This window comes from Zychaea mexicana (genome assembly GCF_025766255.1).
Source record: "Zychaea mexicana strain RSA 1403 chromosome Unknown BDB00scaffold_97, whole genome shotgun sequence".
Classification (NCBI taxonomy): Eukaryota; Fungi; Mucoromycota; class Mucoromycetes; order Mucorales; family Lichtheimiaceae; genus Zychaea; species Zychaea mexicana.
The window spans coordinates 1-72,089 of record NW_026516760.1 but is presented as its reverse complement, the minus strand read 5'-3'; the positions used below and the strand labels follow the sequence as shown (position 1 = coordinate 72,089).

General features: G+C 37.2%; 6 protein-coding genes across 6 annotated transcripts in view; 3 read left to right on the top strand and 3 right to left on the bottom strand.

Moving 5' to 3' along the window:
* BDB00DRAFT_641917 (dihydrofolate reductase-like domain-containing protein) overlaps positions 1-38 on the top strand; it is an 864-nt gene extending 826 nt beyond the window's left edge. Inside the window, exon 2 of the mRNA XM_053118136.1 lies at positions 1-38. This exon is cut by the window's left edge and continues 348 nt beyond it. The gene's annotated coding sequence lies outside the window, so the exon portion shown is untranslated.
* Positions 39-44,537: 44,499 nt separating this feature from the next.
* On the top strand, positions 44,538-45,041 carry BDB00DRAFT_771479 (uncharacterized protein; the record flags this gene model as incomplete). The annotated part of the gene is made up of 2 exons (XM_053119966.1): positions 44,538-44,811; positions 44,887-45,041. The coding sequence occupies 2 exons, from the start codon at positions 44,538-44,540 to the stop codon at positions 45,039-45,041; spliced, it is 429 nt and encodes a 142-aa protein (XP_052975245.1).
* A 423-nt stretch (positions 45,042-45,464) lies between these two features.
* Positions 45,465-46,393, bottom strand: BDB00DRAFT_845576 (uncharacterized protein). The gene is made up of 4 exons (XM_053125093.1): positions 46,344-46,393; positions 46,129-46,262; positions 45,718-46,053; positions 45,465-45,666 (listed from the first exon to the last, which is right to left on the bottom strand). The coding sequence occupies exons 2-3, from the start codon at positions 46,174-46,176 to the stop codon at positions 45,841-45,843; spliced, it is 261 nt and encodes an 86-aa protein (XP_052975244.1). The 5' UTR covers positions 46,177-46,262; positions 46,344-46,393; the 3' UTR covers positions 45,465-45,666; positions 45,718-45,840.
* Positions 46,394-47,312: 919 nt separating this feature from the next.
* BDB00DRAFT_791415 (uncharacterized protein) lies at positions 47,313-48,014 on the bottom strand (the record flags this gene model as incomplete). Its single annotated transcript, XM_053121037.1, has 2 exons — positions 47,313-47,625; positions 47,854-48,014. 2 exons carry the CDS (start codon positions 48,012-48,014, stop codon positions 47,313-47,315), a joined length of 474 nt encoding a protein of 157 aa, XP_052975243.1.
* An 11,767-nt stretch (positions 48,015-59,781) lies between these two features.
* Positions 59,782-61,652, bottom strand: BDB00DRAFT_791413 (uncharacterized protein; the record flags this gene model as incomplete). The annotated part of the gene is made up of 3 exons (XM_053121036.1): positions 59,782-60,662; positions 60,786-61,028; positions 61,646-61,652. The coding sequence occupies 3 exons, from the start codon at positions 61,650-61,652 to the stop codon at positions 59,782-59,784; spliced, it is 1,131 nt and encodes a 376-aa protein (XP_052975242.1).
* Positions 61,653-71,342: 9,690 nt separating this feature from the next.
* BDB00DRAFT_845547 (uncharacterized protein) lies at positions 71,343-71,616 on the top strand (the record flags this gene model as incomplete). The annotated part of the gene is made up of 1 exon (XM_053125092.1): positions 71,343-71,616. A coding segment is annotated over exon 1 (176 nt), but the record flags the coding sequence as incomplete, so codon positions are not given.
* Positions 71,617-72,089: the final 473 nt, after the last annotated feature.

Below are 72,089 nucleotides of genomic sequence, written 5' to 3'. Positions count from 1 at the left end.
AATCAAATAATAAAGAAAGTGTAGTACTTATATCAGGAGCTGCTATGATCGATACCTTACTGTTTATGCCATCGCTCTTGGATAGCACAGACAGTTTCTTTTGACAAAAGGGGCGTTGTCAATACGTGCGACTCTGCAGCTCCGTATCCCGTCGGCAAAGTTTTGAGATCTGGGGGATTTGATGATCTTTGATGTTCCTGAGCTTGCAAGCGAAGACCGGCCGATAAACCACTGGTTTTAGACTGCTCTCTATTAACAATGATGACGCACAGCTTCAACTTGGTATACAGGGATCAGACCCCTTTTTGAGTTCGTGTGCTTGAGTGTACTCAAAAGCTTACAAAACCACTGACACAAGGTCTCCACGTTCCCGCATGGTAAGTCATTCTGAGTGCAGACTCGATGGGTGGATCAATTTGCCTAGACATCATGTTGCGTGCCTACTGTCCTGATAGTGTCGACGATCTGGACGCGCTGCACAGCAACGACGACATTGGCTCACATGCGGGTATGCTGATGGTATTGCCCTTAAATACGCCCGAGACGGCATCATTGTCTTTAAAATATGACTTGTTTGGCCAACAGCGCGCAAAGCTTATGTCAAATATTGGGTTATTCCAATGTAATCTGGAGACCCTGCCCATCTTGCGTCTGTGAAAGCTGACACCGACGTTGATCGATTATCTTTGGTGACAAGGAAATCATGCGCGACGAAATCCTCAGTTCTTTAGAGTATGATTGAAAAGGACGATACGATGAAGATTCACATGTGTTAGGAAGCATGATGTGCCCATGATTGGCACCTAAAAGTCAAGAATATGTTTGAGCAATACGTTTTAGTATTTTTGGACTTTGCTACTTACGCTGTGCCCGAAGCTGCCGAGCAATTTTCCACAGGACGAGGACAAGGACAACAAGGGCGCATGTTTAAAACGCCCATTTCTTTTACTGCCACCAATGGTTCTACGACGGCAGAGCCTGTAGAAATAGTAGATGGACCACACCAAAATAAAAAGTAGAAGCCACTGACTGTGGAGCCAGAGAAGCAAAGAGTGAAATTTTCTTTTATAAAACATTTCTCCTTCTAACCATTGATTTTTTGCTTATACATTATTTATTATTCATGCTACTGGTATTACGTAAAGGAAATGCTGAATTACCTTTTAATATTTTTGTCAAGACGACTTGCTGCCAAGCAAAGCTTAGCTTATGTATTCTTATCAAGTGAGAACGTTGTCGAATGCGTTTTGATATCCATAAAAAAGGGAACTTGACTCATTTAGAAGCTTAGGTCTGTTAGCTTAACGATCGATTATACATGCTTTGCTTGCTTCCAAATCGACAAAGCCGAATCCAGGAAAAATTCCTGGCAATACTTTTTGTTCCTTAAACACCAACAGGCAAAAGAAGCATCTTCTCATGGGGGTTTTTTTTATTAAGTCTATACAGTATTCGAGAAGATAGAGCACCAAAAATGTTTCAAGTGTACCCTAAGAAAATATTAAGCTATTAATATGTAAGATAATGCCTTTAATAGCATTTCGTGGCGATGTATGCTTGTTCTATTTTGTACACTACTAAGTCGTTGTTTGTTTTTGGAAGTGTACAATTCAAAGCAAATGCATCAAAGCACAGATCCAAGGCTGGGTTCTGCCATTCAAATAAAGATATGTTTCCAATAATGACTGTCGCAAGAACATTTCTGTTTTGATATAGATTGGACCAAATGGCAAGCATGCAGGTTCTGGTGCATCACTCTTTAAATCCGGGACTTACGGTTCTCTTTTGAAGGAATAGCATACCTCTTCACCTCAAAGAAACGGAATTGTTAATTACATCCTAGAAGCTCCATATGCGACGAACGGTGAAATCTTACAGCGAGTAAGCGAACCAGTTTGATGGTCTTCAGCTCATCAGATGGGAAACTGTTGGCATGGTTGTAGCGAGACCTTGTGCTTATGGATATAAATTTAACCCTTGATATGGCTGACCACATTGTGTACTATGTCCTACAGCTCCAAGCAAGAATATTTTTCTTTGCTTTGCTAATCTCGCATTGTAACAAGGGTTAAAGCGATGTGGCAAAAAGCGCGATTATACACTTACTTTTCTTGTGGATGCCTATGCGCGTGTCACAATCGAGCAAAAGAGACGCAATATCAAGTTCACAGCAAGCATGCCAGAGGTCTAAAAATCAAGTTGTTGCAAGGTGATTCGTTTATTTTGTGTTGGATTATGTAAATAATACGTAGCAACATAGTCAACTAGCATACCATTATGGCTGATCGAAAGTTAATGCAGTGTAATAAAATTATGATGCAGCATGTAACTAGGCTTCTCTTATCAGATACACATAACACAGAGACGCAAGCTGTGCTGCATACCGAGCATTGTCATGACGACTGGATCGAGGTTTTGGCATTAAATGGCACAGACAGGAAAGAGATGATGGCTCTGAAAAACAATAGCCACCTTTAGCGTCGTGCAGCCATCAACATTCTTATAGCAAGCAATGATCGTTATTCAGGCCTAAAGCACAAACAAGTGGGTGTGTTTATCAAAGCTATTAATTCCGCACGCACTCATGTATGGTAAATAGTGCGAACGGGTCTCCAGCAAAAGGATTTTTGTAGTAAAAGTAGCAGGGCACGTCAAAAGGCTAATGTAACAGACCCACAGCCTAACGCAAAGATAATGAACGCCTTGTTACTTCCTCGGTGGGATGTGTGGGTGATGTATAATACATGTGAAGAACAAGTATGGTTGGCTAGTTTTTTGTTCGTGAGAAAAGAAGATCTTTGAACTTGTCGTGCGCGTGAGCAAATAAGATTTGTTTATTTTGTTTATCATTTTCTTATTTGTGCTTAATACTGTAAATAATAATCTGTTCGTTTAAAACCCACCACATACCGTTGGCATCACATGCACCCGAAGGTGCACGATCACTTGCCCGAGTACATGTCCACATTCCCACTGGTACATTGCAAGAGTCTCCTCAGGGCAGACCACTGAATCTAGCGAATCATTGAAGAGTCTTAACAATCGCCAGCACAGTCATTTGGACTGGTCATTGCACAGAGCGGTGAATCTGCACTATAGCCAAAGCCGTACCAAAACGAACTAAAGTTAAGAAGAAGAAAAAGAAAGCGAAACTGCTCGCTTTATATAGACATTTCTTCTCGCTTGTTCAACTTGTGGGTTGCCTACTATGATATAACAAAAGATTCAGCACCAAAAAAGGAAAGGAAAGGAAAGGAAAGGGGGTGTGCTTGGTGGTCAAGTAAACAAATGTGCTGCGGCGGTAGTGGTAAGTGTCTCTCACCATGCGGAGCTGTACCCTCCGATGCTGTCGCCGCTTGTTTGTGAGTGGGCCGTGCACGGCACCGTGTCAAGCAAATACAAAGACACGAATGCGAAGGAGCGTGTAGAAGCGCATTTCTGCGAGCATTAAGATGACGGAAATAGACGTGACTGACAAGGTAGACAATTCACCATCAGTGAACATTTAAAACACCATCCACCCAGCAGCCAGTTTACAGTCCTTCAGCCAACAAGGCAAACAGCGTGTGTATATAGCGTACTTCACAGACAAATCCACAGTACTTTAATAATTTCTTTTGACTGTGTGTGTGGTACGTAATGTTGTGTGTGTGCGGAAAAAGATGCCCCCATCGCTGCAGTATATAATAAAGGCCCGTATCTTCTATGCTTAACCGTGCTCGTCAACTGTTGCTTTACCAGCTTCGCTATCCGCCAACAGTTCTCTGAACCACGCCGTGTAACCTCCTCCCTCCATCCTCCATCCCAAGTATGTGCTGCTAAATTTCCATCCTCCATCCCGTTGATGCTACTACTAAAGTTCTATCCTCCATCCCAAGTATATGCTGCTGCAGATAAGTTGGCCCGCTCATAGATAAGTATCCGCTGCCGCTAGTGAATTCGACTCATCCTTCATTGTTTTCCATTGCTGCCGATAAAGTAAATCGGTTCGTTTGTTTTTGTGCGGCTCTACGTTCTTTTAAAGCAGCGTTTAAGTTCCTTTGGGACGATCAGAAGAATAACACTACAAACGATGACTTCCTCCAACGTTTGACACTTTTGCGCATATTGTTGCTCCATTGATCACCTTGTTCACTCGCCATCCCTTTGTGCATTTCGAGTGCGAAGTCAATGGCCAAATCGCTGCGTCACAATGCGCATAGTTTTCGTTTCAGGGGAAAGCTGTTGGAACGTTCAAGGTTTGGCACACGCGTAACTTTGTCACTATCCAAAAAAGAAAGATCTGTGTTGCGCTCTTCCTGAATTCCTCATTCCTAGACTACCTTTGCTTCCTTGATTATTTGCGTACGTGATCGGAGCCTTCGTTATGTGATAATAAAAAAGAAAAGAGAGACGCAGCGAGTTTACCCCTACTGTTGCCTGTTTTCACAGCAAAATTCACATCATGTGGGCTTGTGTCTCTGACCGGCTCTTTGCACACTTCTTGCCGTTGCCGAATCAATGATGTCATAATAAACCCCGAGAGAAAAGTCCTGCTCTTTTGCGGTTGCTTTTTCTGCACGTTAAGAGCACCGTTTACTGTGCATTACGTCCCATTTAGCTTAATATATAGTCCCTTTTGGTATAAATTACGATCCGCTTATTTTTACTATGCCTTGTCTTTAGATGCCACAGAAAAGTGTGTTGGGGACGAGTAGCTTCTTCACTACAAGACTTCTTACAGCAGTAATCCTATTCACGACTGGTGCATTGATTGGTGGCAAGATGGCATATCAATTAAAGTTGGTAAGGATAGTAATGTGTGTTTGCTCTTGGACTACATGCGTTTGCTTTAAACCATGTAGGATTTCCCGTATAATGAACGCTCTAAGGCTACGTTTTTGGTTTGAGCCACTGATCCGGTCAGTGTACGGAAATGTTCACGAAGCTCATGTCACCTTTACCAATAGGTCAAGAAGGACGTAGTCTATGGATCGCTTTCAACGGCATTGCATACCGTGGGCGACTACTGATAATGAGCGCCGAAATGACTATCTGTCCCTCCAATAGGGATCGTCGCTTAGCAGAAATAATCATAATTCCTGGATTTCAATGGAGTTTTCCCAACAGTGGATTATGATGTTGGGGAATCGTTTGGTCATATAAATGTGTGGATAGTAGCATATGATACCGTGATACCATCCGTTGCTGCTGCTGCTGCTGCTAACACTATAGACGTAGTTGTAATATTATATGTAATGTAGCAGGACGGATTGTTAGCTCTACCACAGAGTTCTCAGTAAATAAACCTAGGGCACGAAATTGGTGATAATGCACATTTTGAATCCAGGCACGTATATACCTAATTTTTCGCTGCCACACCACACGCACGCTTTTCTATGTAGCTTTTTATAGTAATAAATGCCAGCAGTTTAGTCTTTTTTCTTCTTTCGTTCCGGCGTACAACACGCACCATTACAGTGAGTTCACTAGCACCCGATCCATACGGTACTGACATTGTTGTCAAAGTTGTGCAGGCTGTTGTTTCTGTCAAACTGGACGTTAAAATGGCTAAACGACACATGTACACAATACTTTTCTTTCAACCCAACTTGTATTAAAGTTGCTGTTGTTAGATGGCGCAGAAAATGTTCGCGCGTATGAACATTTAGTAGGAGAACCTATTGGGTGCATCATTATGAAATTGCAGCAAGATAACGTTATCATTGTTCACACGCAGTCTGCATACTGTATAGCATTATGTATTACCAGTGTGGTTTCTGAATATGACGGATTTTATCCGTTTCCTTTTATCTAGTGATGACTCGTAGCACGGTACAGTAGTAGTCTCTCGCTAAAAGCACAACTCATCAACCAGCAGCAAGACATTAACTATGCATGCATACTATCGTCCGTGGAATGCCATGAAAATAGATATAGATATGCATTATAGCACTATCATGATGCAGCATGTAACAAGGTTTCTCTTAGTAGATATACATAACACAGAAACGATAGCTGTGTGTAGTAAACAACACGACTTTTTAAAATCGATACAGAAAAACTCATCCCACTTCTCACCGTCTTATTAATTATTATAATGCGATTAGAGAAAACAACGCACACTGGTGAGCTGATATAGACAATACATAATCACTACCATATCAATATCAATAATCCCTCAAACATCGATCACAATGAGAATAATCAGAACCAGCCGTTGTATTCACAATCTTCTATTCTCGTAATTAGTCGACACTTCCTTTCGATCCAAATACCTGGGTTTACCAAATTATCACCTGTCAAAAAGCATGAACAACACACGAAGGTGGCACTGCTTCAAGGAACACACTGTTTAAGGCGAAAAGAACTCCTTTCACTCGGAAGATAACATCCATCATCATGGCATCCAAACTCCACCTTTTTCATCTTCTTCATCTTGGAAATATTCAATATCGGGCGTGTCTGCGATCCGTCTATTAGTTTATCCCCACAAAAGTCTATCATAGCAGACAGAATAGACGTGTTCAGGTCAGTGAGCGTACGTGTCAATGTAAAATAGCTTACTTTTTGGATTTTGTTAATGCTACCAAGGGTGCATCAAATTGCTCTCATTAGGAGTAGTGGCTGTGTCGTTGTCGTCCAAATTATGATAGTCTATACTCTTTGGTGTTTATCGTATCGTATGTTGATTAGTAGTATCATGTATCAAATAAAAAATGCTTCTCGTTCGCTGAACTTATTTGTGCGGTGTTTTATATTGTTGTATGCCTTCTTCATATATGCGAGCGAGACTCGTAATTCTCGTTCCTAATTGCACAATAAAGACATTTGCTTCGAGCAACATGGTTGCCATTAGAGATCGTCGTCAAAGTGATATTGATTTTGTCATGAACAATGCTGTGATTCGGGAACAAAGGAGTCGATATTCAGAATGAGGCAGCCAACACTGATGCAGCTCTGTTTGTTAAAGGCTATTATCAAATAGAAGGGCTGTAAACCAGATCCTCCTTCTCCTACCGTTACCGAGCTTCACCACTTTGTCCTTGTCGTTTTTTTTCGTACACTTTGCTTTGGCATAGGTGTACTGCATGGTCATCTATTTTTACATCCTTACTTCTTGGTGAATTACCTCTCCTATGTCGCTTGTTACTCTCCGTCGCATTGCTGGCTTTCTGCACTGACTGATCGCTTTGCTCTCATCAGATCTGCACCAACGACGACGATCTCTGATACTATAGTTTATGCCATAATGCATTGTGTACAAGACCATGGTGATATACCCCTATTTATTATTTTCTCATAAATTTATTGGTAATAAAGATTTTATAGGTAGTACTGAAACTATTGGTTGTAAATATTTTTTTAAGATAGAATAATAAAATAATAAACGGGTGCATATTTATTATATTATTTGAATATTAATTAAAGTTTAATTTTTTGTATTTGGAGCAGGTGATAATTTTAAAATAAATTATTTAATATTAAGGATTATTGTTTTTACATCTATATTTTTAGAATAAAAATAAACCCTTTACTTTGTTTTTCTAAATATTTCTAATAATGGAAAATAATTAAACTGATGATAAGATATTCAAAATTTTATAGATTCACTAAATATTGATTATTTTATTAAAACAAAAAAAGTTCTATTTTCTTTAAAGATATTAGGGGTCTTCATTCACGGATTCGAAACGGGTTGCAGCGAACTCGGATCCGTTTCGTTTTTAAACGGATCGATTTTTGAAATCCGGATCTGATCCGGATTATAAAACTGCAGTTCCAATCCGTTTCGTGAGAATGCAGATTGAATCCGGATCAATTTCGAATCAGCACGTCAGCACAAGGCTTATTAAACGACGTATATATAAATGGGAAATGACGACATAAAAAAAGCACGTTTTCTTATGACCAGGATTGAGTTATCGTGAAGTTTATCGTAGTCGCTATAGAGCGTATCGTAATGGTGAGAAAGCAATAAAGACAGGCAGCAAGATTTGAAAAAGCATTTCAAAGTATAAAATGTATCTGGAAAATTATTTATTTTCTATATGTAACAACCAGAGCACCGGAACGAATAGTGTATAAGAAGTAAAAAAAAGGTGGGAAGAGGATGACGGAAAGAAGGGATGTAGGTAAAAGGGAAAAGGGGAAAAGAGAAAAAAGCAGTCTTCAGAAAACCAAAAGGGACAAATTTTGTTGCAGCCTACTCCTCACCAAAAAATCTGCTCCACGAGTCAATCAACACACTTGCCTTTAGCTTCTTCGAAGCAAGTCTGTTCCGCGAGCTAGGAAAATACTGCTTTGCACGAGAAAACGTGCGCTCTGATCCTGTCGACGAGGCTGGAATTGCTAAGTATCTTCGTGCCATTCTTTTCAACTCGGGCCAGTCGTTCATTTCCGATCGCCAATATTCCAACACTACGCCGTTGTCAGCCCCACCCTTTGGATCAGTCACTGTATCCGCCTGGATGTACTTCTCAAGCTGGTCTTTGTTGATGGTCGCCTTCTTGATCAGTGCATCGGGGTTTGTAGGAGTCATGACTTGGCTTCTGCTTGGCTTATAGGACTCCCACGCCTTTTCGACCAGCTCGATTGCGTCCGTCCGAAATAGACCCCAGTTCTCGCTTTCCCACCATTCGTACTTTAGGCGCGGGTCCATGGCCGTCGCAATAGCGTACGCATGTCCTTCTGCTTTGCAGTAATATCCTTGCAACTTATTCCACCCGCATTTTGCAGCTGCTGCAAGTTCCGGCCACGTCTACAATTGCAAAGGAAAGTTTTAGAACTTCACTGCTTCTATACGGGAGTGTTTCTACATTTATGCTGATTAAACATTTACTTACTTCTTTCCATTGTTCTTGGTAATGCTCAAGTTTGTCTAGCAATCGATTGTAGCTGAGGATTACGAGGTTCATAGTGGCATATGAGGAACCTGATAGCAACGGCGTCAACTTGGCGAATTCATGGAGCAACTCACAGATACATTCCAGGCAAACCCATTCAGTGTCTGTCAGCTGGTAGTTCTGTAGACCTGCTATATTGTGGCATGCTCGATTGTAGTTACGCTTCACTTTCAAGGCCCTTTGCAGCATGTCAAAGGTGGAGTTCCAGCAGGTACGCACGTCCAAGATCAGCTCAAGCTCCTCTGAAGACCCAGCAACATCTTCACCTCCATCTTCTCCACTGGCGCCTTGGTTTGCCTGGTGTAAGGACCTGAATGTCTCGAGATATTGATTGTTTTTTTGTGGTGTCGCGCGGATACTGACAATGCCTTTACGAAGCTTACGCAGTGTTTTGCCTAGGTAAGAGAGAAACGACGATGATAATTAACATGGTGTGTGTACTGTTAGCTTGTGCGTTTTTCGTACCTGTACTGAACACTGCTATATCGTCGCTACCAGTTAAAGCTTCTTGCTCATCATTATACGCCTCGCTATGCAACCCGTCGTGGAGAATCGCCTGCACTGCCAAATTCAAAACATGGGTTATGCAGGGTATACGGTTCTGCGTGGCGTCAAAAATATCTGCGCCGACCTAGAATTCCAAGTTTTGCGCCATTGTGTTCATATTGGAAGCATTATCTGCCGTCAAGAAGAATGGTTTTGTTGCACGGCTCCAGTCACCCAGCACCTTGAGGAATGCGTCTGCCATGTTGGCTCCTGTATGTGGACCGGTGAGAAGCTCCAGACCAAGGACGATTGATTGCTGGTTCCAATGAGAATCGTCTCTATTTCTATAAAATAAATATAAATATACAATTAAATTTAATTTAAAAAATGAAAACATAAATGAAATGTTGTTTTTTATACATAAACATGGTGTTGTCTTCTTGATAAATATTATATTATTATATTAAATTATAATAATTTTAAGATTTCTTATTTGTCTTTAATTTCTAAAATAATCATAATTTTATTATAATGTGAAGCGTGTCTCAATCATTGTCGATCCAGTGGGCCGTGATACCAAGAAAAGAAGCCCTCCACTCACTTGTCTAGGCATCGACGCTGTATGATAGGAACGGCATGTCTTTCAGTACCTCGAATATGCGAGTGCGGTAGATATGGTATGTGTCAAACAAATCGCGGTCGGCAGTGCTGTCACTTGGTAATTTGATATGCGTAGTTGTTGGTGCTGATTGTGCAAGATTCAGCAGCGACTGGAACCGCGGATTCTCGACGATCACAAATGGCAAAGCAGCAGACACGAGAAAAAGACAAAGTGCGTGACGGAATGCTTCAGAGCTGAACCTGGAAACGCTAAAACTAGGAGCAAGAAAGGCGGCGAGCGTTTGTCCCTGTGGTGGTGCATCAACGGAAGTATGAGGGATATCTAAAAATATTTTATATATAATTATTACTTTGAAGAAAACATAAATGTAATGTTGTTTTTTATCCATAAACATAGTATTGGTTACTTGTTATAAATATTATATATATTTATTTATTTTAATTTTATTTCTATATAATAAATATAATGAATCTATTTTAATTAAAAAATAAAAATATATCCAAAAGTAAAAACTATATATCCAAAATATTAGTAGTCATTAAAAGAATTATAGATATCCCTCTATTCTTGGTAATATTGTGGTTCTTGAGCAAATGGTTGGATAGACCCGTCATAGTACCTTTGGGATCTTAGTATTTTCTATTGCAGAAACCGTTGCCGACCGGAACATTGCAATAATAAAAGATGCCGCCACTCTGGCTTTCGTGGGCCTCTCTGAACCATTTGTACACCCAACTTTTGCGCGCTTTGACAGTTTTTCCCTTGGTTTGCCGCTTATTGGTACCTGAAATGACGCTTTCGATATCGCTGGTGCTCTCCATTTCAATGATGTCAGCATCGGTTGACATGGCAGACGATTGGTGGTCAACTGACATAAGGCAGTTGATTTAGATTATCTTATTTTTTTAGGATTTATTATTTGTATCTTTCAATTATATAATGTATTAATATTATTTATTAAAAAATAATCACTATGAAAATTAATGAAAATATGATCTTTATAAAAATTAAGGAAAAATAAAATCATAATACCTTAGCAATAAATTTTTTGATTTTTTCTATATAACAACAAGAAAAATTACTATATAAAGTAATAAAAATAAAGGTCCAATAAATTATATTATAGATTATCTTTATTTTAAATAAATGATGCTTTTAATAGTTTTTTAGAAATTTTTTTAAGAAACATTATTGTTAAGACGGATATCTAATAATAATATGTTTTTATATATATGTTTGTATAAAGCCTAAATATAATGCACCTTTTTTAATGATAAGGAAGTTTTTTATATATGTTAATGAACATTGATTATAATAGCGATTTTAATTTATAAAGGAGATATCATTTATATATCAGTTGAGGATATATAAGATAAATAAATATATATACAAAAAAGAAAAAAGATGTAATAGTTATAGATATCCCTCTACATGATTATCAAAATATTACAATTATTTTTTTTTCAAAAAAATTGAATTTTTCTATAATCAAAAATAACAAATTATATTATGCATTATGAGCAATAATATTAATGATAATATTATTTTAGAGTATCAATATTTAACAAATGAATATTGGAGTTTCTTAAATTATGGATGGCCAGTAATAGAAAGAAAAAAATTTCATACAAAAAAAATGATTTCTGTTAAAAAAATTAAAGAAGTAAAAAGGGTTTTATTAAAGAAATTGGGGATAATTCCTGTATACTTTTTTCTAGTAATATTATTTGGTGATCGAGATTATAGAGGACCATACAATAATGTAGAGAAAGGATTATTAATATTATATTTTATTGTAGAAAATAAATCAATAGGGAAATGGATCAATACATATCAAAAAGCACATTCCATCAAATATATAGACAATTTTATAATGCTAATAGAATTTTAAAAATAAATAAGATCTTAAATTATTCATTAAAAAATATGTTCTCCAATATAAAAGTTAGAGTTTTAAATGGAATGTTAAAAAATCCTGAACTATTTAATCAAGTAACTATACATTTAGATGGCCATGATAAAAGAGGTATGATATATGGAGCAGAGGATAAATCTATTTATTATAGTTATAAATTGAAAAAAAATGGATTTCGAACACAAGTAGCAATTGATAATAACAATATGATTATATTTATATCTGACAGTAAACATTGTGGTATAAATAATGATGGTAGTATGTTTATTAATATGAATATTGAAAACAAAATTAATACAATAGATTGTATAGCATTAGATGGTGGTTACAGTTTATATGTAGATCCTATTATTAATAATTCTGATTTAAATGATTTTAATTTCGTGTATCCTATTAGAAAAGATAAAAATATCAACTTAAATGATATGGAAATAGAATACAATAATCAATTTGGAAGTTTTAGATCAAAAATGGAGAAAACTTTTGCCGATTCAGGTTCAATTTTCCAAAAATTAAATAGGGGGTTAACCATTAGTGTTTTACTTTTAGTGAAATTATAAATATGTAAAAAATTATAAGTATTATAATTTTTAAATGTTTATAATAAGTGGTGAAATTTTAATTTTTTGAAAAAAAATAATTTCTCAAACACTATAAGTTTCTCAACCCTTAGGGTTAAACTTAACTATTATGTTTGAAACAAACAGTGTAGGTTGCGCAACGGTAGTGAGCATATCCCCCCTTCTAGGCTAGAACTTTAGTTCGACGCCCGGAGTGAATGAAATGAACGGAGCTTGACGGAATAAAGAAATATCATAATTTTGTTATTTATAACAAAAATTATAGATATTGATTATTCTTCATAATGAAAAATCATTTTTAACAACAAATAAAGATATATACAATATTCAATTAAAAATTGCTTCAGTTCTTTTGAATATAAAGAATTACACCATTATGAATGACATAAAATATTATGATTTTCATGCTTATTGGTTGAATGAGGATTTTGATTTCACATACAAACATAATATTATAGATAATGATGCAGTCAATAAAGTTCTACCAAAACTAAATGATAGAATTAATAATTTAGATAAAATGAAATTATTGCAACAATAATATTTAGGAATGCAAATATCAGATACATGTCATAAAAATGATAATGAAGTTATGGAATTAGAAGTTAATATAAATAATGAGTCAAGTTATGAAATTGAAATCATTTTAGATCATAAAGGATTGGTAGTTGAAGATAGCTATTATTTAGTTAAATGGAAAGGCTATGACAATAATGAGAATTCTTGGATACATTACAGTAAATTTAATAGTATCAAATGTATTAATTATTACTGGAGTAGCAAATAAAATTTATCCTAAAAAATATAAATAAATAAAAATTATTTTTAAATGGTTGATTTAATAAAAAATACAAAATAAAAACCTTTTAGGTTTTTTTATTTTTATGGAATAATATATAACTATATTGATTATTATACAAAAATTGAATCTAGACGGATATCTAATAATAATATGTTTTTATATATATGTTTGTATAAAGCCTAAATATAATGCAGCTTTTTTAATGATAAGGAAGTTTTTTATATATGTTAATGAACATTGATTATAATAGCGATTTTAATTTACAAAGGAGATATCATAAATATAAAAATTGAGGATATATAAGATAAGTAAATATATATACAAAAAAGAAAAAAGATGTAATAGTTATAGATATCCCTCTAAGTAACAAATATATATATATTATTATAATTCTTTTTATATATTTTTTACTATTTTATATTCATTAATTATATTTTTAGTATTAAAATTAGTTTCTTTAGCCCAAGAATTATTGCTATTATCATATCCTTTCCATTTAACATAAAATATCAATTTATTATCACTATCTATCATATAATCTAAAATCTTTTCAACTTCATATGAATTATCATTTTTATTTTCTTTTCTATAATTTCTTTTCCTTCTTTTTACTGATTCAATTACTTCATTTTCTTGAATTATTTCATTTATATCTTCTATCATTTCTATATCATTTAAGTTTAAATTTAAAAGTTGTTCTTGCATTTCTAACATTTCATTATAATCTTTATTAATAGATTGCTCATTTTTAAATATATAATTTAGTTTAGTTTCTTTAGTAGGAAATTCAAAATTATCATTATACCATAACATATGGTGAGGTTGCGTTTCTATATTATAATCTTGTACCATTTTCCATATATTTTTTATAATACAAGAAACCCTAAATTGAATATTATAATATTTAATATCAGATGTTTGAACAGCAGATCTATTGTTATTAAATCTATCAAATTTAGATGCTAAAACAGAAAAATGATTTTCAATTGATGACCTGAATGAACCAAATTTTTTATTATAATCTAATTCAGTTACTTTTCTTGAAACATTTTGTCCTTTTCTTATAGGATATACAAAATTTCGTGTATTAAATTTATTATCACTATTATATTCATCTGCATTTTTAAAAAATTTTTTTATGAATAGGTCATAACCACCATCAAAACCAATACAATCATATTCATAAATTTTATTTTTATATAGTTTCATATTAAGAAACATAGTGCCATCATTCCCAATAGCACATTTTTCACTGTCAGATACATATGTTATCATATTATTCATATCAGATATTATCTGTGTACGTATTCCTGTACCTTTTAATTTATAAGAATATAATGTATGTTTTGATTCTGTTGGATTATAATATTTGATTTTACTATCATGACCATCAAGAAATAAAGTTACATTTTTAAAACCACTAGGATTATTTTTCTTTGCAGCAAGTATCCTAATTTTAATATTTGAAAACATACTATTTAAGTCATTTTTTACAATTTTATTTAAATCAGAATAATTTGATATCCAAAATTTTTTATATAAGTAATAAAATGTTGAAGATGGTATAAATTGATGCATATCTTTACCTGTATATCCTGAAACAATATGATATAATAAAAGTAATCCTTTATCTACTTCACGATAAGGACCTGGGTACTCTTTATTTCCATATAAAATTACTAAAAAATAGAATACTGGTAAATAACCAAGTTGATTTAATAATGTATCTTTTATAAATTGAATTGTTTTTAGTATCTTTTATTTCTGTTCTATGATTATATTTGTTATATATATATGGCCATTCAGTATTAAGAAATTTCCATTTATTTTCAATTAATTTATAAACTTCTTGTTGTAGTTCATCTTCTATATTTATTGATGTGTAATTCATTTTTTTTGTTCAGTCTTTTAACTTTATAAAGCAATCAGGGAAACTTAATAACCTTAGACAAATGTCAAAAATAAAAAATATAAAATAATGTAATGTATAATTGAGGACACATATATATAAAATAAATTCAATTTTTGTTTTTTTTAAATATTAAAGTAATTGAGTTTAAATTTATTTTTCGGACAAAATAAATTAATTCGGTTGTAATGATTAATATGAAAATATAAAGATTTATAAAATAAAATAAATATAAAGACTTTCCGGTTAGCCTCGGGGTTTAATCCTTAACCTTGATTCCTTAAAAGGTTTTATTGTTTAAAGATAAATCATTGTTCAAACATGTTTAGGAAAAATAAAAAATTAGATTATAATTTTTTTATTTTTAAAAGTTTTATCTTTTTTTTAACTTTTAACTTTTTATTTAAAACTTTTTTTTTTAATCCTTTGAAAGGTTTATGTTTCGTAGAAACATGTTTAAACCTTTTAAGGAGTTATATCTTTTAAAGTTTAACTTTTAATTTGAAAAGTAGCGGACTGGTAGGGAGCATCCCCTCCTTCTAGGCTAGGAGGTACGACGACGCCCTAGTTCAGATAAATTAAAATGAAATTTTAATTTACTAGAACGCTTGACAGTATAATCCTTAACTAAAATTAAATCACTGTTTACAGTAGATTTAATTGCTATGGATTAATACTCCTCCTAAAGCTTTGGGCCCGAGCAAGAGTTGATGATTCCTAACCAACGGTAACGACTTATATTAGTACAGATGGTCAGGTACGTATTTGTGATGCATCGGGTTTATGATATAAACATACTTCGCCATGATCGGACAAGTCATCATGATTGCTGGTGGAAAGACAGCGTTTACCAAGAATTGAAAACTTGGGTTGGTTCATTATAAGTATCTACACAGGCATGGCAGTGTATTAATATATGGTAAAGAAAAGTGGTAGGATACATCACAAAATAATGCAAGTGAAAAGTGGTATAGCTTACTCGGTTATTAAAATAAAAATATGCGGATATGCCTTTGAATCGTTCTTCTCTTCTTGCTTTTATATATGTTGCTTCCTTGTTCTTTTACATCTCTTTTTGCAGCATGATAGACTTTCAAGCATGATAGATTATCAAGCATGATAGTGAAGCACTTCTACATCATGCATTAACGATCCGCTACAGCGCCGGGATGACGCTTGATAGGATAGGACGTAATTTCCTTAAACGTAATTTATTTCCGCCACAATTGGGCCCAACTCAAGAGATCTACGGTATCAGGCTATTGGTGCAAACCGGGTTTGCTTTTTTGCTAAATAAAACAGCTATCGATATTCAGTGGGTGCCTCCGTATTATAATGTCTGATAAGCTTTCTACTTTTCCACACCTGTGTATGCTTATGCCCATCACTATTGAATTACGCGATTCCGTTAACTTGATTCCGCTGATAACAAATCCCGTTGACATCGGAGCCATTTGCTTTGATATGCTCCTGATATACGAGACATACTTTGCTTGACATTGCTGATAACTGCCCGTTGAAAATCGTTGCATTTACTTTGACTTTTTTCACACTGCTATCCTACTGATAAGCAAAACATTTTTACTTGACTTTGTTGATAACTGCCTATTTGGTTCCGGGATCAATGCTTTGTTTTCCGCTACAGTGTATATGCCATTGTTAACTTTCATCTATCTTTGAGTTTATCTATTGCCGCTATCATATCATTCGTTTATTGTTTTCAGCCTTTGGTGTCTGGTTGTTAAATATAAAACTCAGTTGAATTGATAAAATTATAATAATTTTATCATCCTTAAAGAATTAAAAAAATTCTTTCTTTTTTTGTTTCCGTCTGGTCATATATATTTAGAAAAATTTTAATTTTTCAAATATATATAAATAAAAAGTAAAATATACATTTTACTATTTATTGAAGAAATGGGGTTACATTACCATTTCTTCTAGGGTCGAAGACCCGTCTGGTCATATATAATAAAAGAAATATAATTTCTTTTTTATATATTTTAATATTATAATATGATACATATATAAGAATTATAAATTCTTAATATGTATACCAGACGGGTGTATAACACCCTTATATGGCAAGGGGTAATGTAACCCCCCTTGCCTACGTAAAATGATACATTTTACTTATCTAAATATATTTCAAAATTAAAATTTTGAATATATTTCCAAACGGAAAGAAGAAAAAAGAAATGTTTTTTTAAAATATTTGTTTTTTTTAAATATTAAAATATTAAAAAGTGAAATGACAAAAATAAATTATATTTATTTTGGTATTTTACTATTAATATATTATATTAATATTTTATTAAAATTTAAATAAAAGCAGTTTCCTAAATTTATTTTTATTAATTTTTTTTTCTAAAGTTTCTTTTTTTAATTTTTTTATTTTCATTTGAAGGTTTATCATTGTATTGTTGAACCTCACAAGTTTTAAATGAATCTTTTTCAATTTCTTTTTTATATTTTGATTTATCTTTTTTCATAATTTTATTTTCAATAATTCGTTTTTTGGGAATATGTTTTTTAGAATGAATACAACATAAATAATCTGGACTCTTACCATTAAGATTTGTTTTTATTTTATTATGACACATATGTCCATTTTTCTTTCCCCTCTTATGAATATATGTACATATATTTGGTGATGTATTTATGTACCAAAAATAATCTGTTTTTGTTTCTTCTATTTTATCTTTTATAATATTATTCATAAATTTTTCTTTTTTTTCTTTTGTTTCATATAAACATTCATCTTCAAAATATTTTTCAAAAACTTGATTCATAATATTTTTAATAGAATTAGTCATAGATGATTGACATATAAGGATTTCTTTATTTAATAAGACCATATTGAAAATATTGTTAATCTATTGGAAGATTTATATTTTCTTTAAATTAAAAATTCAATTTTTATTTCATTTTTAAGTTGATATAAATTTTTTTAATTGTTACTTTTTTCATATTTTTTAACATAGCAACCAGTCTCCTTTAGGAGATGTCTATGAGGAATAAACATTAACACAATGTTAATAAATTTTCTTTAAATTTTTTCTTAACTGACAATTTTTTTTATTCTCGGAGTTTGAAATTGTGCATACTGTTAAATTTTATTTAAAAAAAAATTGAATTTTTTTTTAATATAAAAATAAATACTTCCCATATTATTTAGTATAAAAAATTCAAATGGCTATATTAAATACTGAGCTTCTTATTAATAAGAATAGTATGATTTGTTCTATTAAAGATTTAATGGAGCAAGTTATGCATAATTATTTTGAAAATGAAATGTTAGTTAATGATATTGAAAGTAAGAAGATGATTATGAATCAAAAAATAAATGAAGAAATTAATAAAGTTAAAGATAATTATTTTTGGTATGTTAATACAAGCAATAATGTGTGCACTTACATACATAAAAGAGGTAAGAAAAATGGCCATATGTGTCACAGAAAAGTTAATACGAATCTTAATGGAGATAAACCTGATTACCTTTGTACTATACATAGTAAACTTCATGTTCCAAAGAAAAAAAATAAAAAATCTACAAAAAAAATAGAAAATCCTAATTTACCATGCATAATTGTTAATGATGGTGATTTTATATATAAAACTAATAATAAAAGAATAAAAAAAAGAAAATCTAGAAAAATATATATATGCAACAGTGGAAGTTTTAATCTAGCAAATGTACTTAAAGGATTATTACAATAATAGAAACCAACATTATCTACTATATATACTCAAATAATATATCTTACATAAAATTTTATTGGGAAGGGTAGAGTATCGAGTTATCTAAGTTAATTTATTAACTTTCATATAGTTATTTAACATATTGGTTTCATTAAAATCTTTCATTGATATCCAGCTATTTTGGGATTCATTATAACCTTTCCATTTAATTAGGAATGTATAGGAATCATTTTCAAATTTATGATTTATTATGGATTCTATTTCATAAGAAATATTAGAAGTTGAATTATTTCTAATTTTATTTATATCCATTAATGTTCCTTTGCCTTTACCTTTTCTTTTTCTTTTCTTCTCATTGAATTTAGGTACATCTTCTTCACTGGAAACATCTTTATCATTATAATTTTCATCGCTGTATTCATCATCAATAATCATATCAGTATTATCTATACTTAAATTATTTAAAAACTGTTCCTGTAATTTAACCATTTCATCTAATTTATTTTTTGCCTCAGATGAATTGCTAATAACTATATCTATTAATTTAGCTTCGTGTGGAAATTCAAAATTATCTGATTCCCACAATTTATGATGTGCTTGTGTATTAATATTAAACTTTTCACTAAATATTTTTATATTTTTTAATAAACAAGCAACACGAAATTGAAGATTATAAAACTTTACGTTGTCCATCTTAACAATAGATTTATTATTATTAAATCTATAAAATTTATTACCTATTGCAGCAAATTGGTCTTCTATTTTTGAACGGAAGCTACCAAAAACATCATTATAATGCCTTTCTTCGGCTGTTAAATCTACATTCTTTTCTTTGCGTATAGGATAAACAAAATTATTTAAGGATAAATCATATCCCTTTTCCGTACCAAGTTCTATAAGCTGATTAACAAATAAAGTATAACCACCATCTGTTGCCAATACATCTTGTTTAGATATTTTTTTATATAATTTCATGTTCAAAAACATACTTCCGTCAGAACTATCAGAACAATAATCGCTTTTGGAAGCATATAAAATCATATCGTTTATATCGCTAACAATTTGTGTACGAACTCCATTTTTTTTAAATTTATATGACCATAATCTTTCATGTTTTATATCAGTATTAACATAGTTAATTCTTGAATCATGACCATCTATTATAAAAGTTATGTGTTTAAAAAGTGGTGGATTATATTTATAAGAAGATAAAATTCTTAAAGTTAAAGAAGAAAACATATTCTCCATAGAATCATTAACAATTTTATTTAACCTTTTATAGTTATCTTCATCCATCCAAAACTTTTTATAGTATTTGTAAAATGATGTTTGCGGGATAAACTTATTAATTTCAATACCAGAAACACCAGAAACTAAATGATATAATAAAAATAAACCTTTTTCAACTTCAAAATAAGGGCCAGGATATTCACAGCTAGTATATAAAACAACCAAAAAGAAAAAGACAGCTATATGACCAAGTTTATCTACTAAAATCTTTTTAATATCATCAATACCTTTAATATGTTTTAATTCTGTACGATGCTTGTAATTATAATTAACAATTGGCCAGTTATATTCCAAAAATTCCCACTTATTAACAATAATTTTGTTAACTTCATTATTAATCTTTTCATCTATTTGTTGGTTATCCATTGTAATATATTTTTATATTTAATTAAAATTCAATTTTTTTTATATTCAATTTTAAAAATATAATAATTTTGTAAACATGAGGAATTTTTGTGAACCTTAAATATTTTGTTGAGCTTAGTTTAGATGAAAAACTTCAACTAGTAAACATCCTCCTATATTCTATAATACAACTTTGGTTAATTAAGCTAACTGATGGGTATACAGTTCTCTTCTAGGCAATAAACAAGCTCAAAATCTTATGATCACATCAAATAATGGAAATGGTATTGGACAGCCATGTTTCTTTCCGTTATATAGTGTATGGCAGAAGAACAGCGAGGCCATTCTGCTTTATTTTGATACACGATAGTAGATGGATGGCTATATAACGCAAGCATACCTCAATATCATGTGTAAGTTGAAAAAATAGAGGATCTATCATCATATATTTTGGTGTTTGCAGAGTCGGTACTTTGATGCTGCAACAATATGGATACTGCTGCTACTTTTATTTCTGCACCATTTACAACTTTACTAACTTAGCGCAAATAAAAACTCGTTTTTGTTTTCTATAAATGGAGTTGTGAGTTGAGGTGCATTGTACTAGGGAGAGTATTTGGAATCTAAAAGATTCTCAAAATACTCTTAATAACAACCTACCGGTTGTTTAGGTTTGCTTCGCAAAGACCAGCTAGTGCTTCAAAAAATCAAAGATTTTTCTCGCACTACCACACCCCACATAAGGAAGGGGGCAACCGATTCGGTTGAATACAACCGAGATAATTAATATTTTAATTTCATTAAAATATTATATTATCAAACATATAAAAAACAATAATTCTTATTGATTTTTATTGTTTTCGGCAACCCCCCTAGAATTAGCATGCTGTGCATTCGACATGGGAAAACGGATCAAACAGATCAAACGGATTGCAAACTTTTGAACCGTTTTTGATCTGGATCAGCAATCTCGAATCCGAATCCGTTTCGTTCCGTAAAAAATGCAATCTTAATCCGTTTCATTTTAATTCGAAACGAAACGGATCAGCCAATCCAGATTTTCTGAGTACCCCTAAAAGATATCAAACAAGATTACATAAAGTAGGAACTTTTAAATTATTTCAGAAATGATTAAACAGTCATTTAATTATCGATGTTTGAATATATTTAATTATTATTATTGAAAGAAAATGCTCTTTTAGGTTTAAAAAAATAGATATTGAAAATATTCATTTTAATGAAAAATAATATTTATAAGAATAATATGTCAAAAATATAAATCCGGTGGATTGACATTTTTATTTATTTTTTAAATTCACTCTTTGCCAGAAGAGAAAAGGAAATAAAATAATTATTTTATTTTCACTGATTTGAACCTTAAATAAAAGTTTATAATTCAGATTTTATCTGATTATGTTCATAAACATAAATTGTTTTAAGGAAATATATATAAATATGGATAATTATTTATCCATTAGTAGATTTATATTCTTTCCATGAATCTTTTGCTATCACACAATATATCCACTTGGCCTTCATCTGGTTTGTCATCCAACTTCCATTCAAATTTAAATATTATGGTGCCCGCCACCTAGAAACGACAAGTGGATATTTCAAAATTTTTAATTTCCACCTCTATAAACTTCTATTTTTAGCTAGCGATATTTATTCTTCGTCTGTGAGATCACCAATGTCAAAAATTCGCCGGTGGGATTTATATTTCTTCACGGCTTTTTCTGCTTTTCGTCCAGTGAGTCCTTTCTCATATGTGTCAATATAACGCTATGCTTTTCGCTCAAAGCGACGTATCATAGCTAAGGGTGCTCTCAAAAAGGGCGAAGCCTGTCCAGACGGGGGTCCTAATTTAGAAGTAATGTATTACCAAAACTGTCGTGGTCCGTACAGACATTTTGAGAGCAATTTTGCGGGCGTTTGGACCATGCTATTACTATTTTTGTCCACATCTGCAAGAAGTAGTAAAAGATATCGAACAAAAAAAGACGATTGACCGTCAAAACAGTATAGAATGAATTCTTTCCTTATTATAATTGCCTACCGAAAGTCAGGCTATATAAATAGGCAGAAAAAAGAAAAAATAAATGTTAGCTATAGTGCATTTCGTCTGTAATCGCCGATAATTTAGACGAACTTTGAAAAGCTTCAGGGACTCACCATCTCAAGATATTACAAAACTATACTTTAAGAATGCTTTTTAGACCTATTATAAATAATTATTAAAGTGTAGAAATTTGAAAAACCACTTGAAAAGAAAGTTGAAGCCTGTCAAAGTTGGTCGGTCAAGGGCAAATTTCAAGGATTTTAGCAGGTGGAGGGTGAAAATTGAAATGGTAGCACAAGAGCCATCGGAGTTATTAGTAATCACGTGCAAACGAAATAGCGAATCAGATCTACTTTGCCTCTTTTACCCTTTTATCTTGATATTATGCCCTACGTAAGCAAGCGCCAGAAAGCTGCACGAGCGAGACAACGTGACGAATTTGGACGTATTACCGTTGAGGCATTTGAGAGAAGCGAAGAAGTCTCTGTTTTAGCTGAAGAAACACCAGATTCTGAAGCTGTTCCTGCTGATTGGGAGCTCTTGGAATTAAGTAGCGGAATGGTTGGGCGCGCTGCTACCCAGCTACCCCTCGTTTGGACCCAAAACGCGGGAAGCGGTCTGAGAGGCGTTTATACGAAGGACTCGCCAACGACAAAGTGGAGGAAAGGGAAAGAATCCGACGCTGCTGTTAAAATGTCATCCAAGTTGACTGACCACGGCTTTACAACCGATAAAAGCACTGATCAGCAGGCTTTGTCTCGGGCAGAAGAAGAAGCAAACAAAGAAGCAGCCCAGCAAAAGAAACATGAAGCTATACTCGAAGCTCATAAGAGCCTAACTACACTCGTTACACCCAATGCTAATGCTCAAAATGCTTTTAATGAAGCTGGCGCGTTTCATATATGCAAGCTAAAGGCTGTGCACCGATATTTCTACTATCAGCTAAAGGGAAACAAGAAGATCAAGAGCTCTGAGCTTGCTGCTACTGACATCTGGACCGATGCATCGAAAGACTACAGGCCAAAAGCAATTCGATGCTGGGCAAACGAGTACCTCGATTTCGGTTTTATTTCCAAACATCAGCAAGGAAAAAATTCAAAGCGCGAATCGATTTTGAGCGATGAGACGATCAAGGAGCGAATCCGTACATGGATCAGCAAAGAAAAGGTCGAGCAGCGTAACCTCCCAGACCTATTGAAGTTTGTCAATGAAGTAGTACTACCTGACGTGCTCGGTGTTCCTGGGTCGGTGTCCCATACCACTTTATGGCGATTTATGCGTGAATGGGGCTATGTGTATCGCAAGAACAACAAGGATGTTTATTATGACGGACACGAACGAGATGATGTAGTCAAATATCGTCTAGAATGGGCTAAGAGAATGATGGAATATCAAAAGCGCATGGATACCTATCAAGTCGACACTGTTGAGAACGTGATCCCACCTACGTTGGAGTCTGGCCAAAAGAAACTTGTTCTTGTAACGCATGATGAGGCAACGTTTTATGCTAACGACGGAAAGCAGACTCTTTGGCTGGGGAAAGGAGAAACGATCTTGCGCAACAAAACCCCGGGACAGTCTATCATGGTGTCTGAATTCCAATGTGCATGCCATGGAACGATGCGATCCGCAGCTTGGACATCTCGAACCTATTTCTATGCTGGAAGCAACAGAGAGGGCTATTGGACAAGCAAGGATATGATCAAACAGCTTACAGAGGATGCTATCCCTTTATTTGAGCTGATACATCCAGACGCTCAAGCTGTTTTTATTTTTGACCAAAGCAGCAATCATAAAGCGTATCCTCGCAACGCATTGCTTGCTCAAAACATGTGTAAAACTCCTAAACGCTGCGGTGTAATTGATGACAAACACGATCCGGCAAATCACGAATTTCGTTCTGGCGCATACATTTGCAAGAAATCTAGTAAAGAAGTTGAGCAGGATATGTACGAAAAGTTCCAGGAAAATGTCATCAAGCGAAAACGAGGAGTAGAAATTAAAACTGCTACCAAGCAATGGGTCTGTCAGTTTAAAGGCGTGGAAAAGATATTGAAGGAGCGTGGACTTTGGTGCGATGAGGATCCATACCGACCCGAAAAATCTTGGCGTATGGATTGCAAAATGGAGCCCGAGATGGATAGAAGATGTTGCGCTAGACACTTCCTCGCAGTGCAACCTGATTTTCAGCAGCAAAAGACAGCACTTCATGAAGCAGTAGAAGAAGCAGGTCATATCTTCGAACTCTATCCAAAATTTCACTGCGAATGTAACTGGATTGAACGATACTGGGGTGCTGCCAAAAGGGAAGCGAGAATAAAGTGCGACTACACTTTTAAAGGCCTGAAGGCAAATCTACCAACAATCCTCGATGGATTATCTCCAGCTGATCAAGAGCCTGTTCTCATTCGCCGGTTTTATAACAGAGCTTGGCGTTTTATTGATGCTTACTCTCAAGAGAAACCAACGCAAGAAGCATTAGAAATTGTTACAAGATACTCTTCCAGAATATTAACTTCCCATCGTCGCGTTGGTCAGAATGATTAGAAGCACTATTACATGTATTACCAAATAAAGAAGCGGAATTTTAAAATTGAAAATTGAAACAAAATAAAGTTTTGGCGATTACAGACGAAATGCACCATATCATCGAAATTTAACCCTTTTTATTTTATCCCTATACATCAACTTCGTTTATCTTCTTCTCTTATCATGTGCGACAATTTTATTATTTGGTCTCCTGCTACGCAAGGTTTTAACAGAAGAAACGGTAGCCAGCCTGTCCTACCAACACCTCCTGCCACCCAACAGCAAGAATCAGAAACGGTTGAAGCCAGCGAAGGTTCTGACCTCGATCTGGTTGACTCTGGTGATGATAGGGAAGAAGAATCGACTGCTGACTGGATGGAAGAAGAAGAATCAGAGTTGATCCGCGCTGTGGAAGAATACTATGCTCGCTGGAAGAACGGTAGAAGCAACCAAGAAAAAGGTGAATGGTGGGACAAGATCTACAATAAGTTCATTGAGGATACCAATTCTGGACTTCGATGCAGCAGAAGTGCTTGCAAGAAGAAATGGGATAAGCTCCTTCGACGCTTCCAAAGACTCACTAGGGAAACGAATCAGACTGGAAATGGGGGAGGACCTAACCAAGAGAGGTTCTCTCACTACGATGCGATGATGGCGTTTCTTCAAGATGATGCGAGTGTGATAGCGCCGGTAACGATCGATTCAAATCGCCAAGGCAACCTGGTTCGAACCTGTGATGAAGCAAATGATGGAAATTCTGTCACGGATCATGCAGAATAGCCACCAGCCCAGCGGCGACGAGTTAACAACGACTTGGGCAGTGAGCTTTTGGAGGCGCATGAGCGGGGCCGGGAACAGCTGTTTGAAAAACTTGACAGCATTTTCGAACAATTCACTCAACAAGAACGTACACTCGACGCAGAGCGCGAAGCAGCTGATGAGCGACGTTTTCAGCAGCAGCTTCAGGCGATGGTTGATCTTGAAAACAGAAGAGTTGAAAGCCAACAGCAGTTAGAAGAAAGAAGGGTTAGAGCAGAGGAGCGGATTGCAGATGTAATTGCAGCACTTGTAGGACTCACCCGTAGTCAAAATAATAGAGAGCAAAATAACACTGAACAATAAATGGATTTATTTGTATTGCTTATCATATCATATCACAAATTATTTGACACTTGTAGAGACTATAAGGACTTATCTCTAAATATCTTGCGGTACCGATGCGAGGGTTGTTGATTCTAGAAAAACAAAACAATACATCGCAATAAGTTCATGCATTAGAAATCAAGAATTAACTTCAACAGACCATTTCGAATAAGTGATATGCTTAAAACAAATTGGGTTTTCAAAGACTTTTTTTATTGTGCTTATTCTAATCAATTATGCTTGACGCCGGCCAGAATGACGTGCTTGTAACTCATCCTTAAGTGTGTCGCGTTTGGCGTTCCCTGCTTGACGTAGCCGCCGTACTTCAGCGTCGGTTAGGATGTCGTCTTGTTCGACAGAAATAGACGGCATGCTGGAAGTATTCGATTCCGAGCTTACTGTTGCGGTTTCGGCATTTCCACTATCTTCATTTTCTTCGGCTGTTCCACGACGCGCGTCGACTTCGGCAATGCTCACAAGATGATCAGCATTGAGCTCCTGGTCAAAATCATCAATGTTATCCGGAAGTTCGTTGCCAGGTCGGTCGATGCAGATATTGTGAAGGATACAGCAGACATAGATGGTGGTGGCGAGATCGACCGGATTCAGCTGGTACAAGTAATGCTTAAGGAATCGCCAACGCGAAGTAAGCGCACCAAATGCATGTTCAATTGCCATACGCTGCGACGATAAAGCATAATTAAAGTCTTTCTTGGCGCGATCTCGTGTGTTTTTTGGATAAGGTGTCATAATGTACGGGCGTTGAGGATAAGCGGAATCTGTTAAATGCAAAAACTATAATTAGCATAAACTTGCTATGTAGACATAATTCATGAATCGCCTTTACATACCTGCAATAATGTATGAGCCATTTGGACATTTGGTATCTGGATCATTTTTTAAATCTCTTGCTAGATCCGAATTGGCAAACACCCGAGAATCGTGTGCACGACCTTGTATCATGACAATAAACTAGCAAGGATATCATACAATTACGAAAGGAAATTGTGATTTGTGAACGTTACCTGATTCACCAACATAAACCGTCAAAAACCGCTGCTGTGCATCGCATACAGCTAGGAGATTCATTGAATGGTGGTTTTTGCGATCCATCCAACTTATCCCACTATGACTTGGCTTGTGGATAATCACTAGCTTCCCATCCATAGCCCCAATAACATTGAGCAATTTGGGTCTTGCTACCGCTCGTGTTCGATCCGACTCGAAAACTACTTTTGCAAAGTCGTCTGCATTTCTCTGAACTTCTTCCAGGGTTTGCGGCCATTGGATCATCCTTCCGAGTGTGTTCACCATTGCTTGCATAAAGTTCCGGCTGAAGTTCCTGTATGAACCTTGCGAGAAACCAAAACGAGTACTAAACAAACGGTATCCAAGATGCGTGTTTGCATAGCGCCATAGAACACAAGCAATTTGAATGTACGGTGGAGTGGCACGAGGAGAGTTACGCTGAAAAGCTGGATCTTGCGACAGCATATCCACTAACCAATTGAACGTAGCCTTGTTCATACGGTAATGAGCCTTGTAGCTGTTTCGTTGGTTATCGTCATCCGTCAAGTTCTTGTGCTCGATTCTCCAGTAGTCCATGGATCGTTTTGCTTGATAGGGACCACGAACTTGGCGAAAATGGAGAGGGGAACCAATGTAAGCATACATTTCTGGAAGGAAGCCTAATGTTTGGAGCGATGCTTCAGCCATAGTTGTCATAAGAAGCCAAAACAGTCGACGTCTTCGTTCACTGATACGGCGACGGCGTTGAGTAGCCTGCTCGCGATTAACTTGAATGAGTGATAAACGGGGGTTGTTGTCCATTGAAAAAAAAGAAAATTGGAAAAGAGCGGTTTCTTTATTTATTTTGTGTTTCTTCGTATCTTTTAAGCACGATCAGAATAAACTTGTATTTCTAAAAACATTCATATCAGCGATACCTAGCTGTACTATTGGTACTGCAATGATGATGTACTATTGACAGGTATAGGAAAAATGATACCTTTTCTGCTTTCCCAAATTCAAGTCGATTGCCGTTGCATGGATGTGACACAGCTACTTTCCTTTTCGAGTTCGGACCGAGGCGTCGTCTCAACAATTTGTTGAGACGACGATTCGCTCAATTTGGAAGCTTCGACCCACCTTCATATGGATACAATTTTTCGGCATTTTAAAATTATTTCTATTCGTGGGTGGGGCGAACGGCCGTTCGCCCTTTTTGAGAGCACCCTAAAGGAATGCTATCTAAATATTGTGTAATGTTTTGGGAGAGGGATCTGAAGCTATAATCACATTCTTCCCTGGCAATTCTCTTTACAGCAACCCAGTATCTTTCAATAAAGTTGCATTCGCAATGAAACTTGGGATACAGATCGAATACATGGCCAGCATTTTCAACAGTTTCTGCAAGAGCTGTCACCTGTCTCCGAAAATCAGGATGGGACCCAAGAAGATGACGAGCGCAACAGCAGTTATCAGATGTACCAGGGCTGTTCTTACATGTCAACAATAGACCAGGAATCCATGCGCCACGCTCTTGCAAGATCTAAACCATTATATAAATGATAGATACAGGACAAGATCTTGGTGCACAGAAAACATATATATTGGCTTTAGCTTCAAGCTAAAAAAAGTATGATCACTTACTCTTTTGATGCCTTTGGTCTTCAGTTGTTCATTATCATCTTTGAAATACATGTTTTGCGGCTTTGGTACCCTCCCATACCCAGAGAGCTCGGTATAAAACCATCCGGACTTAAAATGGTTGCCAGGATCAGCATCCGCGTCTGTGGGATGCAGACTCATTCTATTAACGCATAACGCATCTGGTGCAAACGCGTTATGATTGCTACTCTGGTCGAAGCAGAAAACAGCTACTTACGATCGTTAAAAACTCAAAATCAAGTAATATATGATATTCTCCCTTCATGTGCACATACCAATGCAATCGTCTCCATGTAGTGCATTGAAGATCGGGATGGCTCGCTCGCGTAACTGCTTCACCATATTCATGCTAGTCCAGTAGCCGTCCCTATTTGCGCCAGGATAGAAGATTGCTCTGGATTCCTTGAATTGGAGATCACCAAATCTTTCATCATCTGGATCAATCTTCAACGATCCATGGCAGGAGCACATAAAATCAGAAATCATTATTGATTGACCTTGACTTTTAGGTGTCAAAACGGTTTCTTCCTCAGTGAACCATGCAGATTTGACACCGTCGTTCGAGTAGATAAATGCATTCGTCGTGTGTAACTAGCACATAACGGGTTTCGCCATTACGTACAGTGTCCGGAACACACTCGATTTCCATACTCTCGCCGGTGTATGTGACCATATTTTTGGCGTATGTCAGCATTCTCTTGGTACATTCCTTTCTATATTTCACCACATCATCTCTTTCGTGGCCATCGTAAAAAACCTATAAAAGAATCTAAGCTCAGCCTACAATATCTGCTCGATCTGTACATCCACTCAACTTATAAATCCGTTCAACCAATATATCCACTCAATGCATATAGATAGTCAAATGGTAAAAAGCATTCATACGTACATTCTTCATATTTCTTTGGAATTTGTATCCCCACAAGTGCAAAGCTCTCGCAACTGTTCTTTCACCAATCGACACCGGCACACCGAGCTTTCGTGGGATGATATCTTCTTGCAATTTTTTTTCTGATCAGCTCCACTTTTCTTTGCTGTGGGGGCTGCTCTTTGATATACTTGCAAATTGCAAGCTTGATATCCTCATCGGCAAGCAGAGAAATTCGCTTAGAATGCTTGCCTTGGCGATGAGCAGTTACTTTGCTAGTGAGACATATGATTTGGTCCACGATCTGATTGCCTGACCCAAATACTGTATGGAACCACCACCTAATTGTTTCGCAATTCTTTCAGATTCGACGATTTTCTGTTTCTTTTGGCCTTGGTGCTCGATTAGATATCCCAGGAATTGCAAGACACAATTGTACCGTAGGACATCGTATGGCTTTATTTGGCCTGATGGCGACTGCTGGTCTGCATCAGTTGTTGCAAAGCCGCATATCTCTCCTTCATTAGCGATTGATCTTCGAGAACGATCAAGGCTTCATCTGCAGCTGACAATGATGATGGATCGGTGGTCAATGACGCAGCAAAGAACTCTGTTATTTTTCGATGCTTTTTACCCGATGCAGCGAGCTCTCTTGCATTTCTATGACGGCGCTGTGCAGTTTTTTTGCCATTTCCTGTATTTGGAAACGACTGCAGTAAGAAGATGAAACAGTCAACAAACAAACTAGAAGAAATAAGTCAATCACACCTCTATAGTCTGGAAGGTAGTCATCAGCACCATCTCACCACTCAAGACTCAAATTGGTGGCAGAATCTACTAAGGTTGTTGCAGAAACTCCAAGCAGCTGCCAGTCCTCTGCATCAGCAGCGTCTTGATTGGTACTTTCGGCAGTATCCTCCCACATTTCATCGTCGAAATCGAAAAGCTCATTGTATTCACTTTCGTTCACGTTATCCACAAGTGGTACCCAAGTAGGCTCATTAACGCTAGTAATGAGGGGTAGGATGACTTAATGTAAACAAACTACTCTCAAATGATTCTTAAAGCCTGACAGTTCTCTTTGAATGCACAAGAAATTTACTTGAGTGTGTTCTTTGACTCTTGCATGCTTTTAAGGTGCTTCTGGCGCTTGTTGAGTCTCCCCATTGTATAGAATGTTTTGGAAGAAGAAGGAACAATAAAACTTTGTCATCCTACTTATAATTTACATGGCACTATTACAGTCAATGTTGATTGGAAGGCTGAGGTATATATTACACCGGCGCTTATCACTAATGTTACACTACCTTCCTAATATGAAGATCGCCGATTCAATGTCATACACTAGTGTATGGTGGGGTAGACATTCTGACAAAATCCTCTGCTAAATTTTCGAATCTACTGCAACTTTGGCGCTTTATTTCTCAATTTTTTTGCCTGTAAGTAAGTATAAATGCTTCATAGAATTGCTCTTTGAGCCTCTCTCTATCGTTCTATGAAGCCAAAAAAGTGGGTTATATAAGTGAAAAAAGTTGAAATAAAACATCAAAAATTGGTCCAAAAATTTACGTTTCTAGGTGACGGGCACCATAAACAAATTAGTTTTTATACTTACCATTTATTTTTATTTTCAAAATTATTAGAATTTATATTTGTTTAAGCAATAAAAACAGTCAATTTTAATTTTTAAAAAATATCATTTATTTTATATATAAATGTATATATTAAAAATTTTAAGTTTTTTTAAATGAAAATAAATAGTACATATGATTTTAAACTCAGAAATCTTTATAAATTAGTTATTTTCAAAAAAAATTATAAAATATAGCAAATCTATTGTTACTGATATACCTGCCATATGCCGGCAACGTTTTTACCTGATACCTTCATTGACATATGTGCTGCCAACATGAATAGCATAATGATAAACTACGGCTCCCACTCCCAGCTGGGACGCAATTGCTATAGCAAATGCTATCAAGGCTAGGATACTTCTCCAGCGAAGGGCAGGGTTCATAGGTAGACTTGTTATCATGCTTTTCTTGCAAGATTATAAAACCAATAATATGACTTATCTTTTGGGAAAAGAACGATTTTGCAATGAAAAAAAAAGAAACCCCCTAGTATTTAAGGAGGTTGAAGGATATTTCTATGACTTCCTGCTATTAGTTGTCTAACCAATTATAATCTACTAGCTGTAATATAAATAATAAAATTGCTATGATCGGTATAACCATTAGTGGCCGAATTATTTATTTATTTACAATAAAAATAATAAAAATTGAATTTTTTTATTTATATTGGTAGCCCCCTACGAGAAAAAAAAGAGCAATCGTTAAAAGTACATAACAACAAATAAAAATGAACACAACACAACACATTGAACAACTCGATATTGAAATTAAAAATTTAATTGATAATAAATGGACTTTTCTTGATAAATCTTGGCCTGAAATGCAACATAGATTTAATCATAGAACAGCTATTAAAGATATGAAGAATAATACAATAAATGATATAAAGGATGTATTACTTCATAGATTTGGATTTATACCTCTATTTTATTTTCTTACAGTTTCATATGAGAATATTGAATATCCAGGGCTATACCACGAGATTGAAAAAGGACTTGCATTATTATATCATATGGTATCAGGTGTATCAGGAAAGGATATGCATACTGTTATGCCATATGCAACATTTTATGATTTATATAAGCGGTTCTAGATTACTAACTATAATGAAGTGAATAAAAAGGTAAAACAAGATTTAGATAGTATGTTCTCATCACCACATATTCGCATTCTATTAGCAATAATAAACAATCCAGATGGTTTTAAGAATGTTACACTATTTATTGATGGACATGATAGTAAAATAAAGTATTATAAACCAAATGAGTCACAATCACAGTTATATTCATATAAATTAAAAGGGCTAGCTGTACGTACACAGGTTATACAGGATATGAATGAAATAATTACACATGTTTCAGTATCTGAAAAATGTGCTATCGGAAATGATGGTACTATGTTTATTAATATAACACTATATAATAAAATAAGTGAGGCAGATTGTTTAGGAATGGATCGTGGATATAACTTATTTATACAAAAGTTTAAAGATAATGCGACAGATGCTGGATATAGTTTTTATGACTGTAATTTTTTACATCCCATAAGAAAAGAACCGGGACAAAAGTTAACAATCAATGAGACATACTTTAATAACAAGTTTGGATCATTTCGTTCAGTAATAGAAGCACAGTTCTCTATGTTAGGCTCTAAATTTGAACGATTTAATAATAATCGTGCAGCATTGCAAATAACTGATATAAGATATTATAATATTCAGTTTCGTGTTGCTTGTATTCTTACTAATATATGGCGATTTGTAAAGAAGTATAATATAGAGGTACAACCACATCATAAATTATGGTTATAATTCCTAGTAGCAACAGCAACGGCCAAGAAACCATTGTTTGTTGTACAAGCTATTGTGCGCATAATTTTCTCTCAAACAAAAACTTCATACAAATTACCATCTTCCATATTGTTTGCAAACTAAGTGCTCATGTCAACCCCGACGTCTCAATGGAACTTTGTGCTGTGGTCCTCACAGTGAGGGGGGAGACGCTTGGCAAGGAATGCACTCAGCACTACAAGGACGATTCTTTTTGGGCAGACGTTTTGACTCGGCTTCGGACGAACGACGACGACGAAGAGTTCGAACTAGCCGACGGCATCATCTATCGCAAAAAAGATGGACGACGCCAAATCTGTGTGCCGCGCATGCCAACGCTTCTCAACACCCTCTTGCATGACGCACACGACGCACCAATCGCCGGTCATCGCGGCATCGATGCAACGGTCGAACGACTTGGACGAACTTACTACTAGCCACATATGAACAAAACAGTGCGACGTTATATTGCGACGTGTGACATGTGCCAGCGTACCAAGTTGCCAAATGCCAAAAAAGCAGGCTTGTTGCAGCCATTGCAACTAGCTTCTGGACGATGGACCTCAATTTCGGTTGATTTTATCACACACTTGCCGAAGACGCTACATAAGTTCGATGCAATTGCCGTTTTTGTGGATCGGTTTTCAAAGCGCGCACATTTTGCTCCATGCAAGACGACTGATACAGCAGAGGATTTTGCTCATCTGTTTTTGCGTGAGATATACTGACAGCACGGCTTACCATCAGACGTAGTCTCGGATCGAGATGTCCGCTTTACTTCTAGATTCTGGAAGGCCTTGACGACGATGCTTGGGGTACAAAGAAATTTGTCCAGCAGTCTACACCCAGAATCAGACGGACAGACGGAACGCACGAATCGAACGCTTGAAGATATGCTTCGTCATTACGTTGTATATAATCAATCGGATTGGGACGAATGGCTGCCGGTCCTCGAGCACACCTACAACGACGCCAAGCACGCTTCTACAGGGGTAACACCCTTTTACGCTGACTTGGGACGACAGGTGTCACTCGCTTTGACCACGGGATCTGCCTCCTCTGATGTTGATTCAGCAGACGTTCTCGCTACACGTTTGGAGTCTATCCGCCTTCAAGTCACTGAGGCAATCAAGGAAGCAACGGATCGCCAAGCCAAGTATGCCAATATGAAGCGACGTAATCTGGAATTCGACGTGGATGACGACGTATTAGTCAAGACGACCCACTTGAATCCTGATGTTTATTCCAACGCTCCCGCCAGAAAGTTACTTCCACGGTGGGCGGGTCCTTACAAAATCCTTGAACGTATTGGATCCATGGCATACAAGCTTGATTTGCCGGCTTCGATCAGGGCTCACAACGTTTTCCATGTGAGCGCCCTCAAGAAATATTTGGAACCTGACGATGTGGGACGCAAGCCAGAACGGCCACCACCAGTGATCACCAATGTTTCTGACGACGAAGACGAATGGGAAGTTGAAGCCATTCTCGACGAGCGCAAGCGACGAAACAAGCTACAATATTTGGTTAAGTGGAAAGGTTATCCCTTACACGAGGCGACGTGGGAACCCGCCGAACACCTTTCCAATGCGCCCGAGGCTCTTCAAGACTTCAAACAATCCAAGGAAGCGACGCCATCAAAAGCTTCGGATACGAATTTACTTCCTCGACGCCGTGGTCGTCCGCCCAAACACAGACGAAACAGGTAACTGTATGTGCAATGGGTTGTGGTGTTTATTTTTTTTATAGTTCCTCTGGGTCTATTTCACCACGACGACCACCTTTTGGGATCTCTCACGACGTTTTAATTTGCGGGGGGAGAACCCTAGACCGGGACGATTTCTATCCAGTCGACGCACAAAACGATCCGTCACTGCTGTAGAAGAGTTCCAGCATACGAACCCACTTGGACGCACACAAGGACGGTGCATACTACTCGCAGATCGACGCACAGACATTAACGAGCTACAAAGGACGGCGATCGAAACGACGCAAATCAAGAATTACTTTGGACGAGTCGACGGATCGACGGCGAGCACCTGACGTTTTACTTCGAGTCGACCTCTTGAAGTAGACGGGGGAGGATGTAACGGTGCATACCGTTATGACGATATCCAACCTGCATGGTTGACGATCGACAACGCATGGTTCAGATGATAGGATGACTTGCGGTCAACCGCATGGTTGAATATGGAGTAATAGGCGTGGATATTCTAGATAGAAGTTATGATGTAGATCAATACTTAGACAATAGCTAGCCCCCTATTACTCGACGTATATATAAAGACGGGATCCTGAGTTATATGGATCCCTATCGTTTTATCCTTTGATATATCCGAGTCTCACCTTATTCATTGATCCACACTGTCTACCCATTCACGTTCCTGATTGTAAGTATCTGGGCCGACACTGTTACAACATCAGTGGCCGAAATAATTATTGATTTACAATAAAAATAATAAAAATTGAATTTTTTTATTTATATTGGTAGCCTCCTATGAGAAAAAAAAGAGCGATTGTTTAAAGTACATAACAACAAATAAAAATGAACACAACACAACACACTGAACAACTCGATATTGAAATTAAAAATTTAATTGATAATAAATGGACTTTTCTTGATAAATCTTGGCCTGAAATGCAACATAGATTTAATCATAGAACAGCTATTAAAGATATGAAGAATAATACAATAAATGATATAAAGGATGTATTACTTCATAGATTTGGATTTATACCTCTATTTTATTTTCTTACAGTTTCATATGAGAATATTGAATATCCAGGGCTATACCACGAGATTGAAAAAGGACTTGCATTATTATATCATATGGTATCAGGTGTATCAGGAAAGGATATGCATACTGTTATGCCATATGCAACATTTTATGATTTATATAAGCGGTTCTAGATTACTAACTATAATGAAGTGAATAAAAAGGTAAAACAAGATTTAGATAGTATGTTCTCATCACCACATATTCGCATTCTATCAGCAATAATAAACAATCCAGATGGTTTTAAGAATGTTACACTATTTATTGATGGACATGATAGTAAAATAAAGTATTATAAACCAAATGAGTCACAATCACAGTTATATTCATATAAATTAAAAGGGCCAGCTGTACGTACACAGGTTATACAGGATATGAGTGAAATAATTACACATGTTTCAGTATCTGAAAAATGTGCTATCGGAAATGATGGTACTATGTTTATTAATATAACACTATATAATAAAATAAGTGAGGCAGATTGTTTAGGAATGGATGGTGGATATAACTTATTTATACAAAAGTTTAAAGATAATGCGACAGATGCTGGATATAGTTTTTATGACTGTAATTTTTTACATCCCATAAGAAAAGAACCGGGACAAAAGTTAACAATCAATGAGACATACTTTAATAACAAGTTTGGATCATTTCGTTCAGTAATAGAAGCACAGTTCTCTATGTTAGGCTCTAAATTTGAACGATTTAATAATAATCGTGCAGCATTGCAAATAACCGAGATAAGATATTATAATATTCAGTTTCGTGTTGCTTGTATTCTTACTAATATATGGCGATTTGTAAAGAAGTATAATATAGAGGTACAACCACATCATAAATTATAGTATGGAAAAGATTTTGAATTCCCAAGTAAGAAAAACAAACTTGACTTAGTATTTTCAAATGAGCAAAAAGTAAATACTGAATATCACGAAATGGTTGACATGCAGCAGAAATTTCTACAGCTTAATATTAATCAATCAATAGATATGGCTATAGATAGTGAGGAAGAAACTGAAAATAATACATCTAAATGCAAGAGAGAAAATCAAAGAGAACAGAGAAATAGAGAACATGGTAATTCATATGAAATTGAGAAGATTGTAGGACATGTGTATACTGATAATAAGTACATATTTGAGGTTAAGTGGGTTGGATATAGTGTAAAGGATAATAGCTGGTTAACAGTTGATAAGTTTAATTCCCGGGAAATGCTACATAAATATATGGCCACACATAGTATTCAGCTCTAAATTAATTTCTTATTTCTTTGTTTATTAAAAAATCTCATATTGAAACTGACCGCATTAACCTCTCGTTTACTTGCCCAATTATATTTATGTTTTATGCATTCATTAGTTATACTTGTACTTATATTAGTATCTGTTGACTTATTTTTGACGTCAGTTTCTTTTGTTATATCTATATCATCTATTATAGCCTGTTTTATATCCTTATGCTTTTTAAAATATTCTTTTGGTTTTATTTCTTCTACTACCTTCTTGTTTCTCCATTTATTTTTATTTTGTCTTTTTTTCTTTTTACGTTTTGGTATAGTATTAGGTATATTACAGTCACTGCTTTGCTCTGATTCGGATGTACTGACATCTATATATTTATGTTTCTCTGTATCTTGTGGTAGGTTTTCCCAATCGATGTTATCAGTTATAACTTCATCACATTTTATATCATTTAATACATCCTCCCAATGTCTACAATCTTCTGGTAGGAGTGCCTTTACAGTTGACCATCCTCTATTATTTTGTTGAGGTGGTTTATGCTGTTTATTGTTCTGTGTATTATTACTATTATGTTTTTTTTCTTGTTCCTTCATATATTCTTCTGTATCAGCTAATTCTTGCAGTTCCTCTACTGTTTTATCCATCGGTGTATATTTTTTGATACCATCCTGACCACTATTATGTGCATAACGGATAAATGTATGCTGATCTTGGTATTCGTTTTCGAATTCATCTTTGTATAAGTCTTCATACATATCCATGTTTTCATAATACATGAATTTATTTTCATAATCCTTCACCTTCATTGTGTATGGATTCCATATTATATGACCTTTACAGTTCTTATCAACATAGATAATATATAAACGATTGAGCGTTGGTTCTAACTCATATACTGATTTATTCTTGTATAACATGTGCGGCATATAGTTACTATTCAGTATTATTGGCATATTTTTCTTTTTAGTTATTGACTTTGTGAATTTGCCATTAAGTTTTAACCGTGTTCCTTCTAACATTTGGTTTAAAAATGTTAATTTGAAATCAGAACCTGTTTCTTCATTATACATAAAATCATAATCATCATCCTTATAATCTGACCAATCATTTTCTTTATTCATTAAATATGCTCGATGACCACCTAGTTCTAATACATCAATGTTATATGTCTTACCTACATTTGATGGACCTACAATCCAGTATTGTGGTATCTTATTTTTGCCACCAAACATTGTTTCAATACTAAACATAGACCACATATGTAATTTATTTCCAGGGTTATTTTCCATATCTGCATCATGAAAGTAAGAATTTAAATTTGATTTTACAGTATCATATTTCCATAGCAATTCTGGATATATTTCGGTAGCCTTCCGCATATTAAGCTGCTTAGTAATTAATTGATATCTAAGTAGCTGTTGGTGCATTTTTCTGGTTTTAATTTCATAAATTGGATCCATATTATAACAAATATAATCTTTTCCTTTCATACAATAGCTAATAGACTTTTGTGGATTACCACCTGGTTTGATATTTGGAGTAACACCATCAATAGTAAAGAATTTACGTGCTGTTTTTGTGTCAAATCGCTCATCCATTTGTATCCATATGTGTACATGTTTCTCATTGGTTTCTGGTGTAGTTTCATCACATGCAATTGCCTTTTCAATTCGATAACTAATACGTTCATGTTTTATAAACCATTCCATGATTTGCTCTTTTGTTAAATGGAAGTCCTTACAAATATATGTGAACAGCCCTTTAGTATTTTGGAATCGGAATTCTTTACCGCCCTGCGAGGAACCTGCACCAGAGGTGTTACCCTCTAACATTGCATCGGAAAATTGAGGATTTGAGGATTTAAGGAATCTCACATATTCTCGAATTCTTCCAATTATTTTATTGCGTGTATTATTTTTAGTTTTTTTATCAACTTTAGCCTGTGTAAGGTCTTTTTCGAGTTCTGACCTCAGTTGTGTGACAAGAGGTTCATACTCAATATACTGATGGTTTTCAGCAAGGTGTTTTGCTCTTTCAATTAAGAGCGTCAATGTAACTCCTAAAATAGGAACAAATTCAGCCATAATGGCTAAGAATGCGAGAAGGTTGAGTTGGTTCATGTCGATTGTTGAAGTAATAAAAATAAAAAATATAACAAATATATTTTGCTTTATATTCTGTGGTATTATTTTTATATTAAAAGAAAATTCAATTTTATTTTTTTTCAAAAATTTACAGTTGACCCCCGCTTTTTGCAGTAGCGGTTTTTCATGAAAAAAACTGCAAAAAGAGGGGAACTGCAAAAAGTGAGGATGGGTATAAGGGTGTTACACAGGCTGAGTATAGCTTAGCTTACTAAGTGTCAATTATATGAACCAATTAAAGAATATCGGTACTTTGTTGAGGTTACTTTCACATTGCAAAGTCTATATAAAAAGACTTGAATTTTTGCAATTGTCTTATACACACTACTCAAACTACACATCATGTCGAAAGGAAAATATGAAAGGCTTACTGACGAAATAAGTGAAGCAGCGTATCAGTACTACATCGCCAAAGAGAAAGCGCTGCGCAAGTTTACATACAAGGATTTACTCGACTGGATAAAAACAACATACAACCTTGAGAGTGTTCCGAATACAACAACAATTTCACGAATGATTGCTAAGAGAAAACATGAAGAAGAAACGGCATCGAGAGAAATAAAAGACAAAAAGCTCGAGCAAAGTTTCCCGTATGTTTAAGCTTATTGAGTACTGCTTGCTACTCACTTTACTAATAAGAAAGCAAAAATAATACAATAGGAACTAGAATACGCTTTATATACATGGATAGAACAAAGATTCCATGAGAAGATCCCAATCAATTGGGATATTATCAAGAAAGCTGGTGAAAACTTTGCAACTAAGCTGCAAATCTCTACTGAGGACTTCACATTCTCCAATGGCTGGCAAAACCGCTTCCAAAAACGATATAACCTCAAGGTCTAAAAAATAAGTGGTGAAGCTAGCTCTGCTGATGTCACACTCGCAGAAGTCAAGTTGCCTGAAATCCAATGGATGCTAGAAAAATATGCGTTAAAGGACATTTACAACATGGACGAGACAGCTGTCTTCTACTCCAGTGCTCCTGTGTCTACAATTGCACCTGGACCGTTTAAAGGGGTCAAGCAGGACAAGTCACGGTTGACTCTTGTATTGACGACGAATGCTGATGGATCTGATAAGTGGCACCCCTGGTTCATTGGCAAGGCACAGCGCCCAACCTGTTTCAGCAAAGTATGCTATACGATAAAGTAAAAGATGATGATCAACTGCTTATTATATTTTCTATATAACAACAGGCACAGCAGAGAAAGGTTGACATCTCGAAGTACCATGCAAATGCCAATGCCTGGATGACGCGCGATATCTTTAAGAAGTACCTTACTATGCTGGATAAATCGATGGTGTATCAGCAAAGAAAAATTGCATTGCTCTTAGACAACTTTTCGGGCCATTTTTGCGATTACGAGCCAAAGAATGTTGAGCTAGTATATTTGCCGCCAAATACAACATCGCTCATGCAGCCTTTAGATGCTGGTATTATCCGCAGTCTCAAGGTGCATTTCAAGTACGTTGTTGTTATAATTATTAGATAGGCTTATTTTATATGTATATGGAAATTTGAAAGTAACTATTTTCTCTATTGTATTAGGAATTTGCAATATGAGCATGCATATAGCAGAATTCAGGAGCGCTTGGAAAAAGGCCTGCCTGTTAATGACGGAAATACGTTTCGTATTAATGTTTTGACAGCAATACAATGGTGTCATGAGGCATGGCAAAGTGTTCCAGTGCTGACAATTGTAAACTGCTACATAAAAACGAGGGTAATAGATGCAGTCATGACTAGCAGCACTGATAGTGGGTCAGACAATGCAGACGAAGTTGCACTTGGCCAGATTGATGATCATCTCAGTCTTATTTATGGTGCCAACAACCTTGCAAATTTCACTTTTGATGCAGATCCACCTGAGGAAATTGTAGCTGTTCATCCACTGCTTTCCGATGAAGAAATTGTTAGTGCTATTCATAATGAAAAAGTAGCTGATGATGTTGTTGACAATGGCAATGAAGATACTAGCATGACTGTTGTTTCATCTGAACCTGTTACACCAGTATATAGTTTGCAAGAAAAAACAAGAATACTAGAAAAAACAATTGCTATTTTAGATGCCGCGGAACATCAAAACATTTGGAATGAGCTCAGAAAAGTCCGGGATGATTTCCGCAAGAAAAGCCAGAACAAACAATCTAGAATCACCAATTATTTTCAGTAATTAAACCTTTATGTAATAAATATAAAGCTTTATATTTAAAACTAGGAAGTATCAGTGGTTCGATTCTCAGTGTCGCCGCTCTCTGGGGAGAATGAAAACCACTAGCGGGAAATTGCAGGTCCTGGTTTTGGGCTGCAAAATGCAAAAAGTGAGGAAACTGCAATTTTACTAAGTGATGAGCGGGATTCCTCTAAAAAAAGCTGCAAAAACTGAGGATCTGCAAAAAGCGGAGGTGCAAAAAGTGGGGGTCAACTGTAAATGTATGCATGCCAAGACATTCGTGCATGAATTATTTCAATAAAAATTAGTTTGGCTATCCTGACATATCTTAGCTAATTAGTCATCTAGGGTTACTAGACCGCATTAAAATCATCATAACCATGGCCGGTCCCCATTGTTGTTGGAAAAGGAAGTGATTTATAAAGAAGAGAGAGCTTTATTTTACTGTGTACAACAACACGATTTTATTTTAGAAAACATGCCCTAATTTTGGGACGCCTATTCTAAAAAGTTTGACCCTTTTCTAGAATAGAGTAGAAATAGGACGACCGTTGGAACTCGATATTTTCTATTTCGGAATCCTAAAATGGAACTTAGAACGACCGTTGGAGATGCTCTTAGTATGTATTGTTGAATCTTTTGGATCCACAAAATATTTTGAATGATCAACTGCTTTATGAATGTATCCCATCTTATTTAAGCTTGTATAAGATCGTAAACCATCAGTGATTAGAGTTGTTCCTTGATAAACTTGATCCTTGATTATTGGTAACAATGTTGACATTTTTCGATTTTGAACAGGCACCAAAAAGAACAGATTTTTTTTGATAACCGCCTAATATCCACATATGTTTTCTGTATTGTTTATGCTTTGCAGTAGTAATTTTTGTTTTGCCAAAACAGCATTTGCCGATTTCAACAATTTCATCTTGTCCACCAATTACATTTTTCCATAACTCTTGATTGTTAAGGATCCATGTTTTTATCGTAAAGCGTATTTTTGAAATAATCGTGTAACTGTTTCATCATCAATTCCTATTTGTAGAGACACTTTTATAGGAGAAGGATCTATACAAAAAACAAATTGATCCAATATGATATGTTATATAATAAAAGATACACACCAATCATCCATTGACGTAATAGTTCTGCTATTTGTATTGGTCGTAGATTTGTTTTTTCAAATAATGTTTCGGCAAATACACCTTTTCTAATATTATCTGGATAATAATAAAATCGATATCTTTGATAATATTTTCCAATGGATAATGGGTTTTCACATTTTTTACAAATAAAAGGTTTTATAAGTCCTTGCTTTTGTGAATAGATTATAGCTTGTTCATCGTCGTAAAGTGTTCGAAATAGTGTTTCATTTGATTTAAACATTTTGATAAAGAAAAAAGAAAAAAAGTGTTTTATGAAAAATCAAAAAAAAATATTTATATAACTTTATATAATTTGTGTAACTTACTAAAGAAAGCTTGTAACCAGAATATTTCATGCAACTGAGGTAAAAACAAAATATTGAAATATAACAATTACCCATGCTTACACTTATTATGTTAGTCCTGAAATGCATAATGTGATCTGGTGTGGGAAGCTAGTGCGACGTAGAGCCTGTTTACCTCCTGGCCTATATACCAAGCTAAACCAGGAAGTGTCGTCAGTCACGATACAGGATATAAGCCCATGCCTTGCCGAGATGTGCATAACCATATTTGATGCAGTATGCCGTTTTTGCAATGTAATTAGGAAATCGAAAAACTAACACCACTAGTATCATAGGAATCCAACATTGAAATGCAAAGCTGTGTTGAGCAATTGAACCACGTTGTGCTAGACGATCCAATCCTTGGGTGCTAACTGAAAACATTAAAAATCAATAAGAATTATTGTTTTTTAAATGTTTGATAATATAATATTTTAATGAAATTAAAATATTAATTATCTCGGTTGTAAGCAACCGAATCAGTTGCTCCCTTTCTTATGTTAGGGGTGGTAGTGTAAGAAAAATCTTTGATTTTTCGAAGCACTAGCTGGTCTTTGCGAAGCAAACCTAAACTAATGGTAGTTAGTTATTAAGAGTAAAATGAGAATCTGAAAGATTCCATTTACTCTCCTTCTAAGAATAGATGGAGGTGTGCCTCCATCATTCTTATAGAACAAGAAAAAAATTTTTTTTTTTTTCAAAGTTCTTGTTTCTTTAAGGAACTTAAGTTCCTTTTTTCTTATAATAAAATAATTTAAGTGAAACTTAAAATTATTATTATTATATTAGAAAAATATATAAAGTTAGCCCCCCACTGGAGGCTTTTAACCCGAAGGGTAACTTTATATATGGTGGCGAATGAAATGAGCCATTAAGATAGGGGTGCAAAAAAGATTTATCTTTTTTTAGGGGGTTAAGGAAGGGTGCTAACTGAAAACATTAAAAATCAATAAGAATTATTGTTTTTTAAATGTTTGATAATATAATATTTTAATGAAATTAAAATATTAATTATCTCGGTTGTAAGCAACCGAATCAGTTGCTCCCTTTCTTATATTGGGGGTGGTAGTGTAAGAAAAATCTTTGATTTTTCGAAGCACTAGCTGGTCTTTGCGAAGCAAACCTAAACTAACGGTAGTTAGTTATTAAGAGTAAAATGAGAATCTGAAAGATTCCATTTACTCTCCCTTGCTGCAGAGAAAAAGCTGATTGTCGATATTTGTGGCACGTTGTAAGTAAAAGACTTGAATATATACTCAATTGACATTGCTTGTTTAGTAATTACTATATATATGACAATTGTGGTACCGACGTGCTTCAAAAGTCTGAATCATGCTATCGATCATACTTGTTTGACAACTGTATGAAGGCCACTACCAAATGTTTGCACAACAACAACCACAAAGTTACTTTTTTTCCTGGAGAAATTGAACTCGATGCCATGACCATCCAACTCAAGCAGAAAGGAATGAATGACCGCCGTTATAAGTACAATGCTGATGGAACACTCAGAGCTAATGATCTGTCTTCGTCTGAAATTCTTTTGACTGAAGTTTCCTCTGGCTATGGCTCCAATGATGCTAGTGAAATAAGCTTTGACCATTATAAAGCTATGTTTGGAATGCTGCCAATGATGCGAACCCTGGCGCAGTTATATGATAAAGCTTCGTTCAAGACTTTCTCATATGTCAAGATCCATTTTCTTCATGCTCATGGTAAGTGAGTCAGGATATATCACGTTTAATTATGTATGGTACAATGTGTGAGCAATTGAATTTTTCTTTACGCAGGCCATTCCATCAGACATTGGTCCATGTCAACACAGGCGCCTAGTATCTATGTGATGAACAAAGAGCAGAGAGTCGATGTTGCTATTGGATTTTCTGAAAAGGATATTACTCTCCTGCCATTTATCTGCTTCTTTAAAACACTTGCTGTAAGCTGAATTGTATAAGAGCATGATTTAAATAGTGAAAGAACATGTTATCTCACAGAATTATGTTTGGAAATGTAGGAGAATGAATCATATTATTAATATTTGTTATAAATAACAAAATTGTATATAATTCTATTCTGTCAAGCTAAGCATCGATCTAGTTGGTCTAGCTTAGAAGAGGGTATGCTCATTACCATTCCGCCAGTTTATGAAATTTTTATATTTATAAAGATTACAAAAATATTTGGTGATTACAAATTTCATTAAGGATTACAAAATTGAAACAACTATATCACTATAGGAAAGAAAAAACCTTAATATACCTTAATAAACCTGAAAAAACCTAAAACCTGAAAAAACCTGAAACGGGCAAATTAAGGTATATTCAGGTTTTTTTTAAACCTGAAAAAACCTGAAAAAACCTTAATATACCTTAATATGCGTGGTTTCTCTGATTCGTCTTATTGGTCGGTTGAAGCGTGAAATGCGTTCAACTGTGTTTATGATTGGGTACATACATCGTGTCTTATTGGTCGTTGTACGTATAGCTGTATCCGTTTGGGAGCATCATTGGATACTTCATCAGCTATTCACATTTCTCCATTGGCCTTCTTTCATATTATATATGCAAAAAACTGATCATGATTGGATGATAAAAATATGCTTATTATTAAATTTTGCTTTCTATTATAAAACTTTGACAAATCATATTTGCATTGTGCAGTATACACGCAAAATAAGTGTTCATTTTTAATTAATTGCGACCACTGATATACGAAAAAATTATTTGATAGGAGATGACTGTATTTTATTCGTAGGTCAAAAGTGTGGTTGGCATTCTGCTATGATTAGTTGCCACCACGACCACGACCGCGAGCACGACCACCACGACCACGACCACCACGACCGCGAGCACGGGGACCACCACCACGAGCACGGGGGCCACGAGGACCACTGGTGCTCTCAGATACGTCATCAGCAGAGCCATCACACGAACGGGCGCGTTTGCGCGATGTGGTCTCTGTTTCAATCGTGTTAGCATATCGTGGATGCTCGTTTCATGCTATGCAATATGGATCGTTGATCTATTGTTTACCTTGGTGTAGAGACAGCAACAAACTTGGCAGTTGTGCCGTTTCTTCATCTTCCGACTCTGACACCATGAGCCGTGGAACGACGTCTGTAGTTGGTGTTGACGGCAATGCTGCGACCTCGCGGTGCTGACGAGCACTGCTTGAATACAACCAATGTGTGAGTATGTACTTGCTATGAAGTATGCCAAATACATTAGCAATGGTAGAGTATATATACCTTTCTTCTGAAGAAACAGATGTTTCCTCTTGTGCAGCGCTCGATGATGTTGATGAGTTATGGCGTGTCAAAACTATAAATGTCCAAAGGCAAGCATTATATATAGGTAAATATACCGGAAATGCTAATACTCCTAGTATGTACTTACTATTCTTTTTGGAGACGCCGCCCTGAGCAACACGTCTTTTGTAAGTTATTGCCCGGTCCCAACGAAGCTGCAGGATCTTGTTTGCAGCCCAACTGTTCACGCACGCAGCCAAGGGTGCAAATCCTTGGCATGTGCTCTCCAAGTCTTCCCGTGCCTTTAAGGTCGTCTCTGGCATCGCTGACCAGGTCGTTCGGAGCGGATCGACATCAGGGTTGCTGAGAATGCCCTCAACAATAATCCCGGCGCGTCCCCAGACGTTGTCCCTGATGTTAACCTCGTCGATACGGGTGACATCGAGTTGATGCTCCCTGGCAACGTCGTAGCACAGACCAATGAGCTCCTCCATCACGAACTTCGTCTGTGAGCTGACTTTGCGTCTGTATGAGCGTCTCAAGACAATGCCGTCGAACAGTCCAGAAAGAGATGCTAGTGACCCGGAGCTGGAGGATTCCACAGAGGGACCTGAAAGGACAGCATTTCTGATACTTTCAACATCCCCTCCTATGAGGTTTACTGATGTTGAGAGATCATCAAGGGCCTTACCAATGTCATCAACTTCTCTCGCCAAGGAGCCGACCGATCGCGCAAGAGCAAGCATTGAATCGTTACTATCCTTGATAGCGTTAAGAATTGCTTGAATTTGAGGATCCATGTTTGAGTTGTTTCAGTGTGATATTTTTTTATTGAAGAAAGAGGAGAAGGAATAAGAAAAGGAACGAAAATTTTTTTTTCAAACGGCAAGGTGAAGCAAACAAGGAGGCAAGGTGAAGCATATAAGGAAAAAAGGATGAACTATGCTTTGATACTGCCTAAAATGGAAATCACCATAGATACCGCAGTTCCCCAAGAAGTTCGTTGTCTCGTTTGCGACCTGCCCAACAAAAGTAGTGACGCTTCGATGTACTTTCAACACTCCACACCAACTGTTTAATACGCTTTACATTAGCCACCGTATATTTCCAGGCTGCTCCGTCTGTGCGATACGGCCACGTGCCACTGTCATTAGACTTTTTAGCCTCGTATACTTTCACCAAGGCAAGTAATTTGGCGGCGTCTCCATCATAATGCTGAAAGTACACCATAACTTCACCATAAAATATAAGCCTGGACTGCTGAACGCGATTGTTACGCTGCCTGTTGGTGTTAATGGTCAACCGCAGGCGTACAAAATTATTCTTCCGTGTCGATCCACCGTAGGGTGACGATGAGCCGAAAACAATCCCATTCTTTTTCCACATGCGTTTCGCCGTCTTTACTTCGTCATTAGGCGAGACACTAATATTTCTCCCCTCAAAAACCATGTAATAATCCGTGATCTACGGAACAGCTTTTACATTACTTCAACAGCTCAATTTAACTTACCTGTCTTGTGCTTTGGGACTAACCTTCTTGATCAAATTGACCTCGTATACACTACCCAGTGCCTGTAGGGAGATGGTCGTGAAGGGAGCCCACAGTTCAGGAGCTTCTACGTCAGCATCGTCTTCACTCAGTACATTCATTTGTTCATTTTCTGTTTCCATTTGATTACAACAGACACTCCTATCACCAATTCTTTCGAGTCGTCGTTCCATCGCCAGCTCTAACATAATATTTCCTAGGATCCATGTTTCTTGGTTTGAGCATAAGATAGGAAGAGAATAAGAGCAATCGCACAGATAACATACCAGCATTTACACCAGGAAGCTTCCTCGACCTGATACGCTTTTTAGTTGCACCTATTGCCCTTTCCATTGCAAATGCGCTATAGATCACCAAGGGTCCCATACGCCGTAGCATGTACGGGATATGAGTGAGGTAATGCTGTGAAACCGTGAAAATATTGGGAGCAATCGCTTTGTCGTCAACTTGTTTCGATAACCACTTGTGCCACGTCTTCAGCGATTCCTGATATGACTGTATATCAGACTCGGTTATTGTTCGTGATGATGCCCTCTGCACAATGTCTGCCAAAGCTAGAACTGCTTGACGATGCGTATCGGTTAAAACTTCGACGATGATAGTGGGAAGAACAAAGCGCATGAAGTGTAGATAATCGATTGCACGAAAATATTTAGACTGTTTGGTAATGTCCGAGCAATTGCTGGAAAATGTAGACGGTAGGTTTTTCATCGATGAACCCATCACGGCGTCGATGGAACGGAGTTGCTGTGTGTTGAGGCGGATAGGTGCCTTAGCACTATCGACGGTATAGTCTGACCCAAGCAACAGGTGAACGATTTGCTAAACACTGCTTTTAGTATCGCAAAAACGCAAACCACACATTTCCTCGATTCTCCCACGTGTGTGCCTCTCTCTCTTGATTCGTCTTTATGCTGCCCTTACTTTGCCACATCCGTATCCAAAAAGATGCATATAGTCCAAAGGAAACATTGATGGCCCATGGAAAATACGCAGCGCGGCGAAAGGGGTAGGTCCATTTTGACCCAGTTTTTTCATTGCCTCTCTAAAATGTTGGTTTTGGAAGCTACCATCTTGTCCATAATGCTCGGGCGCGCGATATGCTGCTGTTCGGTCACGAGGTGCGTAGTTTCTGGTTGACACGTCAAACTTATCAACAAAACAAACACGACAGCCGAATTGATGATTATGTGACGCATGATTACACATCTTAGCAACTGCTGGTATATCCCCTGATCGTATCCACGAACCGCCCATGTACGAACAGCAACCGATTGATGAAAAAGTCAGGTAAAAGCAAGTCAGTTCATTTATCTACAATAACCATCACTACTCTCAATCCATTGTCCGATTCGATCATAGTGTTCATTACCTCCACAGTAGAAGAGACTTGCTCTTACGACAATAGGTCCATCCTGGGTCCAAACCCTCATTCCACGGCTTTCCAATTCTTGAAATTCGTCTATTGCCGGTTGCAAAAAACTGAACAAGTCCACAGGAGCTCGAGGTCCAGGAATGATGCATGACTGCAGCATATACTTTTGCTCGGTGCGACAAGACAATGGAAAATTGAGCACCTGGAAATGAACGATTGTCATAGCATCAAACTTTTGAAAACCGTCCGTGTACAAGCTGACTGCAATATCGAGCTCGCCGCGGAAAAAGGTATCGACTGCTTTTTTGTAGATTTTTCCGTCGAATATGTCTGTCATCGCACTTTCGTCATCCGTTTCATCATCATCACTATCATCATCTGTGTCAGTTTGCCGAACGTACTCATCACGCTTAGCTCGATGGCGCAAGAGCTCCCGAGTTTTCCGGTCATACACGAGTAACGCGAGCTGATCTCGTATAGACAATTGCTTTACACTGGATGCCAAAGACTTTTTGCGGGTGATAGATCCAGCATCTTCTTCATATAAATCCCTCTTGCATACACCACATGTTTCTTCGTGATTGTCGTCAAGAAACATTTTGCACCCACCGGGACAAGCACGATATGTGGAAGGCTGCACTGGAAAGCGGCGTATCATGTTGAACTTACACCTGTAATGACTTAATAGTGGACGTACTTGCTCGTTTTGCGCTTGGGTAGTTTCGACGTAACTATTGAAAATCTTAATAATACTGTCAAAACTGTCTCTTGCTAGCCCGCCCTTTTTGGCTTCAGCAAAGATGTCTAGTGACGCCTGGACGTTTGGTGGCAACTGGTCGTCTTCAGTACTGAAGTATATGTCACGCGGCAGCAATTCTCGTTCTTGATTGTCCGACGCGCTAGCCGATGAAACCAGCGCCAAGTCTGATGTGCTGTACCCCATATCATCTGCTTCTGTCAGAAGTTCCGTTGCATGTGGCGAATCATAACCGCCGATGGAATCATAATCCATCGCTTCGCCACTTTCGTTATCTCCAATAGAATCCATGATAGATTCCACGTCCACGTCGAAGTCGTCGATTGTCTCTGCGAAATCGTCGCAGCCCTGAACGGCGCTACTTTCATCATCAAGTTCCATACCTGGATCCACCTGCTAAAACAATCAGCAATGGTACTGAAATTTAGCTGTCTAAGTACAATCAATTACCTGTGAAGTGGCATTGTCACTTTGGCAGTTTGCAAAATGTTCTTTTTTGCTCGTGCTGTTCGAGAACTCGTTGAAGCGTACGTTACAGTTAAGACACGTAAAGGGTTTGTTGTCATTAGACACTGTCATTGCTGAACGAGTTAATGGGGACGTAGAAGAAGAAACAGACTAAAGTTTGTCACAATCAAAGTAAAAATAAAAATACATTAAGTGCCCAGGTGTGTCGGAAGTTCAAATACTATGAAAATTCAGGTTTATTCAGGTTTATTTAGGTTTTTTAAGGTTTTTTTTCCTACGGTGTATGTGTGGTGTTCAACAATAGAAAGGGACTAGAAGTCTTCGAGATTGCTGTTTAATTCAAAAAGAATGAATCCTCTATCCTTCACTTGTTTTCTACAGCTATTTATACACGACCAGGGTCTGTGACGATGAAAAGAAAAACCAGATAAATGATAGATCCGCTCAGCAACCTGACCAATACTTCTTGACGCTGGTTTCTAATCGAAACCGCTGTAAGTCAGCCACGACATAACCCCCCTCCAGGTTGTTGCAACTGGAAAGAAGAAGTGGTGATCTGAAAGTAGGTCGATTACGGGCGTCTTCGTTTGCGTCCTGCAACTCGTTCGGCAATAGAATTTCTGGTGGGATCATTACGTCTCCGCCAGTACTGCTGGATGAGGAACGGGGAGTCGAAGCTCTCTGGTGGTTCCCAAGTATCCTCAGATGAATCATAGCCCTTCCATCGAACCTTGTACTCGTATTCTCCTGGTTTGCCACGGTGGTTTATAATACAATCGATCACATAATGCTTATCATCTCTCAGGAGTGGATCCTCAGATACGCTCTTTAACGCACTTGGAGGGAAGCTCGGCCTGATAATGTCACCGGTCTTATCCTTGAGGATGTATGCTCCTGTGTCTGTTTTGTAATGTACCACAAAAGGTCCTTCATATTTTGGATCCGTTTTACGTGTGCGTATTTTGTCTTCAATTGCAACCAGGGAACCGATGGGGAATTCGATGAGTCGATGGGTCTTGTTGAATTTATCTTGAGCAGCTTGTCGAACGTTGCGGATGCGTTGGCTGATGGCTGGCACAACAATTTTTGCCATGGCATCAATTCTTTTCCTCAGGTCTGTGTCATCATATGGGGCAAGTGGCTCCTCAGGACTGGGTATATCACTCCGATAGTCCTTGAACGCGTTCATCCTTCTTCCAAACATAAGTGAGAATGGAGCTGAATTGTGTATGGGCGCGATTCGTGCATTATAGGCCAACTGAACAAAAGGTACATGTCGATCCCAGTCTTTGACTTGGCCGTCAATCATCTTGTGTATGGCTCGTTTAGCTGTTTGTACCATCCGCTCTGCCGCACCGTTAGCACGTGCATGATATGGTGATATCAAACGTCTATCAATACCAGCTTGTTTGCATACCAAGTTCATCAATTCATTAACGAACTCGCGGCCATTGTCACTTTGTAATATTTGCATTGGTCCGAAGTCAGCTATTATTTTGATAAGTTGTGTAGCAACAGTCGGGGAAGTTTTGTCTGGTACAGCGCGTAATAAACAAAACTTGCTGAAAATGTCGATCATCACCATGAGGTATAAATTTCCATCATGTGAGAGGTCATAGGGTCCCGCAAAGTCAATTGCCCAATGATCACCAGGTAAATTGCTCTCGATGGATTGTAGTGGATGATAACCTTTTTGGACTACATTGTGCTGCATGCATTGCTTACATTGCTTGACTGTTTCAATAGCATCTTGTTTCAGGTTCTTCCAGTGGAGACCGTCAGCATGAACAGCTCGCACGATAGCATCTGCGCCAAAGTGACCAAATAAGTGTTTCTTCAACAGCAAATCCTTTCGCTCATTACCAGGCAAGCTTTTGTATTCTGGATCAAATAGCTCGTGGATGTGGTTGTGTAGATCACTAATAACTTGGTTACGTGATTCAGTATCAGGTGGTGACATAGCATCTTCAGGTACCGTTGTCTTTGCAGCACGTGTAACAAGAGCGTCTTTTGTCCTCGAGTTCGATGTGTTCACGTCAGTACCCCCCACCAGCTCTTCGTTAGGCGGGAATAAGTGAGACAAGGCATCGGGAATAACGTTTGTAACTCCTGGGATGTGTACAACGGTAAAAGAGTAATCAAGCAGTGTGTCCCACCAATTCATCATCATGCTGTTGGCATACTTTTGGGAGTTGAGATAGACAAGTGCGCGATGATCAGTTTGGATCTCGAATGGAATATCTGTGCCCCAGAGATACTTATGAAACTTCTGTAAGCCAAATACCACAGCGAGCAACTCGCGTCGAGTTACACTCCAGCGGGTCTCGGATGGAGAAAGAGATCGCGCCATAAAGCCAATGTACTTGATGACGTATTGTGTGTTACCATCTTTGTCTGTGCGCGGATGCTTTTGGAATAAGATTGCGGAAATTCCAACATTGCTCGCGTCGGTACCAAGGTAGCATTTCAAGTCTGGTCGAAATTGGCTCAAAGTAGGTGCTCGAGTAAGGGCTAGCTTGATGTTTTCAAAGCTCCGCTGGCACTCATGAGTCCATAGATCGCCGATCTTTTGTACATTGCGTAGCTTGTCCAAAGGTGCTGTCAGATCCGAAAATCGTGGCAGGTGGGTGCGCATATAATTTGCAATGCCCAAGAAACGCATCACCTCTTTGCCTGTTTGAGGTCTGTCAATCGATTGTATATTGGATGTCTTTTTTGGATCCAAGAATATCCCTGATTCGCCTACTACAAAACCCAAAACATTGGTGCGTGATAGTGCAAAGCCGGATTTCTCGTGATTCAGTAGCAAATTGCATTCGGTCAGTTTGGATACCACAGCTGCGACATTGGCGCTATGTGAAGCCAAATCTGTATCATAAACGTATACATCGTCCACAAAGGAAATACAACGCATTCCGTTTGTGATAGTAGCAAGGCACCGACAAAATTGGTTGCTCAAAAATTTTAGGCCAAAAGCCCCACCTTTATAGACCCATTGCTTCCCTCGATGAGTGAAGGCTAGTTTGGACTGGTCAACCGGGTCTGGAATAGGCAGTTTGTGAAATGCCGACTTGACATCGAGTCGTGTCACCACTTTAGCTCCGTTAAGAGTCTGAAGTACGTCTTTCACCAATGGTAATGGGAAGCGATCATCTTCAATGAGAATCCTGTTAAGGGCGCGCAAGTCTAGGCAGGGCCTTCTGTCAACGAGGTTACCAGCAGCGTCTTTCTTGGGCACAAAGATAATTGGGTTGTTAAACTCCGTGTTACTTAGTGCTTCTTGTATAAGACCATCGGCGAGCCATTTTGATATGGTCTCATCCAGAAGAGAATTAAGTTTCGGTGGAAGATCATATTGTCACGTGTAGACTGTCTTTCCAGGAATTGTTTTGATGCGCACAACGGCTTCTGGGATATTGCAAAATGCTCCAGGTGGTATCCGTTTGTTGGCTTCGAGAATGGGAGAAACAGTAGAGAAAAAGGCGTCTCTTTCTTCTGGGGTTCCAGCAGGCGTTTCATCCGGAGTTTGATACTCATCGGTGTTTTCAACTACCTGTGTTGGGGTGTCCCATGACCGGGCCAAACCTCCGAGGAAAATTCCAATTTTGTTCATGATGTCAAGACCGAGTGAAACCTCTGTGTCATCTGTCATATCAAGCACATAGAATCGATGTGTTGTCTGAATACCATTGTGAATGATTGTCAAAGGGTCAGTGATGCCATTGCTCATAGCGATATGGCCTTTCGCTGCCTCATGGATAGGAACAGTTTGCTTTGTAAAATGTATTTTATTTTGTTGGCAAAATTTATTGCTCAGACTAGAAAAATTTGCGCCGCTGTCACAGAGTCCCAAGGTTCTACTATTCTGTACCGTGATAGGAACGAAAATAGAATCGTTAGTGTTGTTCTGTGAACGCTCATTTCCTTTTGCGCCAGATCTCATATAAAGGATCGGCTGCTGCATACCTTGATTTGCCTTGTCAATGACAGCGTCGAAATCCAAATCCATGTCAGTGACCGGAAGGAGGTCCTGCTGGTTGGGTTCGCTATGGGTGGCGGCCGAGGTTGCGGACTGAGCCCTTTCCTGTTCCAATTGGGCACGTCGTTGTTTAAGTTCATATTGTTTTTCTCTTGCTTGCTTGTGCTCGAGATACTCTTTGCACTTGTGACCATCGACACGAATGCGGCCGCAAAACCAGCAGCGTTCTTCATTGACTTTGGTTCCGGCTCGTTCCTTACCTTTGTCTCTCTTTTGAGAAGAGGACTCGGGCTTGCTCGAGAAACATTGGCCATTGGTGTGGTTGGATGTGGGGTGGCGACGACACTGGTCGACTCGCGACTCTTGCTTTCTTGCTTTCTTAGCAGGTCTGCGGTCATGTTCTTCACCATCATCATCAGATAGTGACCAATTGTTGACGTCTTGGCCAGCATCTTTGTACCCGTCGTACACAATGCTCAGCAGTTCGGTCGCCTTTGCAACATTGAGAGGCTGATCCTTGGCAGAGGCAGCGTAAGCCACCTTCACAGCCATCTGCAGCTCTGGAGTGAGTGACCGGACAAAGATTTGACCCCAAGTCTTGCTGTCCTCCTCCTCGGCATCGTGCATGAGCTTGTTGTACTTGTCAGTGTACTTGATCAAGTTCTCTCTTGGTCTAAGTTTCATTGCATGCAACTGGTCTGAGATGGCAACTGCTTGCGAAGCACCACCATATTTCAGGTTGAATGCTTTCTTGGCTTGCGACCAAGACAGACGTTTGTCCGCCAAGTGACGTTGGAACCAAGACAATTGCTCGGTCGACAATGTTGGCAGCATGGTGGTTTCCCAGCAATCTTCTGGCGAAGCATTGTGGTGGCGAACCACGACCTCAAACTTGGTCAAAAAGTCGTTGACAGATGAAAAAACCTCTTTGGTCTTGTCTCTGACACTGTTTTTGATTTGGAAAACGGGCAGATCCTTCAAAGGAATCTTGGGTCCATTCTCCTGCTTGACACACTTCACAATGGCACCGGCGTCTTTATACACACGGGCTCGCTCAGTGGCAGCAGCAACAAGGCGTTGATGGTATGCCTTCTGCTCAGCGGGTGCTTGCGCATCCTCGAGGCGAAGTGCTTCCAACAAAAGTTGCTCTAATTGGGCCTTATAGACCTCAAAAAGTCTCGAAGCAATTACCTGCGGGTCAGCATGCTTGGACTCCAAGCTCGATAACATGGCGGTGGTGCTACCGTCTGCTACAGGCTGGGCATAGATGTCCTTCTCGACACTGGAGATGCCTGGGGAACGGGACGACTCGCCAACAACTTCCTCCATGGTAAGGTCTTCAGTGGCTTGAGCCTTCTTGAAATCGAAAGTGGCTTGGCTGTTCATAGTGGTAGGATAGATTGGTAGTCAAAATTCGAAGAAAAAAATGTGGTGTTCAACAATAGAAAGGGACTAGAAGTCTTCGAGATTGCTGTTTAATTCAAAAAGAATGAATCCTCTATCCTTCACTTGTTTTCTACAGCTATTTATACACGACCAGGGTCTGTGACGATGAAAAGAAAAACCAGATAAATGATAGATCCGCTCAGCAACCTGACCAATACTTCTTGACGCTGGTTTCTAATCGAAACCGCTGTAAGTCAGCCACGACAATATGTATTTAAATATAAAATTTTTGAACTTATTACTGTAAAAAATAATATAATTTATTAATAATCTATAAATCTCTTGTTTTTCTTTAACTATGAGTTATATTTTCTAGGCTGCTTGTGAAGAAACTTTATCTGTGCTGAAGGAACTCAAGAAAGAACATAAAACCATCTTGCGATCAAAGGACAAGGAATGAAAAAACCTTTGCAGAATCGTAGATCTAGTCATTATTCGCCTGAATGAAGGAAAACATGCCAGTATTGTAGCAGAACATGGCCCAACGAGTGTACCCAGCAGCCCAATATACAAGTAACTCCCATCAATGATTACTCTATCCCACAGCTTGATTCCTAAATTCTATGACAATAACAAACATATTGATCTATATTATTATCGTGACCTACTTGTTGAGTATATTAGGGGACATCTCCAGGAAATGCAACAAGCATTCTGTATTTTGAGATCCCTTCTTCAAGAGCGTGCTTAAAATGCATGACCTGAATTCCCTTGCTCAATCCTAGGTGAGGTTGTTTAATGCTGATTGGATAGAGGAAAGGCTATAGTTATGATGATTTTAATGCGATTTAGTAACCCTAGCTGGTTTATTAGCTAAGATATATCAGGATAGCCAAATTAATTTTTATTTAAATAATTCATGTACATATATCTTGGCATGCATAGGACACTGTTCATGAGGACACTTGTAGACAAGTGTTTAGAATAACTACCGTTATTCTAGGGTCTCGACTACCGTCTCGATGACCAGCTACGTCTTCAAAAAAATCAAAGATTTTTTCTCAGACCACCCCTTCACATAATGATCATTATCTTTTATTTAAAAATGAAATTTAAAAATTAAATTATATTTTAAAAATAAAAAATGTTATAATCAAAAACTTATTAAACAATCTTCATACATTTAAATTTTCAAAATAAATAAAAATTGAATTTTTATTTATTATATAAAATAATACCTCAAGATATCAAGCGAATTTTATCTGTTATATATACAACACTTTCACAACATTCAACACAACATGGATCAGATTAACTTACTAACATTTCTTGCCATAATGGCTGAGTTCGTTCCTATTTTAGGAATAACTTTGATGCTCCTGATTAAAAGAGCTAAATATCTTGCTGAACATCACAAACATATTAATGATGTTAACATTATCATTGACCAACTAAAGGATGAACTAATAAAAAACTTGAAAAATACAAAAATTGACAAAAAAACAAAGGACCAAAGCCGTTCTAAGATCATGGGTAGAATTAGGGCATATGTGAGATTCCTCAAATCCTCAAATCCTCAATTTTCCGATGCAATGTTAGAGGGTAACACCTCTGGTGCAGATTCCTCACAGGGCGTCAAAGAATTCCGATTCCAAAACACTAAAGGGCTGTTCACATATATTTGTAAGGACTTCCATTTAACAAAAGAACAAATCATGGAATGGTTTATAAAACATGAACGTATTGGTTATCGAATTGAAAAGGCAATTGCATGTGATGAAATTGCACCAGAAACCAATGAGAAACATGTACACATATGGATACAAATGGATGAGCGATTCGACACAAAAACAGCACGTAAATTCTTTACTATTGATGGTGTTACTCCAAATATCAAACCAGGTGGTAATCCACAAAAGTCTATTAGCTATTGTATGAAAGGAAAAGATTATATTTGTTATAATATGGATCCAAATTACGAAGTTAAGATCAGAGAAATGCACCAACAGTTACTTGGATATCAATTAATTACTAAGCAGCTTAATATGCGGAAAGCTACCAAAATATATCCAGAATTGCTATGGAAATATGATACTGTAAAATCAAATTTAAATTCTTACTTTCATGATGCCGATATGGAAAATAACCCTGGAAATAAATTACATATGTGGTCTATGTCTGGGATTGAAACAATGTTTGGTGGTAAAAATAAGATACCACAATACTGGATTGTAGGTCCATCAAATGTAGGTAAGACATATAACATTGATGTATTAGAACAAGGTGGCCATCGAGCATATCTAATGAATAAAGAAAATGATTGGTCAGATTATAAGGATGATGATTATGATTTTATGTATAATGAAGAAACAGGTTCTGATTTCAAATTAACATTTTTAAACCAAATGTTAGAAGGAACACGGTTAAAACTTAATGGCAAATTCACAAAGTCAATAACTAAAAAGAAAAATATGCCAATAATACTGAATAGTAACTATATGCCGCACATGTTATACAAAAATAAATCAGTATATGAGTTAGAACCAACGCTCAATCGTTTATATATTATCTATGTTGATAAGAACCGTAAAGGTTATATAATATGGAATCCATACACAATGAAGGTGAAGGATTATGAAAATAAATTCATGTATTATGAAAACATGTATATGTATGAAGACTTATACAAAGATGAATTCGAAAACGAATACCAAGATCAGCATACATTTATCCGTTATGCACATAATAGTGGTCAGGATGGTATCAAAAAATATACACCGATGGATAAAACAGTAGAGGAACTGCAAGAATTAGCTGATACAGAAGAATATATGAAGGAACAAGAAAAAAAACATAATAGTAATAATACACAGAACAATAAACAGCATAAAACACCTCAACAAAATAATAGAGGATGGTCAACTGTAAAGGCACCCCTACCAGAAGATTGTAGACATTGGGAGGATGTATTAAATGATATTAAATGTGATGAAGTTATAACTGATAACATCGATTGGGAAAACCTACCACAAGATACAGAGAAACATAAATATATAGATGTCAGTACATCCGAATCAGAGCAAAGCAGTGACTGTAATATACCTAATACTATACCAAAACGTAAAAAGAAAAAAAGACAAAATAAAAATAAATGGAGAAACAAGAAGGTAGTAGAAGAAATAAAACCAAAAGAATATTTTAAAAAGCATAAGGATATAAAACAGGCTATAATAGATGATATAGATATAACAAAAGAAACTGACGTCAAAAATAAATCAACAGGTACTAATATAAGTACAAGTATAACTAATGAATGCATAAAAAATAAATATAATTGGGCAAGTAAACGAGAGGTTGATGCAATATGAGATTTTTTAATAAACAAAGAAATAAGAAATTAATTTAGAGCTGAATACCATGTGTGGCCATATATTCATGTAGCATTTCCCGGGAATTAAACTTATCAACTGTTAACCAGCTATTATCCTTTACACTATATCCAACCCACTTAACCTCAAATATGTACTTATTATCAGTATACACATGTCCTACAATCTTCTCAATTTCATATGAATTACCATGTTCTCTATTTCTCTGTTCTCTTTGATTTTCTCTCTTGCATTTAGATGTATTATTTTCAGTTTCGTCCTCACTATCTATAGCCATATCTATTGATTGATTAATGTTAAGCTGTAGAAATTTCTGCTGAATGTCAACCATTTCGTTATATTCAATATTTACTTTTTGCTCATTTGAAAATACTAAGTCAAGTTTGTTTTTCTTACTTGGGAATTCAAAGTCTTTTCCATACACTCCCGTACACCTAGAGGAGACTCCATTGCTCTTTTCGCTGTCTGAAAACATTTGACCAGCTCAAGCTAGAAGATCCATTTTTGTTGTATTTACTATTGCACTATCGTCGTCTTAGCCGCCCAAGTTAGCATCAGCGCCTGATGGGGTCTCCATGGTAGCTGATGTTTCACTATCATCGTCCAAGCTAAGCGATGAACCTTTGACAATTTCTTCAAATGCATTGTCACCTGTGGGAACATCTTTGACTGACTTCTGGAACACGGCCTTAGCAGTACGATAGACCACTGGGTTGTTGTTAGCTGCTTTCCTGAGAGCCATTGCGCGGGATAGGTCCGCCTCTGCTAGGTAGGTTTCAAGGAAAGCTTGCCCAATCGGTGCAAATCGTGTTGCCTCGTCCTTGGCATTAGCCAGTTCGGTAAGCTCTTCATCCGAAGGCTTCGCGACGTTGTAAGCAAAATATGATTTGTGGTATTTCGTAGGAGTCGCCCTGACCTTGGCATTCACAGTTTTGATTAAAGCATAATTAATCTTGAGTTGTTTCAAGTAGGCCAAACCGCGTCCAGAAGCTTCAATTGCCTCGAGAATAGCTGCTGTAGTAGTTACCAATGCTGTACCAGATGGAGCTGATGTGAGACGGGTCTTGACAGCATCCGGGATGTTCAAGGATAACTCTTGCGCCTTAACTACCTGATAGCTTCTAGCCGGTGAGATCCAGTGCAGGGCTGCATGGTACAGTATATGTGCAGGTAGAAATTTCTCGATCTCTGGCACCAATGAAGCCCTGAACACTTGAGAGTACTTTGCAGTAAAGGTGGCAGCGTCAGAGGTCAGGTAATGGTGGCCCATCGTGCGGAACACATACTCAGCAGCCAATGGCACTACAAATGAAGCCAAACGAGCAGTTGCTATCCAGTCCTGGGCTTCAGCCAAATCTTGTAAGAATGTCTTAATCGAATCTGCTGGTGGGTCAACATAGGCAACCTCCTTCTGAGCTGCTAACCATCCATTCTCAACATTCCAAATTTAACTGCGTTTTCCGCCTCAGGCGACCTCTCTTTGTTAAGCACGTACACGTCAGCGAGGTCTTTCAACTATAGATGTTGCGGCATATGTACCAACATCACCAGCAGCTACAATCTGGTAGTTCCAGCCAGTCGGTAATGCAAGCCATTTTGTTCTATCCATCCTGCCAGATGAGGCTGCCTCGGGCGAGTACGCATCCTGACCATTGATTTCCCACAATGATTTCAACAATGCTTTTTGGCTATCATCAAGTTCACCAACACCTTCGAGAAAGTCGTTGAACGCCTTATCACTTGCTGATTTACCCTTTGAAGCCTTATCGCCAGCAGCCTCGTCTTTATTCACAAGATGGGCTGAGGTTGAGGATGTTGCTTCCTGAGTGTCTGAGCCAGTATCCTCGGCCTTTTCTACAGGGTGATCTCCAAATACGAGTTTTTTTGTTGGGGTTTGGAAAAAAGAGTTCTAATACGTCCGAGACCAAGAGAAGACTCGTTAGAAATTTTATTCTTGATGATCGTGCGACCAAGAGAAGTCGTGTGCATATCGTCTTGATATAGTCTCTGCTCAGAACGTCGAGCACGGTTTTACGAAACCGCTTCCGCTACCAGATGTAACAGTGTCGGCCCAGATACTTACAATCGGGAACGTGAATGGGTAGACAGTGTGGATCAATGAATAAGGTGAGACTCGGATATATCAAAGGATAAAACGATAGGGATCCATATAACTCAGGATCCCGTCTTTATATATACGTCGAGTAATAGGGGGCTAGCTATCGTCTAAGTATTGATCTACATCATAACTTCTATCTAGAATATCCACGCCTATTACTCCATATTCAACCATGCAGTTGACCGCAAGTCATCCTATCGTCTGAACCATGTGTTGTCGATCGTCAACCATGCAGGTTGGATATCGTCGTAATAGTATGCACCGTTACAGATGGTTATACCGGTCATAGCAATTTTATTATCTATATTACAGCTAGTAGATTATAATTGGTTAGACAACTAATAGTAGGACGCCAATTTTAAAAATCCAGAGGACCAGTCGAGGTTACAATGACTATGCTCTGGTTTATTGGTACTAATTAGATGAATAGCCACAATAAGTTGGTGTAACTACAATAATTTTTATAAAATTTAATTATGTATGTATGTCTTGGCATGCATATATTTAAAAATTTTGAAAAAATAAAAATTGAATTTTTTTTCTTAGGTAAAAAATAACACCTCATAATATTAAACATGAACAACACAATCACATTCAACAATGACAAAATTGTCCTTGATACCAATAAATTAAGTATATTTTTAAATAATAATAATATAAACATCAAAGAATTTGCTGAAAAAACGATTTATGAAAAATATGATATAAATTATAATATTAGAAAGAATAAATTATTAATAAAATGTAAAGCATCAAAAAAACAAAAAGAGTCATCTAAAAATAATTTAAGTAAAGCGAATAATGAAAGAGATATTATTTCTGTTAAAAAAAGTAAAGAGAAAATATTAAAGGAGAATGTAAAACTAAAGGAAAAATTACATAAATATGAGAAATACTATGAAAATCCCGATACATTACCTCCAAAAGAAATAGTTGCTGAAGATTTAAATTCTCAGCAAATTGAAATTCCTCATATTTCAAATATACAAATAAAAGAAACATACGCTGAAAATTTAAATTCTCAGCAATCCTCAAATCCTCGTATTTCCGATGCAATGTTAGATGACACCTCTAGTGCAGATTCCTCACAGGGTGATTCAGATAACGATGAATATGAATCCGGTGGGGGTGAATATATGTGTATGATTGCATATAAGCCCTGTATGGATAAATTAAATGATACTTATGATTGTAGTTTTATTGATGAACTTATTTTAAAACTTGAAAAGGAAAAATATAAGTATAAAAGGTTTTTCAATTTATACTTTAGATATTATATTGATTTAATAAAAGCAAAAGAAACAAATAGGGATGATATTATGCAAATGTGTCAAGAGCAAATGCAGAAGTTAATTATTGAATATAGTCAGATATATACACATGAATTTGAAAGTGAAGATGAATATAGTGATGATGAATATAGTGATGATTCTGATTAAACTTGTATTGGCCATTAATGGCTATACCGTTTAGGACAGGCTTATTTTCTATAACAAAATCAATAAACAACTAACAGCTAGACAAGTAATAACAGGACACCAATATTTTTTATTTTCTTGATTGTTGAGGAATTGTTTCCATTCTTCCCAAATGCCGACCTTTTGATCATCACCACTGTCATCATCATCGTCACCATCATAGTCTTGTTCACCGGATTGATTGTCATCGATTATCGTGATTTCCTTCCTTTTGCTTGTCCTAACATTGTGATCGGAATTATCTTCGTACATGCTTTCAACTTGTCGTTTTCTATCATTTTCCTTTTCTTCTTCATTAACGACTTGCTCCGCCATAACGCTTTTCAGCCTGGTCTACAAGATCGTTAGGTACAGTGGTGAGTTCCATGTATAACGTACTGAAAGCATACGTAAAAATGTAGTATTCATATTACCTTTTGAACTCCATACTTCAGCGACTCTTGAGATACTTGACTAGTATGGCTGACAAAAAATGTATTAAATGCTTCTTTAGCCCTAGAATTCTGTGAAGACGACTGGTTACTGCCAATAATAGTCATAGCTGAAAAAATGAATTTAACTGACCTGCTTGAAAGATAACATAGCACTTGACATTGTCTCAGCAATGGTGCCTACTACCACGTGGTTTTTTACTATTGTCGATTCATTAATGAGTCAAATGGATGCGTTACGCCTGGAAACTGTAGGATCCAGGGCAACCAGTTTCGATAGATAATTTGTGATAGTCCAACTGCATGGATCGGTGGCCCAAAAATCTATCAATTAGGGAAAAAAGTAAATGTACACAATCAAGCACTCAAGAAGATATAAGAGTTTTACCTTTCACATAAAGTTTATTTTTTACTTTGTAGTCAAAAGAGCTTTGAAAATATTCTTTTGTCATTTCGCAATGAATGTAATCGATAGTAAAAAATAAAAAAGTGGAAAGGTAGGAATGCCCTAGCTGTTTAATGCTGATTGGATGGAAATATCTTTCAACCTCCCTAAAAAGCTGGGGAGGTTTCTTTTTTTTTTATTGCAAAATCGTTCTTTTCCCAAAAGATTAGTCATATTATTGGTTCTATAATCTTGTAAGAAAAGCATGATGACAAGTCTACATATGAACCCTGCCCTTCGCCAGAGAAATATCCTAGCCTTGATAGCATTTGCTATAGCAATTGCGCTCCAGCTGGGAGTGGAAAGTGACCTTCTTTCTCTTGTCAAATGTATGCTTTGGTAAACACGCAAACTATTTCGTGGTTTTCATTTCAATCATAGACCTTGTGATATTCGTATGAATGCAAAAATGGTGAGATGTGTCTTGATGCCGCAATCTCCAAGCTACGGCACTGCGACATCCAGTCTTGGATATAGAGAGGTCAAAATTACAGGCCCCACCATCGATAACCACGCGCTATGTCACGATCTTTTGCGTTTGGCAATGCTAACAAAAGATACCATTGATACCAATTTATTGGAAACCTTTCTGACCTTCCAGATGCATGGTTTTCATATCACCTTCTTTCTGATGCGCCTCCGCCACGATGGAATCTACAGTGCCCGCTCGATAATTCGATACTCGATAACCCGATATTTTCGATAATTCGATCACTTTCTCAAATGACCAGGCTGGTAAGCAGTAAAATATCGACAAATCGATAATTCGATCATCGATCGCTTGGCTGTGACATATCGACAAGTATAAACCAATAGAAATGCTTAGTGACGCGGAATTCAACCAGCGATCAGTGTCGGATCATACATCAGAGTCTAGAGTTAACATGTATTCCCAATGAATATTCCTTTTATTAACGGAGTCCTAATTTCATAACTCGATATTTCGATAATTCGATCACTTATGGCCGTGACCAAAGTGATCGAATTATCGAGCGGGCACTGTATATGATGCAACAACTTGCACAGCTTACATTTCCTCTATCTTTGAAAGAACTAACAACATTCGTGTCCTTGAAAAATATGCGCACATTGATGATCCTCTCTGATATCTTTTAGCACTTGTGCCGACCTGTCCGTGACACCCACTCAGGCAAGATAAACGGGGTCCTACTCATCCCTCCATTTGCTCTTTGATTGATTCAACCCAAAATCACCACCGCTTGTGCGCCCTACGCTTTGATTATATGGATTCCTTCGTATACATTCCCACACGCCAAGAACCTGATGCTGTCAGCAATTCATTTCGTGTCAATGATGTGTCTGAGCTTTCAAGAGGCAACAAGTGAATCACCATGCTACGTGCGACCTGAAATAAAATAAAATAATATAATATAATATAATAATAATATATATATATATATTATGCCAAAATATAAAAACGGAATGTTTTAGACTATGGTAACACTCTAAAAGACCTAGCGATCAGAATTTCTAGTGTTTTGGATTTGATTGCAAAGAGTCATATATTTTGAGCATCAATTCGTAGATCAAGGACTTAGAAAGCCCAGTTTTGAATGACACTCGAGCTTAAACCAGGCGATACTTCAAATTTGAAAATGGCTCACAAAAGACACTGTCTAAAGTTCATGTTAGTTAATGAAATAAACTTTTTTTTAAACATACACTCCAGTTGTTTATATTTTCAAACACAAAACATTGCATGTTACTTACCTGAATTCTTTTGGAGTTGAAGTCAATGGAGATTATTATATGAATTCTTTATATCAACATCTATCCCAGCACTTGTCAGAATGCGAAACGAAGCCTCTGAAATGACTTTTCTCTACTCTGTTACAGGCTTCCGTGATTCTTTTTGACAAAGTATCTTCCTGTAAAAACCGATGACGTTTAACTTTACTCTTTGCGACTGCCCAGAATTGTTCTATTGGGTTGAGCTCAGGAGAGTAAGTGGGAAGATACACACATTTATATCCTCGATACTCAATATACTTCCTTATGTTTTCATGCGTATGAATGGGTGCATTATCCATGACTATATAATGGCCTTTCATATGCAGATACTTGTCCATTTCATCGAGAGTCATTTTTAAGAAACTGATATAGTGGCCTGTTACTGTACCTGAGCTTATGTACCCTTCAGCCTTTCTCTTCTTCGTAGGTCTCGGTTTTTTTACACCGACTGTAATCAAACCTGCAGCAGAGATAGCACCCAATATAGACGTTGTGTTTGCTCTCGTTGTAGGTCGGGTAACAATAGCACGAGTACCTTTTGTAGACCAAGCCCTTTGGCGTTTCAATATTTATATCAAAAGCAGACTCGTCTAGAAACACGCAATTCGTCAGAAAGTCCATGTCTGTCTTTTCCCATTTACAAACCCAATTGTACCTCTCCTCAATCTTTGCTGGACTGTTTCTCTCAATAGAATGAAAGTCTGCTTTTTCAACGAAAGGTTGCACTCACGTCTCATAAAATTATTAACAGTGCTGCGTGATACTTTAAGATCATGAAATCGCTCCAATAAATGCTCGGTCACTTCAACAACAGTAGCAGAGGGATTAGTATCAATGAAGTTGATAACAGTCGTTTTATGCTCTTCAGTTAAGATGCACTTACGGCCTACTTTTTTTCAATTATCAAAAATGCTATCAGGATCTCTCTCGTATTGTTGAGCCCATCTGTATGCCGTTCGAACATGAATGCCCAACTGCTTTGCTGCAGCTGCTGCAGTCATACACTTTTCAATCTTCAGATCAAATAACCTAGCTTTATCCTGGACTGTATAACGCACATACTCTCGTTTTGGTTTTGCCTCCTTCATATGAACATCGTCATCTTTTGGCTTTTCTAACAACATTGGAGATGTCAGAGAAGATTCACTGGGGACTACTTTTCCCAAGTACTCTGTATGAGTAGCAATAGTCTCAACAATGAATTCATTCTCATCAACAATGTAGTCCATGGGCTCAGGACCACCATTCTCATTAATAACATTCCCGTGTCCGTCTTCATATAGAAATATTGTACTCATGTTAAATTGTAGAGTATTGAAAAAGAAAAAATACTCACTGTCTATTATATTTTTTGGATGTCAAGAATCGCGGTGTGATTTCTAAGCAAATGACTTTATTTCTAAAAATATGAAATTAATTTTGATTGGCCTGTGACATCAATTGTGGCTAGCCAATGACATCATTTTTAATTGACCAGTGACATTGATTTTGATTGGCTGTGACATTACTTGTTGGAAGCACTGTATGTATCCCACGTTTTTTCTCGTGTGTATGTCCGCCTTGGTCAATCCGGCGCTATAAAGTCCATGTTTTCTATATACTCGAAATAGACATTGCGTAGGTCTAAACAATTGCTCAGCAGTTAAGATTTGTGAACGCGATATGGTGAGTGTAACATCAAACAAAGCAAAAGAGAAAGAATAAGTCAACGAGACCCGATGGGATCTAAAACCGGGTTATCATGATAACAAAAGTACTCACCAGCATGTGCATTGAACATATTCATTGAGCTCATCCGAGTAAACGTCTCAGATAGTAGCTAATGTGAATTACATGATCTATATTATGACAGCTTCTTCCTGAGCATAGCTAATCCGTGTAGCATCAAGATCTGTCTGGATGAGGAGATGTCCGCACATGTGAGGATATAAGGGAAATCACAGCAATCTTTAATGACGGCTCAAAGGATATGATATGTGTTATTTATCATATTCGACACAACACTCCAAATGCAAACTACCCTCCCATCTGCCTTCCGTAAAGCCTTTTCGTAGTGATCACACCATGGAAGTGGTCGTCTGTTTTATTTTCCATTGATGTACATAATTTTTATGGCTCATAATATTGCTGCGTGATGAAATTACCTATATGTTGTATATAGTGTACGCTTCACCCAACGACATCTACTTCCTTAATCCTAATCCATGTAGGAGAAGAAGACATGTCGTACTTGGCAAAGAATTCTTACGACTCCTTCAGAGAGACGATGTCGTGTGCTGGCGGCAGGATATCGTGTTCGCGTGGCTAGTATAAGTATACACTTTCATTGAGACGATTTAGAAAATTAACTTAAAGACATCATTATGATACGAGGATGACTCTTGGTCTTTTATTTTGTATGAATATATCATCAGGTAATAGAACATCCCGTCAATATATAGTTGGTACAAGCATTATTTGCAGACAAGCGAAAGGACTATCAAAGAAAGAAGTTAGAGAAAGCCATACTTGGAGTATATAGTAAAAGCAAACAACAATTGAATCAATCACTCACCACGTATTTCCAGAACAGATCGTCGCGGCCCCTACCCTACCCTCCCATTGCTGGGAGAACCTCCACTTTCGTCTGGGCGAACCTCCACTTTCGTCTGGGCTCCAGAACCTATCATAGATGCAATTATCCCCTCGCTCGCTCTTCAGACGTTTTCTTGTGTATATTTTGCCACTAACCGTTCTCTGTGACGCCTCCTCTTATCCGTGTACGTGACCTCACCATACTGCCCAATCCCGTATGGCTGCCTGCTACGGCGGCATGACCCTGACAGTCATCGCGTTTAGTTGTGGCCGCGCTCCACTGCATAGTCTCTACGTGTTGCCGACCCGTGCCCCGAACCTAACGTCTATGCGCGGCCGGTGGTCAGTTTATCGAGTCATTTCCAGGACTCAGCAAGCGGTCACAGGGAGTACAGGATCAAGAGGTGGGCGCAGGTCACGATTTACTGGAGAGGTGCATGCGCAATCGAACTTACCATGCTTTCGCTCTTCCACTCGCAAGGTAAACCAAAATTTCTTTCAGGCCTTCCGACAAAAGAGAAAAAGGTTAGGCATCGCCCAATCCGCGAACCAATCCTGATAAATCTTAACAACTACAGCAACGAAGGCACGTAGAAAATCAAGTTATTAAGACGTAAATACCAGAAGAATGCTACCCTAGTTGAAGAAGTACAGAAAAAGAATAGTTACCCTGTAGTCGTCACGCATATCCGTCCGCCGCCGCTACTACTACTACTACACACGCAAAATCAACGACAACGATTAAAAGAAACGTTGGTGACGCATTGGAAAAAAAAAACAAGTTGGAGATCATTGAAATTTGAAAGGTGTTTTAAAGTAGGAGGAAAAACTTACACTGTAAAGGTCCCATAGTACACCGCGTGTGCCAAAAGCAGATTCGCTGATAAGGATTCATAAAGAAAGCGAATTGCCAATGGAGTATGTGTTAGAAAAAAGAACTCTTTTGAAAGAGCGAGTGAGGAACTGATTGAAGTAACTCGTTCGCGCATTGCTCTACTTACACGCCCAGGTTTGTTGCCATCACGGTTCTTGTTGAAAGAGACAAGAGTGGTGATGGAAAAAACCTTTACTTGACTGTCAAATTATTGAAACAACGACACAACCATGGCGCACTGCCTAAGCCTCGCTGCTTCGCTGCTTTTTTCTGCATGGGATATCATTAAGAGAGAAAAGAGGAGGTTTAGACATACACCGAGTATCTCCATGTCTCCCGGTTCGTGCCTCGTCTGCATTACACCCTGAGCTCCGCACCTTTTGCAGGTACCTTTTTTGTGTAGACGATGATTTATTGAAATACCGTTGTTGTCGGTATTTATAATGTCAGAAAAGAGGGTTGACAAACGCACTATGAAAAAGTACTGATTTCAATGTAATGCGGGCTGCTACACCGTCGGGCCAGAAGGTTGATCCTTGAAACACTTGATGCCAATGGGAGTCCCATATGTGGAGTATGGTAGTGGCGATGATACATATGAACTCTGGTTTGACCGTGAGCGGGAAGGTGTTGAGAGACCTACTGTAATGTGATCACACGTCAAAGACTCATGGTCGACAAGGAAGCGCTTTGCAGGTACCGCTATACTCGCACGGATAAACTGAAGGACCGGATGTGTCATAATCACCTCCTTACAACATAACATAGCAATCGTTGCCATCGTTACTTTACCTCACATGCTGCTGCAGAACCCCCATGCGTAGCTCATATAGCTTTCTCTATGTATTTGTTATCAAAACACACCTCCCCTGGCTAGTAGTACCTCCACCTTCTTGTGCGCCCTCTGAGTGTAAACTTCAATTCACTTCTTGCACGATTAACCATCATCTCCTCGTTAGTGCATACTGATGAGTTGACAGCGAATTTGGCATTATCATAGTAGTCACTAGATCAACTTAGTACTTTGGTGCTTTTGTGTACCCATCGCTATACCTCTATTAGAGGAATCTCCTATGATATCTTTCTTCCCTGTGTATTTCGTTTGTCTACTTTTTACACTGTAAAGCGTCAATCAGTAGCATTGGTGCATATTATATCTGTTGTTTCGGCCCCAATTCTACCACTGACACAATAAAACAGACGGTTATTCTGAGACAATTAAGTCTATACACATCAGTACTTTAAGCGTAAGTGAGAGGCGTACGCATAGATTCGTTTCCAAACACTCTGTTTTCCGCCTTACAATACAATAATGTGAATCTTGGTGTTGTCCCACTCGAACAGTCGTATGTGGTGTTGGCTATTCCTAAATTTCTGTTTTCACATTGGCTTTTGATACGGACACTCTCTTCTATTTTTGATCCTCATCAGGTTACACTCATCCTATAAATATATACTTGTGGGGGTTGTCCGCAAGGATGTTCACTTGTTATTGCTACTACAGATCAGTCGATATATCAACAGAAGAGAACCTTAAAGGGTACATGAAAAACATCCCTTAATGCTTTTCAAACTTTCTAGGATGTCTCTACACGGATGTGTTTATGCGCAGTAATTTCAATAAAGTATGAAAAGGCTCCTCAATAACAGTATACTTTGATATATATATATATATATATATATATATTATATTAAATCTTCAACTTCTTTCAACCTACGTTTATCACCCTACTACTGTATCCCAACACTATGGAGCAATTGATTGAAACTACTTACACCGAATAAAATATGCACTGTTACAATACGTATACGTCAAGTCCTATTAACTACATACTGTATAAGCACTAGCTATGGTGTGCATGCATTTCGCTAGAATACCTTCGTTGCTAGTTTTTCAAAAGAGAATACAGAGCGCAAACACACTAATACACTGTCCAAAGACATCATCAGATAAGATATTTGGTTAACATCAAAAGTATATACAGACAACTACCACGGCAACCAGCTAAGCATTGTAGCATAGACACAATTGTAAAGCACGGAAACACTATACTCGGATTATCCAGCTTATGTAAGCAGTAGCAGTACGATTGCCATTATATCATGAATGTGGAAGATCTTACACCTGTACAACGAGGGGCGGCTATAAGCCGATACTGTATGGACTGACGCAATATGATGCATAGGCGTATGTCGTTAGTGATCTCTTGATATCCTTTACGATAATTTAGAAAGAGAAGGTCTGCTTATGATGCACTTGGAATTAATGTCTTGTCACAAAAAAAAAAGCACCTGGCAGTGGCAGGTGGAAACGAGCGGATGGGCGATGATAGCGGATAGTGTTATGCAAGCTAATCAATACTTATCATCAGCTGGTTCGGGCACCGTTTCACTGTGCCGATCCACGCCTGCCGGCTATCGCACATGCGATGAAGACTGCTGTCTTCGCACGTCGCTTTTGCTCCCAACCCAAAACCACTCTTCTATGCATCGCCATCGTTCAAGCGATCTGGTCAGCACATTGGTTTTTCATATTCGAAGGCCACCCTTTCATTCCGCAGGCAGTAGCTGCTCATGCCACTGCCATCTATCACCGCACATATAAATAGGTTTCTCTTTTCCGTCACTTCTCTGTTCCTCATTTTCTCATACATGTATTCACATCCAATAGTCCGTCACTCCTCTGGACACTCTGTTAGGGAATAAGTTTTGCCTCCAGACCATAAAAAAAATACTTATGATCAGAATGATTGGGCGTGTACTAGTTTTGGTTAGCGCCAAGCTCAAGCCAGGGATCAAAGGGTCTCGGTACAGTGTCTACCGTCAATGTTGCTTATGTTGAATACGAGATTATTTTTGGATTTATACCGCGTCGATATTGGCCGGTGAACAATAGCTTCGGATGATAACGATATATTCGCGCAAGGTGTTGGCGAAATATTCATCATTTTTGGTTTGGAGTAAGTATGTGCTGAATGTCGTATCCAGCTTCCTGATGGGATAAGTGAGCCATTGTAGAAAGTCTCGGCCGTTGTTGGATTAACCATGGTGCGATGTGGTGGCGTGTGTAACAAACAAAAGACGCACTCTTAATCAAGTATCAAGTATGAGAAAAAAAGAAAACAAAAAAAAACAGGATGGTGGGCTCGTAGCCTCAGAACAATTTTTTT

Coding starts and splice junctions, on each gene's coding strand:
- BDB00DRAFT_845576 (XM_053125093.1), bottom strand. CDS start 46,176: ATGAAGAAACGGCACAACTGCCAAGTTTGTTGCTGTCTCTACACCAAG. Junction 46,054..46,128: donor GTTGCTGTCTCTACACCAAG/GTAAACAATAGA, acceptor CGATTGAAACAG/AGACCACATCGCGCAAACGC.